We start from the raw sequence: 70,257 nt of genomic DNA, 5'->3' as shown, positions 1-70,257 counted from the left end.
GATGCAGCCCTGCAGCTCGTTCTCCGTGCTGGCGTAGTTGCACCCCACCAGCGTGGCCAGCATCTTCTTCTTCACCGCCTCCATTGCTGTGCTTCTTCTAGCTCTAGCTCTAGCTCTACCTCTACCTGTGGTGCAGTGAGATGAGATATCGATCTCTGCCTGATCACCTGTGTCCATTGGATACGCGCGTTGTCATCGTTCATTTGTTGCTTGCCTTCTGTGGATGCAAGCTCAGGACACATTTGCCTTTGGACCTTGCTGCTCGGCTTGCAGTCGGATGGATGAACCATCACGCACAAATTCATCCCAACGAGGCAAAGACGTACAGTACCTAGCTAGGTGTGTATACATATGAATTCGTGAAGACGACAGCTCGTCGTACCGAGAATGTATGTGTACGTAAGCAACCTAGATCGTCCATTCATCCTAGCTGAGACGTCAACAGTGCAACTAGGTCATCAACGGCAACAATCCTTTGAAGCCGGGAGCTAAGCTTGCGTGCAAGAAATGAATGTGTAAAGCTGCTGCAGCTAGCATTGCAGCCCCTTCAAGAGAATGTGTTCTCTGAAGCCTTCTCAGCCTGTCCAGCGTAAGCTCCATCATTAAATAAGAGTTTAGCTCAATCATGAAATAAGAGTTTAGCTCTTAAGTTGTATAGAGATAAACTAAAGTATATTATCATGAAATGATTATTTAAGCTGAATCCAATCAAGACAGTTGTTGAATTTATGATTATCTTACTATCTTAACAATCCCATCACAACTTCTAGCAACAATCAAGATATATCCAATCAAGACAGTTGTTGAATTTATGATTATCTTACTATCTTAACAATCCCATCACAACTTCTAGCAACAATCAAGATATAAGTGCAAGCAATCAATCACAAATAAGTTTCTGGCATGGTTTTCTGAGCATAGAATCAGCAACAGGCACACGTTTTCAATCGAAAACAACTTAACAGGAACAACAGTACAAAATCAATGCTCCTGTAATCCAGAAACTAAAATTAATATTCCTGTTTTTGAAGGTGTGAAGAGTATTGCAACTACCTGCGTTCCTGCAACACCATAGAATGTGTGGGGGAACTCTGATCGGACAAGTCCAAGTTGATCGCGCACAACATCAAAACTGTGACAGAAGGGTTATTCATTGAGAATGGACAATGTATTGGCCTGAAGTTAGGATACAGAGATAATGAATTGCGCAGACAAATTTTACCTCAAGCAAGACCAGCCAATGCCGAACCCTCGGATATAATATAATTGCAAGCCTCAGGATCAAATTGGAGCTCCTCTCCATCTTCCACTGCATCGACACCCGGTTGCCAGACCTGAAACGAAGCACTAAAGGGGTAACTAACAAATTGGAAAAAAGGAACAAATTAGAAACAATTTTTTTAAGCAGAAAACGCAATTCAACTAGGCGTAACTTTATGAGGAAGCACAACTAGTTCGGATGCGTGACGTGAGGATTAATTAAGAAAAAAAAAAGAATAGGGTCAGTGATTTCTCCCTCACCTTAGCCGGACCAGAGGCAGCCACAGGATTAGACGATGACGAGGAAGCTGCAGCTTTCTTCAGCCCGGAAACAGAGCAGAATTAGGTGGGAACTGGAGCACAAAACATACTGAATGGAACGAAGAAGAGCTTTAGTAGTTCATCTGGTAGCTCTTCCCCTTGATTCCTTTGATCCATTACTGTACTATTACAGCCTCAACCCAGATAAAGCATCTGAAAGATCAGAATCAGACATTTAGGAAGCATTAAGATCCCTATTGCCATAAGCATTCATCGTTTCTATGTTTGACATGAAGCAATTCTGGATATTTCTGTGATAGCATTGTCTGAATCCATACCTATCCAAAGAGAACTCATGTCAAATGCAGAGTAGTTTGCCATAGCGCCACCACTATGAACTCTGCTCAGTCCAAACTGTCGTTCATCCAAGTCTCATTTACCATTAAACGGCAGGCCAGGTGGTCCAACAGATAAAGATGCAGAATTACCAAAATGTTCCTGAAGCAAAAATATAAAGCCCAAAATTATATCAAGTGATCACATAACTCAAAAAGAACTATAGAAAAAAAAAGTAATTTGTTGTCCCTTCTATGGAGCATTAGGCAAACAAGAATAAGGCATTTTCTTCCAACAGTTCGCAAAGAAATGAAAAACAAAGTTAAACAAAAGAACATGAATCCATCTTAATTAGAGATACGAGGCTTTACAAAAAAAAATTGGGTAAAAATTAAATCATTAAGCATGCAAACGAAACAGAGAATGTCAGCAGCACAACCAAGGACAGGATACAAGGCAGGTGCTACCAGGACTGGAAAACCCCCACCCCTCCAACCCACCCCATGTGTTGCCATGTTACCCTTTTTTAGCCCTATATGCGCTGTACCTTGATTAAAGTGTATAACCAACATTAACATGCCAAAAAGTATGGTTTACACATAATATTTCATTATTAAGAGAGCAAGACAATAATATTTCATTATTAAGCACCCTCCTTGTCCCATTCCGAGTTCTGCCCCTGAGCACAGTGGCACCAGAGCAAATAAGAAAAGTTGCATACAGAACAGAAAGTTCAGTTCTAAGCAAATATGGATTGAAGCTAATAGTCCAATTAAATTGACATGTAAAATAATCTGTCTCTACAAATGAAGATAGAAACAGACATTTGCTAAAGTAAAGCCGGATGTTAAGAACCATAATTGTCTAAATAGATGAAAAAGTGAATCTCATGCAACATGGAAGAGAGGAAGAAAAATTTTCCCTTAAATTATGTATCTTGGTGAGTTATCCAAGCAAGCTTGCGTTAAAAAAAAAAGGTTATCCAAGCAAGCCATTCCATCTGATGGTCAGGACTCTGGACATGGCAAGTGGACACACAAAACGTAGTTCAGCACCAACCTAAAGGGCGTACCCAGTGCAGAGGCTTGAAGGGTGAGTACGATCCCGATGGCCTCTATCAGATTCAGGAGCAGAAACACCATCTGGTTGCCTGCATGAATATTGTTGTTAGATAATAACAATGTTGCGATTTTCAACCTTGGAGCCATAGTTCATACTTCAACAATAGCGACAGCAGCTTCTCGAATATGATGCAGTGAACCTGGAGTTCTATTAAGCAATGATCTGAGAGTTTGAAGATGGCTTGGTATGCTTGTATTTGAAGGTCATGCACAAAAGTAATGTCAAACACAGTCTTTGCTAAAAACCCCGCTCCAGCCTCCAGATGCCATCATGAAACCAAACTGCTCCAGTTCAGATAACCAGGATGGTTAGAAGTATTGGCAGTTTGGCACCATATATGAAGGTCATGATGGGACTTCCAATGCTATACCTCTCTTTATAGACATGGAGCTGCAACGAATCAATGACATGAATGTCAGGAAAGGGCAAGCCAAAGGAGGATGGTCTAAAACAAAAGTTAAGCAGAATTTGAGGTAGTTCAGAATGGGCTCCCTCTAAAAAAAAAAAAGTGAAGACATAGGAACAGGAGATTGTGGCGAACCAAGTAAACAAGTCATGGGAAATAGACCACAAAAGCAACACTAGTATATATTGGATTTACCTGATCCATGGAACTACAGACAGGAACAGCACACACTGCTAACAGTAGATATTAGTGTGAAAAAAAGGAACTGATAACAATAGATACTCAGGAGGGGAGTGGGGGGGGATACTTCTAACAGTGGGAAAAAACACGAAGCTTAGTGTATAGAAATCCATCAAGAAGTCAAGATGATTGACTTCATTCCCGGTTGTTAAGAATATCTTACAAACTAAGCAAACAAATGGAAGAAACTTATCTGCTCCAAATAGTTTGAAAATTGATTCCCACTGTAAAGATAACTAGGACTGAAGGCAAGATAATTTTATCAGGTGATAAACAGGATGCTGACACGCCCTAGCAGTACAACATTTCCCTAAAGAATTTCATCAAACAAATAGAGCATGAGATAGACATACCACTCAGCTGAGAATTTATTCCGTTTGACATAATGCTCACTTGTTGACCTCCTCAAGAAAATGGTACTTTTCAGGTAGGGACTTTGCAAGGTTCTTATATTCCTCCCTCGAGAAAAGTGATATTAGCAAGGATGTAGTGGAAGCCTCAAGTGAGAAGTTCATTTCATCAATTTTGAAGAGGTAAGCCCCAGCCCTCACTATCTCGCCTCCACGCAACAGCCTCCTAACTATAGCATTTAGCATGCGTGAGTTTGGAGTGCATCCACTCTTTTCCATTGATAAAAACAGATTGTCAAACTCATCAAGCAGCCCTTCTTTTATGAGATTTTCCATCATTAAGCCATAGGTCACCACATTCGGAACTAAACCATGGGCAGGGATAGCAGCGAACAGATCCATGGCATCTTTCTTTCTGCCGCCTTTGAACAAAGCATTAATCATAATGGTGAAAGTAATGATGTCAGGTCGAAGATCCTTAGAACACAGGCTCTGGAATATTTCAAATGCTTCATCAACACAATTATTTTTGCAAAGCCCATTTAGAATTATGTTGTATGTGTAAATGCCCCAATGTTTTCCACTTTTAATCATATTGAGGTAGAGTTCCATTGCTTCAGAAAATCTCCCTATCTGAAATAAACCTTGCAGTATAGTACTGTAAGTCACAGCTCCAGGCGTAACTCCCTTCCTCAACATTTCTCGGAAAAGACAATATGCATTATCTATCCTGCCAGATTTACAGTAGCCATGAAGCAATGTATTATAGGATAAAATGTTCGGTTTCAAGCCAACTGAGAGCATAACATCAAGTAACTTTGCCGCTTCATCAGTTCTACCAGCTAAGCAGTGGCCACCTATTAATGTAGTATACGAGATAACATCAGGTGTCATGCCTACACGTTCCATCCAGTCAATGACACTCTGGGCTTCCATGACCCGTCCTTCTTTGCATAAGTTAGACATTATTGTGTTGAAGAACACAACGTCGGGACGGATTCCTTGATCCAACATTTCAAAAAATAATTCCTCGGCCTTCTCCCATCTGTCAACGGTGCATAGTCCATAAACCAGGGAGCTAAAAACAACAATGTCAGGAGTCACCCCTTCGTTGATCATCTCATTGAATTTAAGCACAGCATCATCCACTGTTCCCAACTTGCAAAGTGAATCTATTAATGTTCCATAAGTGACTACATTAGGACTCAATCCTTGCTGCCTCATTTTGCTAAGTATATGCATTGCCTCATCTATCATTGCCTTTTTAGCAAATGCACAGAACACTATGTTGAAGATGTAATGATTAGGTGAAATACCATTTGCCACCATCAAATCTAGGAGATCAGGCAAATCAGCAAGGGCTCCGTTAGCAGCATACCCATGAAGAAGAATGCCGTAGATAGTTACATTTGGTTTTATGCCGTTCCTAATCATAGAATCAAAAATCTTCCTGGCTTCCGTGCATTTTCCATTCTTGCATAGATAGTCCAGCAGCAAACCATAAGTAACAACATTTGGCTGAAGACCACGTGCGGACATTTCTTCGAGCATTCGGACCACCTCTTTCCATTGTCCTGTAGAGAGGTACCCAAGGATCAGACAGTTATATGTCCAGATGTCCGGCTTAACACGTTTATCAATCATCTGCTGAAGGACACCCTCGGCCCTGTCAACTGCTTGAGCTTTGCACAGGCCATCAATCATCGTGGTGTATGTCACAACATCTGGTGTGCAGCTTCCATCTCCATCATCAGCCATCATGTGCAGCAGCTCAAGTGCCTCCTCAACTCTCTTTTCATTGCATAAACCCTTGAGAAGCGTGCTGCAGGAAACTACATCCGGCGTGCAGCCAAAGTCAGGCATTCTTGAGTAGTTGATTGATGACTATGTTACTGACCCTCCAGCCCGTCTTAAGGATGAGGCCAAAGGCGGCGAAACAATACTCCAGGTGTCCCATGCGACCGAAGCATCCAACGAGGATGCTGTATGTGCACAGGTCTGGACGCACCTTGTTGGAGCAGGCATGGGACATCCGGTTGAAGAGCGAGACGGCGAGCTCGGAGGTTGAAGAGCATCGGGACCGAGCGACAACGCTAAGCAGGTGGTTGAAAGCACGAACCGAGGCAGGCCTGGCGTGGAGCAGCAATTCATCAAACAGCTTGAGCGCGTCGTCGAGTCCAAGGCTCCCCGACCTGGCTCGGCCCGCGATGATGCGCTCCAGCTCCGAGCACCGGTCGCTGACGGCGCTCGCACCGCGGGACATGCCGACGGAGGACCCACGCGCGCGGCAACTGGCCCGGCGCGGGCACGAACGGCGGCGCTGCGTCCGCCTCCGGATCGGTGAAGCAGAGCAGATTACGTGAGGTGGGCGGAGCCGCTGGCCGCGAGTACTGCGACGTGGGGGATGTGAGTGTGTGAGCGTAGAGCTGGAAGCACGGGTTGGGCGCCGGGCGCAGGTGCTGGTGGGCGGGTTGGGCAACGATGGCCTCAATTGCTGCCTACTCTGGCTGTCTTGTACTGTTTCCTTTTCTTTTTTTCATCACATTCACATGACACGTAGTACTACAGTTTTTCCCAGTGTGTGTGTATGGATTAAAAAAAACTTTTTTTCTGAGAAGCAAGTTCAAAAGTTAAGGAGTATTTGCTTAAAAAGCAAACATTTTTTTTTTGAAAAAAATAGTTTCTTAGAAATGAACTTTCTCATTTTCTTTCCGCTTCTCACTAAATTCAAACAACAAACAAACACAGTCAATGTTCAGAGTATGATTCCTACAACCAATTATTATTATTATTATTATCATCGTCATCTTTAGTATCAATATAGAAGAATATCCTTTTTACTGTAGGAGCCCCGGCCTCTCCGGAATCCTTAAAATATAGAATATCCATTTTGTTAGCGTAATTGGGTGGCACGTGAAGCCATAGTTGCCATGACGGCCAAAATACTGGGCTCGCATCCTACAAATTCCATTCCCAGCCCATCACCACGAGGGAAGCCCATGTAGCCAGCGCCACACCCCTTATGTTTCGGGCTTAGACCCTGCATTGAGAAACGTCTAATTAATTAGCCTAAGGCTCCGTTCGTTTCTTTGGGAACGGGCCGTTCCGGCGGTCGTTCCGGATGGAACGGAGCCGTCCGTATTGAGAACTGGTGTATAACTGGCCAGGAACAAAACCTGGTACGGCTGCTGCCGAACGGGCCCTAAACCGAATTGTCATTCATTTGACTTGTTCCACTTATAATACTTAACATCTTTAAACTTAAACTTAATGTGTATATACCACCCAGACGTTTTAATACACTGGTCTTTACAAGGGCTTTTCAATTTGAATCTCCACCTCTATCAATTTATGTGTACTATATATCATTTCTCAAAAGAAAAGAAAACTTCATGCATGCTTGAACCCCTGTATCCCACAAGACTGAATCAGAGACCTGAACATTGGGGTCTTCGTTGTGAATCCCCATGCCCATATATAGAGAGGTAGAGTTAGAGCAAATCCAAGGTGAGTGTGCTTGCCTTGTGGGTACGGTAAATACTTGACATGGGGGTGCATACATAATGAAAATTTGGCTCTAACCGCTGTTATTTCATTTTTACTACATGAATGTACATCCTCCCATGTGTCATACACTAACATGGCTAGCTACATCATCTGCTCAGAAAGCGCACCTAAAAGAGAAGATGCGATGTAGTAGCAAATCCAAATTAAAAGTTTACCTATGGCGAACCTTTTACTATTAGTTGCATGATAAAGCAACCACTATTCAATATGCTAGGTGGAAACATTGGGTTGTTGGCTCATGCATTCGTAATTTCGTATCGACTAGTAGGGACTAAAAAAACAAATAAAGGCCAAGTAGCAGTAGCAGCCATTGATTCAGAGAGAAGTGCACAAACGTTTTCAGAAAACTTTCTATCTCACCGGCCCATCTTTTTTTTGTGGTTATATACTTAATAGGATGTGTATTCTCAGCTGTAGTAGATGATGAAACTTTTTCTAATACTGATGTTCTTTGTATGCATTTGCAAGCAACATGCTGTCATCGTACAAGAGACCTATGAGTCTTTCCAAAACCAAAAGAATATGTTATATATACTAAGCTCTTTATCATTGTGCCCTCTTGTTTCAATTATATTGTATAAGTTGTTTTCTCGATCTAAGAATGCGTGGCAATCATCATTGTGCTCATTTTAACAATATAATATAATATTGGTCCTCAACATTATAGGGATGGAAGCCGGGTTATCCTTGATAGAAAATTTTTGAGTGCTTACTGCTTAGTACTGAACTTCGGTACTTGGTGAACAATTGAACAACATGCGCATTTGAACCCCACAACGCCTTTTTGTTTGCACCCGGAAGAATCACTTATGGGACTGAGTTAGGAAGAAACATGACACAGTTCCGCCCCATAGGGCTGCACATCATCCCCAAGAGGAGAGGGCAAACAAACAACTCAAAGATCAAAATAAAATAAAATTACATGTTTTCCAAGTTTTGAAAGGCCCGCTGCCGCTGCTCCATGTCTTCTTTTGTTCATAGCACCACCATTAGAGGCGTTTATGCTATCATTGTGGAAAATTCCCCGGTTTCGCTCTTTTCGTATATCCCACATGACGTAGATGCATAGGCCGTGACTAGCAGCTTCTCACCAGTTAACGATGGAGGTGTGACTAGCTACATGGAGATGTGGCGAGGTAGAGAGAATCCTTGCCACACTAGCACCTGCCTCCAAACGTCTGCAGCGAAAGGCAACTTAAACATAAGTGAAGACCCGTTTCCTGTTGACCATGACAAAATGCACAAAGAGGTTTGACGTGGCCATCCCCTTTTTGCTAGATTGTTGGCCGTCAGGATTAATTAGGGTCCAAGCTAAGAGCTTGCATTTGTTTTCTACCTCTGCTTTCCAAATCAAGTTGTTGCGGAATGGTTCAAAAGACCCCGCAAATTAAATTGGATTTGGTATGCCAACTTTGTGGTATATTTTTCATTCGGAGTCCATTTCCGGTTAATGGAGTTCTCTACTTTTGGCTGTATGTGCACATCTGAAGCCAAATCCACAGGGAGATGAATTCCACGAGCTAAGTATAGCATCAGTTATTCTATCCCGCAGTGATCTGATCTCCACGCATTTGTTCTGTAGCTCTTGGATGACAGATTTGTTCTTGTGTTTAACTAGGGTGTACTCCCTCCATACCTCAATTAGTTATCGTTTAGGACATGATTGTGCTTACCAAGGAGTAATTAATTAGATGGTATTTTTCCCTGTCTGCCCCTATTAAATACGGTTGTGGATGCAACCTATATGAAAAACAATCATGGTTCAGACTGGCTAGTGCAGTGAGGCTAACGCCCTGAGGACAAGGGCGCGGGTTTGATCCCTGGCAACCACATCTTTTTTTGCTGTCACTGGCGATTTTGCATGGCACTGTTTCTGTGCAAGTGGCGTTTGTGCTGGGCCTCGCTGTGAGTGGCAATCTTTTTTTGCTGTCACTGGCGATTTTGCATGGCACTGTTTCTGTGCAAGTGGCGTTTGTGCTGGGCCTCGCTGTGAGTGGCAATTTTGCATGGCGCTCGCTAGGTCGGGTGTGGGCGCGTTGCTGCTCATGCGCACGCGCGTTTTGGCCCGTGCGTGCTCTCGTTTTTTGCGCGGTTTCGAATGTTTAGCGACGCGCGCGTTTAGCCTTCCATACAGCTCGTTCTTTGGCGCTTTTTTTTCGTTGCATAGCACCGTGCGCGCTCTCGTTTTCTCTGGCCGTCTGTCCATCTACCCCTTCCTATTTAACCGGTGCTACATCCTATCCATCTCAACCTCTTCTATTTCCATCTGTGCCGTGCTCCACTGTTTCCTTCTCCGCTTCTTCTCTTTTCTCTGTACTGCAATGGCTAATCCATTCGATTTGAACGTTCGTTTAGAAGAAGATGATGACGACAATCTTCCATTCGATCTCAATGAGCCAATAATGGAGGATCACACCACATATGGTAATGTACTCAGTTTGTTTGTTCTTTTTTTGATATTCAAATCAACAATGTGTAGTTTTGTTTCTCATTTTCTTTCTTCTTTTTTTTGACAGGGCTTGATTTGAACTTGCCACTAGACGAGTTTGGTGCGGTTGATTTCAATTATGTACAAAACCTGCCCGGTAAGTTTTATGAATGAGTTTGTTTTTTCCTATAGCTAGAACATGCCGTGGCTAATTATTACTATGAATGTGCTTGTTTTTTTTCCTTTTGCTAGAACAAGATGTTGAGGCTCCCGTTCAAGTAAACCGTCCAAAGCATGACATGCCTGAAGAAGTTAGAAAACAAGTGTACCAAGCATTGTTGGCTAGAAGCAAAAATGGGAAACTAGGCAAGAGAGATACAAGCATTGTTGCCGATCAGTTTGGTGTACACATTCGATCGGTTCAGCGCTTATGGAAGCGAGGTAAAACCCAACTTGCTCAAAACATTCCGGTCGTGGTTGCTAGTCAAAAGAAGGGTAGATGTGGACGTAAGGCAATCCCTCTTGATTTGGAACAATTGCGCAGCATTCCTCTAAAGCAAAGAATGACCATAGAAGATGTGTCTAGTAGACTTGGTATTACCAAATCTAGGATACAAAGGTATTTGAAAAAGGGTTTGCTTAGGCGCCACTCTAGTAGCATCAAACCTTACCTCACTGATGCTAACAAAAAGACTAGGTTGAAGTGGTGCATTGACATGATTGAGCAAGGTTTGGTTGGTGATCCAAAGTTTAAGGATTTTTTTGACTTTGTGTTCATTGATGAGAAATGGTTCTACCTTTCTCAAAAATCCGAGAAATACTACTTGCTACCCGAGGAAGATGAACCACATCGCACTTGCAAGAACAAGAATTATATTCCTAGGATCATGTGTTTTATGTGTTTGTGCTCGGCCAAGATTTAGAAATGGAGAGTGCATTTTTGATGGGAAAATCGGTTGCTTTCCACTTGTCACTTATGAAAATGCTATTAGAGGAAGTCATAACCGTCTTCGTGGTGAACAAGTTATCAAGCCAATAACTTCAATCACAAGGGATGTCATTAGAGATTTCATGCTAAATCAAGTGTTGCCGGCCATTAGAGCCAAATGGCCAAGAGAAGATGTGCACAAGCCAATATTCATACAACAAGATAATGCACCTTCTCATTTAAAAGTGGATGATCTGTTTTTGTGAGGCTGCTAAGCAAGATGGGTTTGATATTCGGCTTATTTGTCAACCACCCAATTCTCCTGATTTCAACATTCTAGACTTAGGGTTTTTTCGTGCTATACAAGCTATACAATATAAGAAGGATGCAAAAACAATTAAAGATCTTGTTCCAGCCGTGCAGCAGGTAAATTGTTCACTTTTTCACTTGTTACATTGCTTCTTTAACAACTAAATGGAGTACTCATTGATTCATTTTCACTTTTCATGTAGGCATTCGTAGAGTACTCACCACACAAAGCAAATAGGATCTTTGTGACACTACAAACCGTTTTGAAGGAAGCCATGAAGATAAAAGGATGTAACAAGTTCAAAATTCCTCACATTCAAAAACAAAGACTAGAGAGAGAAGATCGGCTCCCATTCCAAATAACTTGTGAAGCTTCCTTGCTAGCCGAAGCACTTGCTAGTCTTCCTGCAGCAAATTAGAAGAATGCAGTACCAAATTAGTTTTTTCAATCTGAAGCAAGAATGTAGTAGTAGCAAATTAGATTTTGCAAGCCGAAGCAAGACATGTACCTTACTCTTCATGTTTGCATCTTCCTTCATCTTTGCATCTTTGAACTTCTTCATGTTGTAGATCTCGTCCACCTTCTATTCAACGTGTCCAGGTACTAGTATTTGTGTCTCCATCCATCTCAAGTTTGTCCACATCAGGGATGAACAGCTCGCAATCAAATTTGTCTATGCCATGTAGTATCCAAGTAGTGAGATCGTAGTCATCATGAACAAGACAGCAACGTGCACACCTGCGAGCTTCGCGGTGAGCTTGGAAGCAGGCTTCTCCGAAGACGCCGCCACCGTGGAACATGCCGCAGCGAGCGCACTGCACCTCGACGGCGTCCGGCGCGATGTCGAGGGAGTCCGGCACCACCTCGACGTTGAACGGGGCGATGTCGAGGGAGTCCGGCACCACCTCGACGTCGAACAGGGCGATCTCGAGGGAGTCCGGCACCATCTCGACGTCGTCCGGGTCGATCTTGAGGGAGTCCGAGTCCAGCGCCATCTCAGAGGCAATCGTCATCTCCGAGTCCGGCGCGACCTCCGCGTCAAGCGTCTCCTCCATGGCGCGAGTGACCTTCATGGCGCCGGACTCCTCCATGGTGCGAGCGACCACCATGGCGCGAGGCTCCTCCATGGCGCGACCGATCTCCTTGGCGCGAGCTTCCTCCATGGCGCGAGCTTCCTCCGGGCGGCGAGGGACGCGAGCGCGCTGACGAGATAAAGGGAGGCGAGCGTGCTGTGGGCGAGCGTGTGTGGTCTGCCTTGACGCGAGAGCCGACGAGCGACGACGCAGCGAACCGAGGCGACGCGCGATTAATTGCGAGTAGTTGGCGAGCGCAACGGGCGGCGATGGGAGGGGCATTCGTGTCCATAAGGCACTGCACGGGCGAGCGACGACAGGCTTTGTGAAAATGGGCTTAGTGCCCAGAACGACAGCTAATACGGGTATGGAGGGAGTATAAATTTGGAGCAGTTATTGTTGGAGCCTTTCCTTGGAGCCACCTGTTGTGCCAAAATTTGACTTTTTTTCAATTACCCACAGTGACTATGGTGGATCAGTTGAAAAGCATGTACCTGTGGCGTCTCAAGGGGTGTTCATGCCAACCCAACGTTTGGAGTCATTGAAGCAGAAAAAATACAAAAAAAAATGCCAGAGTAGTTATACATTCTAGAAAAAAAAATACATTGTGATTAGTTATGTTAGCTCTTCCAGCCGAAGAAAAAATACATTGTGATTACTGATTAGTTATGTTAGCTCTTCTAGCAGAAGAAAAAAAATTGTGATTAGCTATGTTAGCTCTTCCAGCAGAACAAAAAAAAAGTACATTGTGATTAGTGAAGTTAGCTCTTCTAGCAAGAAAAAAAATTTAAGAACACAAAAAAAAATTGAAGTTAGCTCTTCCCGCAGAAGAAAGAAATAAATTGCGATTAGTTAAGAAAAAAATTAAAAAAGACACAAAGAAAATGAAGTTAGCTCTTCCAGCAGAAGAAATAAATAAATTGTGATTAGCTATACCACCCAGACGCATCTTCGAGAAGGAAAAAAAATTCAAAAAAAACACAAAAAGAATTGTCTGAGCCCAGGTTCGAACTGGGGACCTTTAGTGTGTGAGACTAACGTGATAACCAACTACACCACCCAGACGCTGTGCTGGCCCCTTCTTTTCACATAAAGTAGATCATAGAAATGAAGACGCATGTGAATGGACGTCAACAAACTATGTGTGCATGTGGTTTTCCAAAAAGAAAGAATACTGCATGCTTCAACGGTTGAACCCCTGTACCCATGTGGTTTTCCAAAAAGAAAGAATACTGCATGCTTCAACGGTTGAACCCCTGTACCCCCACAAGACTGAATCAGAGAGACCTGAACACTGGTGCATTTCGGTGCTAATCACCATGTCCCTCTGCATCATCTGCTTACAGCACTATAATCTGATCAGGAAGCGCATGCACGTGAATGGGAAGAGATGCGGCGACACCTGACAGGTGAATGGACACGCATTCAGGCAGACATGCACATAACTTTTCTGAGAAGCAAGTTCAAAAGTTTGGGAGTATATTTGCTTAAAAAGCAAACATTTTTTTTAAAAAAAATAGTTTCTTAAAAATGATCTTATTTATAGCTTTTGCCCGTGCGCCTGCTTGCTGCCGTCCCCTGGGACGTCCACCGACAGCTCGTCCTTCTGGCACCTGCTCAAAAGGATCCCGGCGTCGTCGGCGTCCGCGGCGCCGCTGCTGTTGCCGCCGTGGTGGTCGTGGCGGTGGAAGCGGAACTGGAGCTGGCGTCGTCGCCGAATAGCGCCAAGAGGTGGTCGGCGACGTGGTGCGACGCGCACACGCCCGACAGGAGGTGGCCGAGCACCACGGCGTACGGGAGGAAACGGCCGGCGTGGACGGCGTGGGCGTGGAGGTCGGGGGTCAGCGGCGGCGTCGGGGCCGATCTGCTCCTCCTGGTCGATGAGGCCGCCGCTGTAGCACGACTCGGACACCATGGTGAAGGTGGCGCCCCCCGCTGTAGCACGACTCGGACACCATGCATGGTGAAGGTGGCGCCCCGCGGCACGAGGTCCACCAGCTCCCGGAAGTCCACGTCCGCGCGCGCGCGCGCGCGCATGCAAGAATGTCAATCAGATACTCAGATGTGACTGTGAGAAACGACGACGACGCGCCAGCCACGCGTGCATGGGAGTGGTTGGACGTGCGTAGACACGGACCTGTGATGAGGTTTAAGTCGCAGGGCACGATGGCCTCGTCGTCGCGGCCACCATGGCCGCTGATGGGCGGGATGAGCGTGCCGTGGCCGCTGAAGTGGAAGAAGAGCAGGTCCCCGGGCGTCGCGCGTGCCACCATGTCGGCCAGCACGCGCTTGACGTTGCCGCCTGTGAGCCTGTCGGGAGCACGCCGGTGCCGCTCTCGTGGTCGTCAGTGAGCACGGTGACGTCGCCTGGCGCGAAGCCGAAGGGGTCGAGGAGGACGGCGCACATGGCGTGGACGTCGTTGATGCAGCCCTGCAGCTCGTTCTCCGTGCTGGCGTAATTGCACCCCACCAGCGTGGCCAGCATCTTCTTCTTCACCGCCTCCATTGCTGTGCTTCTTCTAGCTCTAGCTCTACCTCTACCTCTACCTCTGGTGCAGTGAGATGAGATATTCCTGTTTTTGAAGGTGTGAAGAGTATTGCAACTACCTGCGTTCCTGCAACACCATAGAATGTGTGGGGGAACTCTGATCGGACAAGTCCAAGTTGATCGCGCACATCAAAACTGTGACAGAAGGGTTATTCATTGAGAATGGACAATGTATTGGCCTGAAGTTAGGATACAGAGGTAATGAATTGCGCAGACAAATTTTACCTCAAGCAAGACCAGCCAATGCCGAACCCTCGGATATAATATAATTGCAAGCCTCAGGATAAAATTGGAGCTCCTCTCCATCTTCCACTGCATCGACACCCGGTTGCCAGACCTGAAACGAAGCACTAAAGGGGTAACTAACAAATTGGAAAAAAGGAACAAAATAGAAACAATTTTTTTAAGCAGAAAACGCAATTCAACTAGGCGTAACTTTATGAGGAAGCACAACTAGTTTGGATGCATGACATGAGGATTAATTAAGAAAAAAAAAGAGTAGGGTCAGTGATTTCTCCCTCACCTTAGCCGGACCAGAGGCAGCCGCAGGATTAGACGATGACGAGGAAGCTGCAGCTTTCTTCAGCCGGAAACAGAGCAGAATTAGGTGGGAACTGGAGCACAAAACATACTGAATGGAACGAAGAAGAGCTTTAGTAGTTCATCTGGTAGCTCTTCCCCATGATTCCTCTGATCCATTACTGGACTATTACAGCCTCAACCCAGATAAAGCATCTGAAAGATCAGAATCAGACATTTAGGAAGCATTAAGATCCCTATTGCCATAAGCATTCATCGTTTCTATGTTTGACATGAAGCAATTCTGGATATTTCTGTGATAGCATTGTCTGAATCCATACCTATCCAAAGAGAACCCATGTCAAATGCAGAGTAGTTTGCCATAGCGCCACCACTATGAACTCTGCTCAGTCCAAACTGTCGTTCATCCAAGTCTCATTTACCATTAAACGGCAGGCCAGGTGGTCCAACAGATAAAGATGCAGAATTACCAAAATGTTCCTGAAGCAAAAATATAAAGCCCAAAATTATTTCAAGTGATCACATAACTCAAAAAGAACTATAGAAAAAAAAAGTAATTTGTTGTCCCTTCTATGGAGCATTAGGCAAACAAGAATAAGGCATTTTCTTCCAACAGTTCGCAAAGAAATGAAAAACAAAGTTAAACAAAAGAACATGAATCCATCTTAATTAGAGATAAGAGGCTTTACAAAAAAAAAAAAAATTGGGTAAAAATTAAATCATTAAGCATGCAAACGAAACAGAGAATGTCAGCAGCACAACCAAGGACAGGATACAAGGCAGGTGCTACCAGGACTGGAAAACCCCCACCCCTCCAACCCACCCCATGCGTTGCCCATGTTACCCTTTTTTAGCCCTATATGTGCAGTACCTTGATTAAAGTGTATAACCAACATTAACATGCCAAAAAGTATGGTTTACACATAATATTTCATTATTAAGAGAGCAAGACAATAATATTTCATTATTAAGCACCCTCCTTGTCCCATTCCGAGTTCTGCCCCTGAGCACAGTGGCACCAGAGCAAATAAGAAAAGTTGCATACAGAACAGAAAGTTCAGTTCTAAGCAAATATGGATAGAAGCTAATAGTCCAATTAAATTGACATGTAAAATAATCTGTCTCTACAAATGAAGATAGAAACAGACATTTGCTAAAGTAAAGCCAGATGTTAAGAACCATAATTGTCTAAGTAGATGAAAAAATGAATCTCATGCAACATGGAAGAGAGGAAGAAAATTTTTCACTTAAATTATGTATCTTGGTGAGTTATCCAAGCAAGCTTGCGTTAAAAAAAAAGATTATCCAAGCAAGCCATTCCATCTGATGGTCAGGACTCTGGACATGGCAAGTGGACACACAAAACGTAGTTCAGCACCAACCTAGTGGAAAGGAAAATTCCAGTTCACATTGTAAGCACTGGTTTTAGTATCAGTACAAACACACGAGTTCTAAATTGCAAAGAAATCTTATGATGCGATCATAGGAAAAACGCCTTAGTTTGCAATGTTATAGGGTTTCATAGCCAACAAGTTTCTGCCCAGTAGAAATGGGCAAAATATGCACATAGTAGACAAGTGTCTAGTCATCCAGCTCAATTATCTTCACAACGGATGAATCTACCACTTTTTCTAGTAAATAACGACAAACAGTCGTGGTACTTGATCACACCAGAGGCATTGTCATGGTCAAGAGCAACCATCAGAATCCACTCATTTGTAGTGCTGGTAGACTCTTCCTGAAAGGCACAATGAAGATTGACTAATACCAAGTGACCAGACAATTGCTCGTTAGTTCAGCCAGGAGTAATCAATCAATTTGCGTCACGCAATGGAAATGCATGAAAACGTGACAAACTAACATAATCAGAGCCTAGCTGCAAACGTGCAAGAACAAACCAAGTAGGATCACCACGTCAAACCTTATCAGTTAACGTTCACCCTAGCCTTCCTCTGTGATCCACCAAGCAGGTTGATCTCTCCCTCTGTGATCCACCCAAGCCTATGCATCCTTTCATTGTTTGTACTGCTGGGAACCGCAAGAAAAGGCTTGAAGGGTGAGTACGATCCCGATGGCCTCTATCAGATTCAGGAGCAGAAAAACCATCTGGTTGCCTGCATGAATATTGTTGTTAGATAATAACAATGTTGCGATTTTCAACCATGGAGCCATAGTTCATACTTCAACAATAGTGACAGCAGCTTCTCGAATATGATGCAGTGAACCTGGAGTTCTATTAAGCAATGATCTGAGAGTTTGAAGATGGCTTGGTATGCTTGTATTTGAAAGTCATGCACAAAAGTAATGTCAAACACTCAGGTCTTTGCTAAAAGCCTATAACCCCTACTCCAGCCTCCAGATGCCATCATGAAACCAAACTGCTCCAGTTCAGATAAGCAGGATGGTTAGAAGTATTGGCACCATATACGAAGGTCATGATGGGACTTCCAATGCTCGACTCTCTTTATAGACATGGAGCTGCAAGGAATCAATGACATGGATGTCAGGAAAGAGCAAGCCAAAGGATGATGGTCTAACACAAAAGTTAAGCAGAATTTGAGGTAGTTCAGCATGGGCTCCCTCTAATAAAAAGTGAAGGCATAGGAACAGGAGATTGTAGCGAACAAAGAAAACAAGTCATGGGAAATAGACCACAAAAGCATCAGAAAACACTAGTATATATTGGATTTACCTGATCCATGGAACTACAAACAGGAACAACACACACTGCTAACAGCAGATATTAGTGTGAAAACAAGGCACTGCTAACAATACATACTCAGGGGGGAGGGGGGATACTTCTAACAGTGGGGGACAAACACGAAGCTTACTGTATAAAAATCCATCAAGAAGTCAAGATGATTGACTTTATTCCTGGCTATGAAGAATATCTTACAAACTAAGCAAACAAAAGGAATAAAGTTATGTGCTCCCAATAGTTTGAAAATTGATCCCCACTGTACAGATAACTAGGACTGAAGAAAAGATAACTTTTATAGGAGATAAACAGGGTGCTGACACGCACTAACAGTACAACACTCCCTAGAGAATTTCATCAAATAAATGTGACAACACAACATGGCCAGCAAATTAGAGAATGAGGTAGACATTACCACTCAGCTGAGGATTTATTTTGTTGGACATAATCCTCATTAATTGACCTCCTCAAGAAAATGGTACTTTTTAGGTAGGGACTTTGCATGGTTCTTATATTCCTCCCTCGAGAAAAGTGATATTAGCAAGGAAGTAGTGGAAGCCTCAAGTGAGAAGTTCATCTCATCAATTTTGGAGAGGTAAGCCCCAGCCCTCACTATCTCACCTCCACCCAACAGCCTCCTAACTATAGCATTTAGCATGCCTGAGTTTGGAAGGCATCCACTCTTTTCCATTGCTAAAAATAGATTCTCAAACTCATCTAGCAACCGTTCTTTTATGAGATTTTCCATCATTAAGCCATAGGTCACCACATCTGGAACTAAACCATGGGCAGGGATAGCAGCAAACAGATCCCTGGCATCTTTCTTACTGCCACCTTTGAGCAAAGAACCGATCATAATATTGAAAGTAATGATGTCAGGTCGACGATCCTTAGAAAACAGGCTCTGAAACATTTCAAATGCTTCATCAACACAATTATTTTTGCAAAGCCCATTTAGAATTATGTTGTATGTGTAAATGTCCCACTGTTTTCCACTTTTAATCATATTGAGGTAGAGTTCCTTTGCTTCAGAAAATCTCCCAGTCTGAAATAATCCTTGCAGTATAGTATTGTAAGTCACAACTCCAGGCGTAACTCCCTTCCTCAACATTTCCCGGAAAAGACAATATGCATTGTCAATCCTGCCAGCTTTACAGTAGCCATGAAGCAATGTATTATAGGATAAAATGTTCGGTTTCAAGCCAACCGAGAGCATAACATCAAGTAACTTTGCAGCTTCATCAGTTCTACCAGCTAAGCAGTGGCCACTTATTAATGTAGTATATGAGATAACATCAGGCCTCACGCCTACACGTTCCATCAAGTCAATGACACTCCGGGCTTCCATGACCCGTCCTTCATTGCATAAGTTAGACATTATTGTGTTGAAGAACACGATGTTAGGACGGATTCCTTGATCCAACATTTCAAAAAATAATTCCTCGACCTTTTCCCATTTGTCGACGGTGCAGAGTCCATAAATCAGGGAGTTAAAAACAACAATGTCAGGTGTCACTCCTTCGTTGATCATCTGATTGAATTTAAGCACAGCTTCATCCACTCTTCCCAACTTGCAAAGTGCATCTATTAATGTTCCATAAGTGACTACATTAGGACTCAATCCTTGCTGCCTCATTTTGCTAAGAATATGCATTGCCTCATCTATCATTGCCTTTTTAGCATATGCACAGAACACAGTGTTGAAGGTGTAATGATCAGGTGAAATACCATTTTCTACCATCAAATCTAGGAGATCAGGCAAATCAGCAAGGGCTCCTTTAGAAGCATACCCGTGAAGAAGAATGTTGTAGATAGTTACATCAGGTTTTATGCCCTTCCTAATCATAGAATCAAAAATCTTCCCGGCTTCTGTGCATTTTCCGTTCTTGCATAGATAGTCCAGCAACAAACCATAAGTAACAACATTTGGGTCAAGACCACGTGTGTACATTTCTTCGAGCCTTCGAACCACCTCTTTCCACTGTCCTGCAGATAGGTACCCATGGATCAGACAGGTATATGTCTGGATATTTGGCTTAACACCTTTATCAATCATCTGCTGAAGGACACCCTCGGCCCTGTCAACTGCTTGAGCTTTGCCCAGGCCATCAATGATCGTGTTGTATGTCACAACATTTGGTGTGCAGCTTCCATCTCCATCATCAGCGATCGTGTGCAGAAGCTCAAGTGCCTCCTCAGCTCTCTTTTCATTGCATAAACCCTTGAGAAGTGTGCTGTAGGAAACTACATCCGGCCTGCAGCCAAACTCAGGCATTCTTCCGAACGATATCTCCATGGCCTCGTCCACCCTCTTGGCATCACAGAGGCCCTTGAGTAGTTGATTGATGACTACGTCATCCACCCTCCAGCCTGTCTTAAGGATGAGGCCAAAGGCCGCGAAGCCATGCTCCAGGCGACCCATGCGACAGAAACAGCCAATTAGGATGCTGTATGTGCACAGGTCTGGACACACCTTGTTGGAGCAGGCACGGGACATCCGGTTGAAGAGCGAGACGGCGAGCTCGGAGGTTGAAGAGCATCGGGACCGAGCGACAACGTTAAGCAGGTGGTTGAAAGCACGAATCGAGGCGGGCCTGGCGTGGAGCAGCAATTCATCAAACAGCTTGAGCGCGTCGTCGAGTCCAAGGCTCCCCGACCTGGCTCGGCCCGCGATGATGCGCTCCAGCTCCGAGCACTGGTCGCTGACGGCGCTCGCACCGCGGGACATGCCGACGGAGGGCCCACGCGCGCGGTAACTGGCCCGGCGCGGGCACGAACAGCGGCGCTGCGTCCGCCTCCGGATCGGTGAAGCAGAGCAGATTACGTGAGGTGGGCGGAGCCGCCGGCCGCGAGTACTGCGACGTGGGGGATGTGAGTGTGTGAGCGTAGAGCTGGAAGACGGCGGTGCCGGTGGCGGCGGCGGCGGCGTGGGGGTGCACGGGTTGGGCGCCGGGCGCAGGTGCTGGTGGGCGGGTTGGGCAACGATGGCCTCAATTGCTGCGTACTCTGGCTGTCTTGTACTGTTTCCTTTTCTTTTCTTTTTTTCATCACATTCACATGACACGTACGGAGAGCGTACTCCAGTTTTTCCCAATGTGTGTGTATGGATTAAAAAAAATTCTGAGAAGCAAGTTCAAAAGTTAGGGAGTATTTGCTTAAAAAGCAAACATTTTTTTTTTGAAAAAAAATAGTTTCTTAAAAATGAACTTTCTCATTTTCTTTCGGCTTCTCACTAAACTCAAACATCAAACAAACACAGCCAATGTTCAGGGTAGGATTCCTACAGCCAATTATTATTATTATTATTATTATCATGGTCATCTTTAGTATCAATATAGAAGAATATCCTTTTTACTGTAGGAGCCCCGGCCTCTCCAGAATCTTTAAAAAATAGAATATCCATTCTGTTAGCGAAATTGGGTGGCACGTGAAGCCATAGTTGCCTTGACGGCCAAAATACTGCCCATCACCACGAGGGAAGCCCATGTAGCCAGCGCCACACCCCGATGTTTCAGGCTTAGCCCCTGCAATGAGAAACGTCTAATTAATTAACCTAAACCGAATTGTCATTCATTTGACTTGTTCCACTTATAATACTTAACATCTTTAAACTTAAACTTAATGTGTATATACATTACACTTTAAGGTTGTCTAAAACGTAAAAATATATGGCATATATAAGGTTAAGCGTTTGTATCTAGGAGCAGAATTCTTGTTCAGATTGCTCTACTTGGTTATGGCCTTAGACTTGCCACCCTAGACATTCACGGCCATTAATAAGATTCTAAGACAGCGCCAACGGTGGTGCCGATGTCGATCGATGACTTCATCAACACCTTCAGGAAGCCTCTGTCGTAGCTCATTCTCTCATCCCCGCCACGACTTAGGATCACCCGGGCGGCGAGGGAGCGCGACGATGAGGGGCTCATCCCCAAGCGGAGCGCTCGTCTTGATGCGAAGAGTAGGTTCTAGGAGCCAAAGCTGGAAGCGCAGGCAAGGAAGGTCATGATGAAGCGCCTGGGCGTTGAGGTAGAGACGCAACTACCTGATGAAGCATCGTTCCAGGAATTACAGGCGGCCTTCACTCTACCGCTCACGTCTTCGACGCGGGAGGCATGGAGGTGCTTTTCCGAGGTAGGAAGCAGCGGGCTGTTAGGGCTGTTCGCGCCGCCTAGTAGGATGATAGCTCTACCATGCGCGGTCTAGTCGCAAAATTCGGATCATATGTAATAAGCATGCGTAACTTTAGTAGCTAGGGCTCGGCGTATCACCTTCGATGGCCTCTCTCCACCGTCGTAGATCGTCTTTGTAATATTTTTTTTTTAAAAAAAAACTCCTTTCCTCTTAATGAAAAACGGGCTAAACCCCCAATTGCGAAAAAAAAAGATTCTAAGAGGTTCCTTTGGAAAGGAAGAAAAAAATGTGAGTTGTGGACATTGCTCTTTGATAGATGATAAGGAGATTGCTGCCATGGCTTTACGAAATTGCAGAGGAGTTTGTTAGTTGAGGTCTCTTATTTAAGTATAGTAATTTTGAGTTGGCCCTTAGAATGTGATGGCTCTAGTTGCAGATAATAGAGTCTGACCGGCCATGGGCAAGCATTTCCTATTCATGTCCTTTGTTTTGGTTGGGGCCTTCTTTTCTATGGCGGTTATTTCAAAGGTTGTGAAATGGAAAAATGTATTGTTCTAGACTGTTGCGATGGACATAGCGTAGCTTATGCTCGCCCCTAATTTATTCGCCATATTTTCCAAGAGGCATTCAAAGTAAAGGACATTGTTGAGGTCCTTATGTATATTATAAACTAGATTTTAGAGATTCAAGGTGCACTCATTGTGGCCGTCATCGTGAATATCTTAATCTCTAGGACCTCCTTTCGGAGTTGGTGTTGCATCCTAAAGTCGGAGTTGGTGTTGCATCCTAAAGTTGAGAATCCTATATTTGGCGTTATCTCCATCGGTCAATTGGAGGGCAATAAGGGGGATTCCCCCTCGATCCTCTCCGATTCCATCCAACTCTATATGCATAGTAAAATGGATGTACCAAAAAAAAATTAAAGTGACTTCTAATTTAGAACGGATGAAATACTTGGGAGTATGTGTATGTGGAAGCTTCTTCACAACATATATTGTTTTGAAAACAAATTTATATTGAATTTTAGGATACATACGACATGTGCACCATAATTTCAATTTTCCACGCAAAAAGCGCCCAAAATGCACCAGGCAAAAACAAAGTGGGTACTGTAGCCACCTAAATGTCAGGTGCGGTGCATGCCATACGCTGGCTGGTCGTGTACATACTCAGCGTCTATACACAGGATTCTCCGTGTGAAACTGAATATACAGGAGACTTATCTATGGAAGTTTCTTCCCTACAAATTCCAAATTCCTCTACAACGTCCAAACCGAAACAATAGAGAGCCTAGCTGTACATCCCGTTAATAGGGATGCAAGGCGGGTTTGTTGCCTTGTTGGCGAAAAAAAAAGGAAATTTCTTGTGAGCCATTTAAAAAGATTGTAATTTTCTGTGAGTCGTTTAAAAAGTTCAGCTGGCTTCAGCGTCACTACTCTAAAAAAAAATTTGTCCTCCATGGCACTACCGTCAGATTAGGCTCGAACGGTGTCAAACTGCAGGTGTGAAAAGTAAAAAGTACCCTTAGGTCTGGATATGCTATTATTTTTTTTAGTATCTTAACGACTTTAAATGAAAAAACTCAAAACTATAAAGTTGTAGATTTCGTCGAGATCTATAACTTTCATATAAAAATTATCTTCGTTTAATACCACAAAAAATATGATTTTTCTAAGATATATTAATCATATCAAATCATAAATCTGATGGCCCAGTAGTGGAAAGCGTAACACGACCCGGCCCAGGCCCCTGATTCGTCGTCTCCCGCATCCAACCGAACAACTGAAACATCGTCCCTATCTCGTCTCCTCCGTTTAGGGATGAAAACGGATCGGATATGGACGGATATCACCGATATTACATTTGTTTTCATATTTCTGTCTGGATTCGGATTCGAATATGAATAGTGTCAACTATGTCGGATAGAATACGATTGGATATCGACATCATAAATATGCGATTTGAGTATTCGGATACGAATACGGTATCAAAGATTAAATATCCAGACTCGAATACGAACAGATCTAAACCCCATTCAGTTTCGAATTCGGTCGGAAAATAACCATAGCGTTTTCATCCCTGCCCCCGTCCAACCGAAACATCGATTATTCGTTTCCTTCCCCTCTCTCTCTCTCGCGCGCGCGCGCGCGCACGCGTGACGCGTCTCGCCCGCCCGCATCCCGCCCCCGAATATCTCCTCTCAGCCGCCGACGCAAGCCCTAGACATGCGCCGCTCCGTTTGCTAACCAACCAAGCGAGCAAGAATCAAGAGGCAAGGCAGCCGATGCTTCTGGGCCTGGTCCGCCCCGCCGCCGCCCCGCATGCGCACGCAACAACCTCACGCCTCGCAGCGCGATGTCCCCGCCGGCGACCTCCCGGACTGCGACGGGACGGCCGGCGCCTGCTTCCCCGGCCGCGGGCTGTGCTGCCCCGACGATCCGCTCGACCTCGTCCTCCAGCTCTTCCCCGCTCACACCGCCGCGGACCGAGCGCCGCCGTCGTCGCTGGCCGCGCTCGGCATAGGCGGCGGCGGTGGAGAGCCGCCCCGTCGGGTTAAGCAGGAGCCGGAGCCGCCGCAGCCGCAGCCGCTGGCGGAGAGCGCGAATGGCGGCGTCGGCGTCGGCGACGGGTGGGATTCTTGGGGCTTGTCCAGCTTCCTTCTTGAGGGACTCTGCGGCCTCGAGGAAATTGACGTGGACATGTTCTTTGCTGACGACGCGCTGGACGGCGGCGGCGGCGGGGAAGCGACCGAAGGCAACTTGCTCTGCGACCCGACGGAAGCCAAGCCCAAGCCGCCGGCGCACATCACAGCTGCTGGTGGTCCCGTTCACACGCGCGGCTCGTTGGGCGGCGCTGTCGTCCCCAATGACGCGTCACCGTTGCCCGCGCCCATGCCAGCTGGCGCTTTCCCCCTCCAAGCGTACGACGCGTGCCGTGCGTTCGATGTCGCCGTTTTCAACAACGCGTCCGCGTCGCCGCCGCCGGCGACGACGGCGCCCGTGCAAGCGGGTGGTGCGCCGCCCGTCTTTGTCACCAACAGCAGCACGCCGCCATTGCCGGCGCTCATCATGCCAGCTGCTCCCGCGCCCATGCCGCCAGCTGCTGGTCTTCACGCGTGCGGCGCGTTGCCCGGCATTGCCTCTAACTGCGCGCCTGCACCGCCGCCATTGCCGGTTCCCATGCCAGCTGCTGGTCTTCACGCGTGCGGCGCGTTGCCCGGCATTGTCTCTAACAGCGCGCCTGCGCCGCCGCCACTGATGGCGCTCCTGCCAGCACGTGCTCTCCACCCGAACGCCGCCGCGCTGGCCGGCGTTTACTCCAGCACCAACGCGCCGGCGCACACCCCTCCGTCAGCCACGCCATCGTCGTCGCCACCGTCCCGCGCGTCTTCCGGTTCGGGCCGCTGCCCGTCATCAGCAACATCGGAGCCCGAGCTCTTGCAACCCCATCGTGCTTGGGTTGTGCCGAGGAAGCAGCGGAGCCCACCAGCAGTCAACCGCCGCAAGCGGCCCTGGGTGCTCGACTTCCCTCTCCACGCCTTGCCGCCGGTCGCTCCTCCTCCTCCGGCCAATCCCGGCGCCGGCGGTGACGACGACGATGCCAAGAACCAGTACGCCTTGGTTCCTGTCGTTCCTCCTCCTCCTCCTCCTCCACCTCCTCCGGGCAACACCGGCGGTGACGACATTGCCGGTGGCGGGGGTATCCGCCGTCGCCGCCCCGCGCCACGCCAGAGGAACAGGCAAGCGCAGAGGGTATGCAGCCACTGCCACTCGCCGGAGACGCCGCAGTGGCGCGCGGGCCCGGACGGGCCGGGCACGCTGTGCAACGCGTGTGGGATACGCTACGCGGCGAACAGGCTGCTGCCGGAGTACCGGCCGTCGACGGCTCCTAGCTTCCGGAGCGGGCAGCACTCCAATCGCCACCGGAAGGTGATGAAGCTCAGGGAGCAGCAAATGAAGGCGGCGACGGAGGAGAAACCGTCGGAACAACAGCCGATGGAAGATGATCGTACGGAGAAAGATGATGATGGGTTCATGGGTGTGCGCGCGTACATATCAGCAGCAGGCTTGTGACAGTGACACCCCGGTCAGGTTAATTGTAGCTAGTAGGCCACTATTAGGTTTAGGTGTGATTCTTTGGTTTCGTTTTAGAGATGATGCTAGTAGTGTGTAGTACCAACTAGTGATGTATTGATCAATCATCCATGGATGATGTTAGCTACTAGGCCATGCAAGATTTTTGTAAATTCTTGGCTTCGATTTATTCATTAGTTGGTTAAGAACTCAGTTCTTGTAAATATCAATCAAATCAAGATTCAAGGGTCACATCTCGGGTCAATAGCGATCTTTTTGGGTGACTCATGTTTCCTACATGCATTTTCTGTATCTTTTTCAGAGATTATATATATATATATATATATATATATATATATATATATATATATATATATATATATATATATATATATATATATATATATATATATATATATATATATAGGGAGAGGCTATTCAGTAGCCGGCTACAAAATAAGTTATTCTGTAGCCACCTCCATTTACTATAATTTTATATACTAATTTACCATAATGTCAATACATATTTACGATAGTTGGGTTACTATAACACATGGGAATATTTACCATAACGTTATATTAAACCACTTAGTAAGGAGTTACTATAATCTCGTAAATTAACATAGTAATTATCATAACTCAAAGTGGCTACAGAATAAGTTATTCTGTAGCCAGCTACAGGATAGTAGTTCTATATATATATATATATATATATATATTCCGCTATAAGCATGTTCGTCCCTGTAACTGTATGATTCAGGTTTCTATTTTTTTTTATAGATATCGCTAGCCGGCTCAGGTGAGATCATGGTCAGCATTGGTGGTTTATAATGGTTCCCCCACGAATTGCTAGCTTCATTCTATCGCTGCGCAGCCTCGTCACATTCTAGACACGATGATCATTGGTTTGGTTGAATCACCCGGTTGATAGCATGGTGGTTGTGACTTATGAGTGGCACCTCCAACACATAGGTTCGATTTCCCATGGGTATGAATTTCAGAGCTGGTTATTAAAAAACCTCTCTTGTTGGCAACCAAAAGTAATGGAGCGGTATTATAGGGTCTATGATGTCAAGGTTCGAGGAGTTTCTCTCTTGAGGTCTTCTACTTTAATAGCAATAGCAACGTACTGGGAGAGGTTGATAGTAGTTGTGGGTGACAACAACCTAGCACCGACATGAGCTCTTGCCTGCATGGTGTCAACAATGGTGGCAGGTGCAAGCGCGAGACTGGAGAGGCACGAGGGAGAGTCTTGGGCCAAACCAACTGCCACATAACAGCAACTACCTAAGTTTGATTCTAAATAGACTCGGGCTATGGGCCATGCGTGATCACCGCGATTCGCCCGACGTGCACGACCTGGCGCACCAAACCGCTACCTTGTCATCCCTCGTCTGTGTAGCCTCGTCGAAAACTAGATACCATGGTCGTTGGTTGGTTGCATCACCATCCTTTGGTGTGATAATCATGGATCGGTTAAAGGTTTCTGTCACAATATTTACATGGATAGGGTGGAAAACTAGTATGCTACTGCTACGATGTCCCAATACTCTCTAGGACGTAAGAGCTTGAACCCTTTAAATTTTTTTTGATAAAACACTCAAAAGATTGTTTCATATTTGATATATCTAAAAAAGAAACATACAAACCAATTAAATGATTAAAGTAATCGAGTAACAAAAATACCATCCAGCTATCTCGGGCATCCCCGTGATCAGTGCCCTCCTTTTCTTTGTCTTATTTGCCTATCTGACTGACCCCGATCTGCGCCGTGCCTAGCGAAGCAGCGAGCTAAGGCCAAAACCAGTTGAAAACACATACGTGACAATGTGACGTGTAACAGCCATTTATGCACGTTGGAAAGCTGTTAGGAAGACCGTTAGCCATGATAATGGTCAATTAATTGGCTACACTTCATGACTAAATGGCTTCATACGTGACGTATCTGTAGCTTACACTTCATTATTCCGAGCTAATTCATTACTACTCTCTCCGTTCCAAATTACTCCGTTCCAAATTATAAATCGTTTTAACATTTTTGATACATTATTTTTGTTATGTATCTAAATATACGTTATATTTAGATACATAGCAAAATTGCTATCTATCTAGACATACGTTATATCTAGATACATAGCAAAATCGATGTACCAAAAAAATCACAGCGACTTATAACTTAGAACAGAGGAAGTACAATACTACTCCTATATAGGACAAGTATTGTACTAGACAGGCCATGTTCGCTTCTCTTATAAACCATACTTTTCAGCTTGTTTTTTCAGCCGAAACAACGTTTTTCTCTCCAAACAAATCAGCCGGAACAGTGTTTCAGCTTATTTTTTCAACGAAACGAACGGGCCATAGCAGTGAAATAGTCAGAACACACACACTGAGTCCTGTTTACTTGTCAGGCTTCATCAAGTAGGAAAGTTAGATCATTCATTTATATTAGATAGATTTAATAGGAAGATATTCCTTATTTATTATATATTTTTTATATTACCTTCTATGAGGTAATATGTGATAATTAACATCTAGATCAACGGTCCGCAGTCATTTAGCTACCATAGCAAAGATTTAAAGACACATCAACACTAGCTTAATCAACGTACATATCGAGCACTACATCCGTAGAGAAGAAACGTAGATATATATCCAGTCGGCACAAAATGTAGACGGTGAGATGAGATCACCAAGCATCTTTGATTCCTGGAGCTAGTTTCCTACCAACCACGTGGCTGGGCAGTCCCGCCATGGCCGGCGCCTCCGCTTCGGCCGCTATCTCCGGTGGTCCACGGCGCACTTCCAAGCGGCCGGAAACTGTACGCACCGTCGTCGTCGAACCTGCTGCTGCTGCTTCCTCGGCTTTGTGCCATGCCCACCCGATGGAAACCACCCCCTCTCCTGTAGCTGCTGCTCCTTGTTAGCTGCGTCTCGACGGCGGCGGTGGCGGCAGCAAGGGCGTTTCCTCTCCCCCGCCCGATCCAACCCGTGCCAGCGTTCTTGTGCTCTTCCCGTGGCGACGCCGGCGTGCTCGGCTTCCAGATGGTGTCCGGCCTCTGAATGCTGCAAGTAGTACGTCCCTCGTCAGAAACGAGAACGACATGTGGTCAGGCTCCGGCAATATATACAGAAGATGAATGAATCGATCCATCACAATTCACAAGATTTTGAGTTTACATGCGCGGCGGCCTTGAGCCCGGGTACGTGTGCCAGAGTGGCCGCTTCGAGATGTCGGCTCCGGTAACAGTCTGCATAATTGATAGTTCGTGAGTTCCAAAGACCATGATCGATCGTTTGACGAAAACAGCTCCAATGTAGATTGGAATAATAAGCAACTTAATATGTACTGTAGTATTCGTGAATGCACCTTGTCAGGTACTCTGACATTGCCAAGTAGTCTTGGAACTGGATTTGCTGCCTCAGGGTTGAAGAACGTACCTGATCTGAAACATGAACACCCAAAACGTAACTAATGTTCCAAGTTGTCGCCTTAAGACAGTAAGCTCGAGAGGAAACATACATTGTCTGATCACTCGTAATGTCCTGCAGGTTTGTTGTGGGCGAGTGGAAGAAACCATCGCTGAAGCCATCATTGTCATCAGGCGCTATCCATCCTCCAATTCCACTATGCAAAATAAATAAATAAAAAAGAATAGAGACCACAGAACTGAACAAAATGTCAACTTCAAAAATGCATTGGTACTAATTTACATCATGTTCAAACTTTGTGCACCTCGTAGCTGAATCTATCGGAAGCTTCTGCACTGAACAGTCCGATGTCTGTTCAGTAACTTCATTGTGTGGCAGAGAGCTTGAGTCCCTGTGCAGAAAGATCTTCTCTTGCCTAGTGGTATTCCGTCTCGATTCATGGGTCTAATTCAGTAACAAGCCAACGGGAAAACTAAATATGACTATGGTTTATGCAACAGCGGTAAAACTAGTGTAACATGAGGTCATGAGCACAGATGACAAGCGATTGTTTTACCATGAGCTCTTTATCCACCGCTTTGGTGACCGAAAGCAGCAGTTCCTCAGAGATACCCTGAAACAATTTGAAAATCAGCATTGCCCAAGTGCATCGCTACTTGATCACTACAGATTGAAAGTATCAGTTGATTCAGTTCATCGATCCATTGCACATATGAACTAATAGCTTACATTCCACAAGAAATGTTTCCCCTCTGTGTCATGCTCCAACCTCGGGTAGTCAAATTCTTTGCGGCCCATTATTTTATTGTAACATTTTGGAAGAGCACACCAGCTGCAGAAAGGGGTGCAGGGTTGAAATTATCAACTCTTACATCAGAAAATGCTATAAAATAACACGCATGGCAGCAGTAAGAACAATTAATGTGCCTTCGCATTGGTAAAACTGCCATAAGCTGATCAAATGGTCGTAATGGTTTGTCCACAATGAAAGATATCTCGACCCTAGATAGACCTTTGAGATCAGATACGAAAGGAGCAACATAGAATGGGTAGTACCTGCAAAAGGTTGTAAGATAAGACACGGTAGAATGGGAGCGTTTGTTCAAAAAAAAAATTGTGCATGAGAATGAGATAGATAGAATCCATAACAATGAAATAAGCTATTAAGCTATTGTTCAGTATATTTAAAGATTTTATTTTACCATCTCCATGATGGAACGTCTGCAAAATAGCATTGAAGCACCCAACAAAGTCCTTCTAAATACTTTTGAGCCTGAATTCAAAGGGAGGAGAGGGGAACAAAGGAGGGCAGATTATAACAAATATAAAATGCCAGCTTGCCTAGGAAAAGGGATTCCATTAGGACAAATAAATAAACAAGGAAAAACATAACCATGTCGTTCTGCAGCTTTCCAATTTCATTAGAAGTTTTGGCACCGAAATACTCCCTGAAAAACCGGGACTTCCATCCTGGTAATCCTAGTCTTATCTGCAACAGACATTTAAAAAATTGTAGCAGGACTACAGGAGAAATATTTATCCAAAAGGGCATCACTAACACTGTCATATGGGCGTTCTTCATTAAAAAGGAGATCATCTAATTTTTGTCTCAGTTCTGATCTTTCACTTTCTGAAGCTTCACGCAACATTTCGTGATATGTCTTCAGCAACAAATCCTAAAGGCCAAAACAAACATACCGAGAATGACAATAAATTCCACCTTGCACCACAATACAGTATTGACTAGAGCATCAACATACCTGTTTCAGTTCATATCTTTTGAGGAAAATTTTCTCTTCATACATGGAGAGTTCATGAAAAAATATTTCCAACCTTGAGACTTCCAGATATGCACCATGTTTATCTTTGACCTGTTTTCAGTATCAACGAACCTAGGTCACCGCATAATTCAATGGATAATCATTGATGAAATAAGAGGCTGGAGCTGGAATTCTTCAGGTACTTTGTCTGTGTTGATAATATACCCTTCCATTTTGTTGAAGGTTGTTTTGTACACTTCAATGAGAAGATCAACTGCACCCTGTTAGATGGAATAGATGAGAGAAACATCTATATTTTTTTCGGAGTAATGAACAAAGCGAAAGGACATATATAGTGATAACATATATGTTAGCCCCTAGATCTCCGGCAAAGAGTGAGCTGACCACTCCCCGGCTTTGCCGACCACACACTATGGCTAGAGGTAGAAGAAGGGAGGGAGAACAGAGCGCGCACACACAGAGCACAAGCACCAGCGTTGACCGGAGCTCTGCAAAGGAGATGGCAAAACTGAACTCTCTCTTTACTGAGTTGCAGTGGGAAGCTATATATACATCTTTACCCATCTAATCTTAGTACACATATATGTCAGGCTACCATGCTGCTACAGTGACTATATGTGACAGCAGGACTGACTTTGGCGTCTGCCCCTGCTATTGCTACAGTGCGGCAGGAGAGCCTTTTGGCGCCTGCCTCTGCAACTGCTACAGTGCAACGGCAGGGAGCCTTTTCGGCGCCTGTCCCTGCCGTGCGTTCATACAGGGGAGCAGCAGATTACTCAACCATTCTTTCCCTAATCCTGCTGCTAACCCTAGAACCTCCACCATGCCGATCATCTTCTTCAACTCCGTGAACCGAAGACGGCCAAACAGCTTGGTGAGGACGTCCGTGAGTTGCCGACCAGTTTCGACGAACTCGATGACGATTTGCCCTCCATCGACACAGTCCCTGAGGAAGTAGAACTTGACGTCGATGTGCTTGCTCCGGTCGTGGAAAACCAGATTCTTTGCGAGGGCGACGGCGGGCTGGTTGTCCACCATCAGTGCTGGTGGGTGAGCTTCCACACCGGTCAGCTCGCCCAGCAGCCGGCGCAGCCACACAGCTTGGCACGCCGCTGTGGCCGCCGCCACGTACTCTGCCTCGCATGTGGACAGCGCCACCACCTTCTGTTTCAGAGGAAGACGAGCACGCCAGAGGTGCTCCGCCGTCCGTCGATGTCCCCCGCCATGTCTGCATCGCTAAACACAGTGAGCTACAGCCCACTTCTGCCGGTCTTGGGGAAGACGATCCCATGATCCACCGTCCCCTCAACGTAGCGTAGCAGCCGTTTCACTGCAGCCCAATGATCCTCTCGAGGATCCTCCATGAAGCGGCTGACATAGCCTACGGCGAACGCAATGTCCGGCCTCGTGTGGACTAGGTAGCGCAGAAAGCCGATGATGCTCCGGTAGAGTGTTGCATCTACCTTCGCTGTGGTACTGGCCTTCATTAGCTTCAGCCGCTCCTCCATCGGAGTCATGCACGGCTTGCACTCAGCCATACCGCTCCGCTCCAACAGCTTCGAGGCGTACGCGCTCTGATCGAGCGTGGGCGCCTCCTTTCCCTGTCTCACCTCGATGCCGAGGTAGTAGGAGAGCGCGCCGAGATTGCTCATTCAAAAATGAGCCGACATCTCGCGCTTGAAGCTGTCGATGTCCTCCGCACGCATATCGATGACGATCAAGTCGTCCACATACACGCCGACGACGAGCTCCTCCTTCCCCCGTCGCCGCGTGTAGAGCGCGTGCTCGGTTGCGCACCACGTGAACCCAAGCTCGCCCAGCGTGGCGTCAAACTTGGCGTTCCACGCTCGTGGGGCCTGCCGCAGCCCGTAGAACGCCTTGCGTAGTCGGAGCACCCTGTGCTTCGCTCCCTTGACGGCGAAACCCGGAGGTTGCCTGACAAAAACCGTCTCCGCCAGCTCGTAGTTGAGGAAGGCCGATTTTACATCCAGATGATGGACGCGCCAGTCCTTCGTTGCTGCCAAAGCCAAAAGCAAGTCGGACAGACTCCATGCGCGCTACCGGCGCAAAGACTTCCTCGAAGTCAATGCCGTCGCGCTGGACAAAGCCTCAGGCAACGAGGCGCGCCTTGTGCTTGACAATGGCGCCGCGCTCGTCCCGCATGACCTTGTACACCCACTTCAGGCCTATCGGACGACATCCTGGAGATGGATCAACGAGCTTCCAAGTCTCGTTTTCCTCAATCGCCTTCATCTCCGCCAGCATCGCCCATCGCCAATTTGCATCGTGCTCGGCAGCGCGAACATGGGTGGTTCCTCTGCACTAACGAGAAGCAGCTCTGGGTCATTGAGCAGCCGACCCGCCAAGCCTGAGGACCCTGTGCCGCCGACGATGTCGTCCAGCCTGCGGAACCGCACCTCCTCACTATCATGGAAAGCATCCACGAACTTAGTGATGTCGCTTAGAGGTGAGCGAACTCGATCGGCGTCGATGGAGTTCCCTGTTCCGCCGGAGTCAGCACAGCATCTGGAGTGCTTGGCACCCTGGCTGTAGTGCTCGACACTATTCCTAGACTGCTCGTCACCACTCCTGGAGTGGTTGGCACCACTGCAGGAGTGATCGGCACCAGTCGTGCAGTGGTCGGCACCACTGCAAGGCCTCTCGGCTCCGCTATAGGAGCGTTCGTCACCCGTCCTGGAGTGGTCGGCAACACTGCAGGACTGCTCGACACCACTCTTGAAGTGCTCGGCTCCTCTCCCGGAGTGCCCGGCACCACCCCAGGAATGCTTGGCTCCGTTGCTGGAGTGGTCGGCACCTCCTCTCCAGCGTCTCCACTACCGTGGATGACCAAGTGCTCGACCACGAAGGTGCTAGTGAAGCCGCTAGCTTCCCCCGTGCCCGGACTGTCCCACTCTCAGGCCGCTTTCTCGTCGAACACGACGTCGCGCGAGACAAGCACCTTGCCTCCGCATGGGTCATAGAGCCAGTACGCCTTGGTACCTTCCGCGTAGCCCAGGAGCACTGTCGGTGTGCTCCTGTCCTCCAACTTGGTGAGGACCGGCTTCGTCTTCCTGACGTGGCCGATGCAGCCGAATGTCCGGAGGAAGGACACGCTCGGCTTGCGCCCATACCAAGCTTCGAACGACGTCTTACCCTTCAGGGCCTTGGTGGGTGCACGGTTGAGGATGAACACCGCTGTGGTCACCGCCTCACCCCAGAACCTTGCCGGCATGCTCTTGGCTTTCATCATGGATCGAGCCATGACGACCACCGTCAGGTTCCGCCGCTCCACCACCCCATTCTGTGGTGCCGCACCACACCCTGATCCATGCAGTACGCAGCGAACTCCACCGAAGTGAATTCGCCGCCCCGATCAGTCCGCAGCACGCGTAGCTTCTTGCCGCTCTCTGCCTCCACGCGCGCCTTGAACTTCTTGATCGTCTCCGCTACCTCGTCCTTGCTCGTCAAGAGTTGCGGCCACATATAGCGACTGTAATCATCCACGAGCAGGAGGAAGTACCGCCGACCACCGTTTGTGGCTGGTGTGATTGGCCAGCATAGATCGCCGTGGACGAGCTCAAGAGCGTCCACTGCGCGATACTTGGCCGCCTTTGGGAACGGTAGCCTCCTCTGCTTTCCGACGAGGCAGCTGTCACACAGCTCGCCTCCGTGCTTGGCAGCCCTCGGACCATCTTCTCCAGCCGACCAAGGGCGCCGAAGCTGAGATGTCCATACCGGGCATGCCATAGCCACGGCTCCTCGGTGTGTCGTGCTGCCAGGCACACCGGCTGCTCCACCTTCAATTCGAGCAGGTACAGCCGGTTCCGGGACCTCTTCACCTTGGCAAGAAAGCGCTACTCCCAGTCCCTGATCCTGAGGACGCCATCCTTGATTAGTACCTTGCTGCCGCGCTTATCCAGCTGTCCAATGCTGATGATGCTTGAACGCAGCTACGGGATGTAATATACATCCGTTAGCGCGCAGTGCTCGCAGTTCTAGCACCTGAAGATGATGGTGCCGCGCCCTCGGATCGCCACCCTTGAGCCGTCACCGAACTTCACCGTGCCGGTCACGTTGCCGTCGAGCTCGGAGAAGGCTTCCTTGGAGCCCGTCATGTGGTTGCTGGCGCCAGAGTCCAGGTACCGCCGCTGCTCCTGTCCGCCGCCCACATGTCCGAGGTGGACTTCGGCGCGCGGTTCATCGAGGTGGACAGCCTTCAGAGCCTTTCCAGGCCCTTCCACTGCCATCCCCTCTCCCTTCTCCTTGGCCTCAACGTTGTGCAGTGCACAGAACGTCGTCATCAGGAGAGTGGCCTCATCTTCATCATCATCCTACGCTAGATGAGCCTCAGCCTTCTTCTCCTGCTTGCGATTTGGGCACTCCTTTGTCCAATGGCCCGTCTTCCCGCAGCGTCGGCAGGAATTGGGGTCGACCTTCTTCTTCTTCTCCGAAGAAGCATTGCCACGGCGCTTGCCATCGCAACCGCGGCTAGAGGAGGCTTCCCCAGACTTCTTCCTCTGGGCAGCCCACTCCTCCTCTGTCAGCAGCAGCTTGCCGCTGTCTGTCGTCGTTGTGGCCTGCTCCATACGCTCGTCCACCGCCCGTAGATGGCCTATCACATCCTCAATGGTGAGGGTGGACAAGTTTAGCATCGTCTCTATGGAGAGAGCAATCTGGATGTACTTCGTCGGCACGGAGTGGAGGTACTTGAAGACCGCCTCTTTCTTCGTCGATGGTGACGCCGTGGCTCCTCAGCTTGCTGATGAGCGTCTGTAGGCGGAGGGAGAAGTCCTCCACCGATTCACCATCCTTGAACTTGAGGTTGGTGTACTCCTGCTTCAACAGCTGGGCCGTCGCCTTCTTTGCGCGGTCAGAACGGACGCGCATCGCTGCGATGGCCTCCCACGCCTCCTCAGCAGAGCTCTTCGCCCCCAACGGCTCCCTGTACTCCGCTGGCACAGCAGCGAGGATAGCCTCTAACGCTAACATGTCGTCTTCTTCGTTGTCGGTGTCCTTGTCAACAACATTTCAGAGCCGTCGGACTCCGAGCTTGACCTTCATGGTCGCCGCTCACTCACCATAGTTGGTGCGAGTCAGCGTCGGCCAACTGGTGCCGCTGACCTCCCGCAACGTGCGCATGGCTGGGCCGCCACAGCAGCACCGCTGCTGTCGCCCATCTTCAAACCGTTCGTCATCGCCAGCGGTTAGTCCGGCGACGGCGCTTATACGGCTCTGATACCACTTGTTAGCCCTTGGATCTCCGGCAAAGGGTGAGCCGACCACTCCTCGGCTTTGCCGACCACACACTATGACTAGAGGTAGAAGAAGGGAGGGAGAACAGAGCGCGCGCACACACAGCACAAGCACCAGCGTTGGCCGGAGCTCTGCAGAGGAGATGGCAAAACTGAACTCTGTCTTTACTGAGTTGCAGTGGGAAGCTATATATACAACTCTACCCATCTAATCTGAATATATAGATATGTCAGGCTGCCATGCTGCTACAGTGACTAGATGTGACAGCAGGGCTGACTTTGACGCCTGCCCCTGCTGTGGCTACAGTGCGGCAGCAGGAAGCCTTTTCGGCGCATGTCCCTACCGTGCGTTCATACAGGGGAGCAGCAAATTACTCAACAATATATAGTGATAACAAAGTTAACTGTCTATTAGGCTACTACCATAATCTAAAGGTTACACACGCACAGATACCTCATGCATCTTAAGTGATGGAATATGTGGGATGAAATCGTTTCCCATCAGGAAACAAATAAAGATGAAGTCATCTATTAGCCTCTCAATATCAGGCTCACAGACCGGGTCCAGTATCTTGAATTCAATCTCCAAGTACTCTCTCAGAACCCATATGTTCAAAAACTGAAAGAAGATGGTGTTATTCGTGTATCAAAATGAGTAAATGAGTGACATTATCTGGGGTTGGGAGGTACGGAGGACCAGAAATGGTTTCTTCGGATTCCCTTCTGTTTCTGCCTGATTTGGGAAGAGCACATCCTGTTGAAGTTAAACAGAAGAGTAGTGCATACCATTATAAAGTGCTGGACTAGTTACTTTGACAGTTAAAACTTTACACAGATCCTAGCCTAGTAAATAGTATATAACTTGTTTGGGCAAGCCGTGGCTTGCCTCTTGTAAACTCAAACTCCTTCCTCTAATGAAATACGTGCGAGACACGATCGCTAAAAAAAACTTAAATTTGTTAAGCATGTGATGCAATATGTTTAACCATGAAATTAGCATTGATGAGGGATTAACAGACCTCACGCAAAATAGAGAAGTGGACTTCGTGAGATGCCAAAGCAAGCATTATCAGATCTGCATCCTGCAATGATTCTTCACAGTTAACCCCCAGTACAAATAGCTAGACAGGATGCAAACTGGATCAGTGATACACAACATTAGAAATGATGAGATCATCAAGAAAAACGATTGATATATATATATATTCCCTACATGCCCAAACAAGCAGTGTCGAGTGTTGGGATCATAGCCTTCCATGCTGCGTTGTGCACGGATGAAAGACATGATCTTGTGCTCTCCTTCTCCAGGAACATTCGCATCGGAGAGTATTACCTTCAGAACAGATGTATTAAACTTATCAGCAACATCCACTTGGTCAAGTTGAATAGCAAGTAAATGTTTGTCAATACTTTCAGCATGCATGTCAAATGGTTGAAGTTGAAATGAACATGAACTTTCCTTCAAGAAGAGAAAAAAAGAACATAAATTGAATTTACTAAAGCACAAGAGCAAACCATGATGTCTCTCCACCAGGGGTCACTATTAAGTCTGGCACGGATGTAGTACTCAAGGGCTTGTGATAGCCTCTCCATGAACTCGGTACCTGGGGCGATGACATTGGGGTCAGGAACCTCAGAAATCTCTCGCGGTGGCTCCTCCTTCCCTTGAGCTCTTAATTCCTTCCGCATTTCATAATCTTCAATCTCCTGCAAATTGAAGCATGGACGCATTTCTCGATTGTTTCAGCAGATAGCAGACATCATGCATGTATCACACTGTCAATGTAGAAAATTATATGCAAGCATTGACCTCACTTCTTGCCAGCCTGGCAGAGTGGAAACGTCCCCTTCGCACACGGTTCATTTTGGCGCAAGGAGAAACACCATCTGCACATGAAACAAATAGGAAAGTTCATGCATGTATAACTAAATTGCTCAAATAAGTGAAGGTAACCAACATCATCCTTAACACTTGAAAGTACTCTTGCTCGTTGTTAATGTACACTGCAGTAAGAGGAGGCGTCTAAAGAATTCAATTCAATTTGATATTTAAAGATCTATGCACAAACCTACTGCCAAGTAGAGGAGCCTTGTTGGCCTGACGATGCGGAACAAGCGGTCCATGTACTCAAACAAAGACTCAAACACCTCACTGACCGTCATCGGAGGGCACACCTGCAATGGTGAGTGAACACACACATTAATACTAGCCAGATTCGCATGGATTAAGATGTGTAGATACATCTATGTCTGCATGCATCTGGTCCTGTGGGTGGAAGCAACAATGGATGATGCAATTCATGTCGAGGTAGAGGTTGTCATAGATGATGCCATCAGGGCTCTCCTCTGGTTCCTCCTTCACAGGGGAGATGATGCTTGGGTACTTGTTGACGACCCACTTGTAGAAAGAAGGTATTCCCATGGCAGCTGCAACAATTGAGGGAGGAGAGGGCAGCAGGTGAAGCGAGAAGAGGATGAGGAGCTAGCAATGGAGTTTTCTAAAGGTCAGAATGATGCACAGATTGATATTTTCAGGCTACCTACCTTTTACTTCCCCTGTAAGCTTTCCCCATCTCCCCCACAGTCAACAGTCTGCAGCTATCAGGTTAACGACATGAAAGTTTTTTTGTGATTAGGAATGAGAGACTTTTTACAAAGCTTCGATGCCATTCAGACTGCCTTTTATAAAAGGCACTGACAGTGTGACACACTGACACTCTTACAAAAGAGTCCATGAACTGGAACAAAGGAAAGAAAAGCGTACACAGTGTTTTATTTACAAATTTGCTGTGGCTTGAGTAAGGAGATCCCATGCTATTCATTTTACTTACTATTTTGGTCCATGCTATAACCATCTTGGTTAAAAGAACTCAACATAGACTTGATGTCCCAACAATGCTTCAATACCCTGATGAAATCTGAAACTCATCTTTTTTGTCTTTCTGATGAAGCATATGGGTCATCTAAAGATCAATTTTCAAACAAGGGAGGCCAAAATACAGGTCTAATCATTTTTGTCTTATTAGGTATCTAGTGGGTTCAATGTGTCGTCATGATAGACCTTTTCCTGTCCGGCAAAGGATGGATAATCCAACTTACCCGGCAGGCCCCCACCTAGTATCCAGATTCCACCCCCTGTTTCTCAGCGCAATCCCAATCACCTCTGTTTCTTAATAATATCGCAACTAACTTCCAATCTGATTCACAGAAGGCCGCATTAGTTATATTATATTATCAAACAAACAAAATTTGGCAAGTCCTTGCTTCAACTAATCCTACTGAACAATGCAGTGAAGCAACACTGGTCTAATCAAAACTAGCATCATTTCCGGTCATTAAAGGAACAAAATTGCTGGGAGAACTAAATCCCAGGAGTACTTCCTTCCTTAATCCTTACTCAAGGAAAAAGATTGCAGAGTACAAAAGTTCCTCGCTTGCACTGAGACATGAAGAAAAAAGAATTGTACAGATGCAAAAATACCAGGACAGCCAGATGAATAAACAAGTTAACAGGTAGGGGCCATTACCCTCCTGTTTCTTGAAAAAAAGAAATGAATAAACAAGATCCTACAGTACAATCTCACTTCAGTCACTTGTTGGCCCCAGCCACAGTACCACACGAAGCCGCGCAGCCTTTGCACGAGAAGGGAAAAAAAACTAAGTTCGTTAGGCCATGGCTTATTGTAAATGATTGTAAATTTTTAGTTAGAATAGTATTTTTCTCTCATATAAACTAGAGCAGTACTTCTTCGTAAACCAGCAACGATACCAACCAGCCAACCGAACGTGTTGCAAGCTTACTCGGATGGGGGATGGGGATGCATGCAGGAGGTGGCCCAGAGCAGGTGCTCGACGTCCTCCCGCGCCGCCGAGCTCAACGGACGCCGCCGGATACGGGGACAAAGATGTCCGCAGCATTCATTCCCCTGTAGACTGTACCCAGAAAGGTGAGCGGCGGGTGCGGATGCGCACGAGGACGGAGAAGGGCGCGGGCTCGTGGCTGCGGCTCGGGCGTGGTGCGAGTGCGACGCTCGGGGCCGGAGATGTCCGCAGCCGACGGGCTGTCCCTCAGCTGACGTGTGGGGTCCGCACTGCTTACTAACGTTGACTTACTCGTTGACCGAGACGGACGCCTAGCGCGCGCACGTCAGAACGAGGGGTGTTTGATATATACCGGGCTAAAAATTAAATCTAGATGTTATAAATAAAAGAAAATTAATACGGATTGTATTCATCATTGATTAGTAGTAAGAGCCACTGAGGTTAATTGTGGTTAGAGCCCATTAGTCTATGTTTAAGCCATTATCATAAGATGAGCTAACTTTTAGGTATCGTTTGGTTGCTCGGATCAAACCGTGTAGGTGCAACTGCATCCTGGATATCCGCACGGGGCCCACCTGTCCCACTGTTTGGGTGCCACCATACAAGACCGAAACATCCAGCAGCATGTTCGGCTGGTGCTCATACGATCGTATATGATCGTGGATTATTACTGCTGGTTGATTTGTTATGAGAGAAAAATACTATTCAGACTAGAAATTTACGATCGTTTACGACCAAACAAACAGACTGCAGATGCCTATAATATACTTTCTAGATGCTGTATAAGCTTGTGCGCTGGAAACCACCGAATGACGCCGCGTTCAGGACGAGCCTCTCGCACTCACATCTCGCCTCCCACCTGTTACGTATTCTCAGGAGCCACGTCAGGCGCATCTCCCTGATTTTGCATTAGTACAGATCCCTTATTTCCTTCCGGGTATGCGGCTCCTGAGAACAAAAAATCATTTACTGGGAAGTAGACAAAATTAAACATTCAAGAACAAGTCACCCTGTCCGTTCGTATTCTTAGGATGCTAATTTCTTCAAACTTTAAACATGCAACATCATCTATAATCATATGAAAGAACGGTTCAGTATTACTGTGTACTAACTTTGCAATTTGCCTATTCATAATAGGGTTAAATCTAGTTTACACCCTCCAACTTCCAGCAAAGTTCGGATTTCAACCTCAAACTTCAAAACCGGACAACTTTGGCCCTCCTCGAAAAAGTCCAACTTTCAACCTTCTGGGCGGTTTTGCGGGTGAACAATAACTTTTGATATTTTCAGGAGCGCCGAAATTTTATATTATTTTTCGAGCATCTTAACGTCCTCAAATGAAAAAACTCAAAACTACAAAGTTGTAGATCTCATCGAGGTCTATAATTTACATATAAAAATTATCTTCATCCGACATCGTATTGAAGGGTTTTCTATTTTTTGAAATTTGAGTCTCATCACGCGATAAAATATGGTGCTAAAATTTTATATTATTTTTTCGAGCATCTTACTTTCCTCAAATGAAAAAACTCAAAACTACAAAGTTGTAGATCTCATCGAGGTCTACAATTTACATATAAAAATTATCTTCATCCGACATCGTATTGAAAGGTTTTCTATTTTTTGAAATTTGAGTCTCATCACGTGACAAAATTGTAGACCTCGATGAGACTCAAATTTCAAAAAATAGAAAACCCTTCAATACGATGGCGGATGAAGATAATTTTTATATGTAAATTGTAGACCTCGATTAGATCTACAACTTTGTAGTTTTGAGTTTTTTCATTTGAGGACAGTAAGATGCTCGAAAAAATAATATAAAATTTCAGCACCATAATAATCGCCAACTAGCGCTTGCCGCATTAGAGCACTAATATATTATTTGTATGGAGTTAAATGAAAATACTTTTTATACCAAAGTTGTAGCCCTCAATGAGATCTACAACTTTGTAGTTTTGAGTTTTTTCATTTGAGGACGTTAAGATGCTTAAAAAATAATATAAAATTTCGGCGCCTCCTAGAAATATCAAAAGTACTGTTCATACGCAAAACCGGCCAGAAGGATGAAAGTTGAACTTTTTCAAGAGTTGGAGGGTCAAAGTTATCCGGTTTTGAAGTTCGAGGTTGAAATCTATACTTTGGCGATAGTTGGAGGGTGTAAATTATACTTTACCCTTCATAATATATATGAGCGCAGATCGATTATATTCTCTTCGTCAAATCCAAACTTATACATATTATGTAAAATGTTTGGATGGACCCATACAACTAACCAAACATGATCTTGTACTGAATCATACCATTTCATACAGCAAACCAAACAAAAATCATGTGTCATCATGTACAGGTAACCAAACAATCAACACGTACCATCTCATCCTCACCTGTCTCATTCGTAACCCACGGTCCATCCCATTCATCCATGTACGCCCAACCAAACACTACAAGTACTCGGTGACGGAGCTATCGTCTAAGACGAGGTGGCTTGGTGCCATATAGCATCCCAACCGTTTTTTTTTCTAAAAAAAACGCTTTCTGTAAATCATTACTTTATATATATATATACATATATATATTACCAGTAAATTATTCTAAATTTAATTAAATTTATTAAAAATAGGGTTAACAATTATGATCCCAAATAAATATATTATAAAAATATATTTCATGATAAAGTTAATGGTGCTTATTTCATTATTTAATATCATCAATATTTATTTATATAGTATATGTAAAAGTTTTGAGAAAACTGAGTATTGCTTAATTTAGCATTGAAACTAGAAGTATACTTTTTTTTTTGAAAAACAGAAGTATTACTTTTTCTTATGCCGGGGAGAGAAGACAAGTGGGCAGTGGGTGTCAAGTGTCAACTTGCTCGGAGCCCTAGCGCCTGATGCTTCTGAGGGGTTGTTTGGATTCCAGTTTTAGCGAACGGGTGGTGCCCATGGCGCGGCGCGTGGGCTCATTTGGGTTTGGTCCGTTTGGAGGGTGAGGCAGCGGCCCATTTACAGCCTTCTTCCTCGTTGGGCGGGTCCAAGGCCCCCGTGCCGAAGTGCGGTTGCAGTTTCCTCAATTAAAAAAGAAAAGAAAAAGAAAACACACACACACAAATGCGGTTGCAGTGAAGAGACGGCAGTTTAGTGATCATCTCATCATGTGCCGTCCCGTTATAAACTGTAAGTAAGCAACGATAGATATATTCGACGAAGGTACCTGCACTGCACCGACACATCTGTTCGCTTGATTGTTTGTGTGGCCTTGTTTATAGGAGCGGGATGAATCTGGAGGAATTTGTGAGAGAGTGAACAGTGAAAACTAGACATGCACAGTAAAATTCCGCTGGTTTTCTTACCAGCCGAACTACCCCTGTGGCTTATAAGCTAGCTGATGCTATTTTATTGTGAGAGAAAAATACTGTATCATGATTGATAAGCATGACTGATATGATTAAACGAACAGGGTGAACGTTGCTACTGCTTATAATATAATAAATAAACTAGTCACGCATATGCCAAAGAGATTCTGTAATGATCATATATAGTTTAATTGAGGAACAAAGAGAGAGAGAACGCGTACGTACGTACATAATAATAAGTTGTGCTACAACTCAGAAGCAACGTTGTTGGAAGGCCACAAGCTAAAAATATGAATGATTATTATTGTTGTACCACGACGACATGCATGTTGAGTGATACAGTATATCAGAAAGTATGTAGCTAGCATCATGTTCAGTTGATTGAGATGGGTAACTTGTGGTATGAAGGAGAGGCTGCCCCTGCCCTGTTGCCCCTGCATTAAGATCATGGTCATCATATATATATATATATATATATATATATATATATATATATATATATATATATATATATATACTTTATTCGTTTTAAATTATAAGTCGTTTTTATTTTTTTAGTTGCATAGCAAAATGGATGAAAAAAAAAGTCAAAGTGATTTATAATTTGGAACGGAGGGAGTATATTATAGGCTGGCATCGACTTGGCGTGCATTCTAATTCGAGATATATATGTCCAAACTGCGTGTCCTAATTTGACAGACAAAATTATATATATTTCTGTTTTTTTTTGGCAAGTCTGGTTGTTTGTTGACGACGTTCTTGGCAAAGTCACAATCCTTTTTCACGTACAGTTTTCCAGTCTGTTTGTTTGTTATTATTATTATTTTGTCCTGGCAAAGCTCCAGTTTGTTTATTGACGATGTTGGAATTGTCGTCATTTTTGTCCTATATATTCGCAATACACTACAAATGATTTTGTTGACTACTATGATGACTTAATTAAGAGCTAGCCTTATGACAAGTATATTAGCGTTGTCTCGTCGGCGGTCTCATATAGTGCCACATAATTTTAATACAACTTAACTTAATAGATAGCATATAATGATTGCTTTTTAAGTTGTTTCGCAATAACTCATAATTTTTCCTAGTTTATGTATAGAATAAAAGCAAAGTAGTGAGTTGCATAACAACAATAACTTATACAAATGGTATATTAGTTTGTCTCATAGTCCTAGATTTCAGCTCATAAGATGGTTGTTCCATTAAACAACAATCTCTTCTCTCTTCCTTCTCTTTTTCCTTCACATTATTAAAAAAATCATAAATGACATTGTATAAGACCGTTGGCGTCTAGCAATGTACTTGCCTTCGCTGCCTGCTATAATAAGTATCGGAACAAAAGTACACAGACCCAGCAAATTAGACTAGACTGATGTCCTGTGTACTACAGATGATACCCTCAAGTCACAGAGGCTATTCCGTTTCAACTTAAACAAGGCATATAGTAGGCCACAAGAATGCTGGTATTAATTTCTTAAAGTTGGGAAAAAAAAATCTGATCTGATTCAAATCTAGCATTGCAATCTTTTTCTATTTTGGACAGAGAGATCAGCGTGGTACATGTGATGGGCAAGCACTTCCGTTTGTGTCACTCACTTTTACGTGAGAGCGAAATGCCGAAATCATGGCGAATCTCAATCAGCCGAGAAGTTGGTCAGTTTTCAGTTGAATGAATGAATTGCAGGAGACGAATATAAACCAGACAGAAGCAGGGTCCCACCGCAGAGATCTGGGAAGCTGTGTGTGGGCCCGTTGCGTGAGGCAAAAATAAATAAATAAATACCGAAAAGCTCTAGAGGAGCAAACACCAGTTCCCTCACATCTCACACCACACCGCAGCGCTCCCCTCCGACACGGGACGGCAGGCAGGCACCACCCCTCCCCACCCGAATCACACAGATCGGGACGCCGGAGGAGGAGCAGCGCCGTTCCGCATCGCCGGAGCAACAACCGCGGGCGCGGAGAGGCCCGCCCGCCAGCAAGCGCAGGCGCAGGTAACCGCAACCCCTCTCCTCGTCCCCTCCCCTCCGCGGCGCCGGCGGTGACACGCGGGGCTCGCCTGCTCGCCTTACGCACCGCTGGCGGCAGGCAGTACGGCGCCCGGCGGCTGCCTGCTCGCCTCGCCGCCCAGACGCAGCGCGTGTGTGCGTGGTTGTCGCGAGTCGTTTCCTTCTGGGGGGGGGTCTCAGTCAGATCCCGTGGCCTCTGCTCTGCGATGCCTCAGTAGGAGGTAAGTGCCCGTTTCAATCTTAGACGAGTGCGGATTCGGCCAGCGCACCGCCCCTCCTAGATTTTGGTCCTGGATCCTCCACTTGGATGGAGGGGGCGTGGGAAATCCATCCTTGTAGTTACCTGACGGACCTTTGCCGGAAATCTCACACCCACTGCTCAAAACCTGTGATGACAGTACTGCTCCCATATCTGATGTTTATGCTTGCTTTGCTGGGTGGACTTGGCTGGTTACATCTCACTTCACTTATGATTTATCACCTCGCTATCTGCAGTTCAAGCTTGGATCCCTGGATCCCATACCATCGGTCTCTCGGAGAGTGTAATCCAGCGAGCGTTGAGTTGAAGCCGTGCAAGTGGAGATGAGCACTCTGAAGAAATCAGACAAGAAAGCTGCCCTCGACTTCGCAGCGTGGAGTTTCAATGTCACCACATCGGTTGGAATCATCATGGTCAACAAGGCGCTGATGGCTACGTATGGGTTCAGTTTTGGTATGCCTGTGCTCTGCTTGTCCAGGGATTTATTTATCATACTTCTGCCTTTCACCTTCGGTCTCTAGTTCGTGTGTTTCTGGCTACTGAGTGATATTATGTTGTGCTGTATTCTGTTATTATGCGATTGCCAGATTCCAGACTGAGTGTATTAGGCATATCTGCATCAATCAGTATTATACTGATGGATTTTTGCTGAGCATTGTGATGGTTGATCTTATTTAATTGTGGAATCCACATCATGCATTTTTCTTATATACAGTACATTTGGAGAACTGACAGACATCGTATGGATTCTAAGTGGTTTTAATGGTGTTCTAATGCAATTTTCCTGCCAAAATTTGCTTAAACAGTACATTTGACTATCACCTTTGGTCTCTAGTTCTTGTGTTTCTGGCTACTGAGTGCTATTATGTCGTGCTGTATTCCGGACTGTTGTAGGCATAATTTCATCAGTATTATCATGGTGGATTTTTGCTGAGCGTGGTGATGGTTGGTCTATTTAATTTTGGAAGCCACATGCATTTTTCTTATGCAGTGTACATTTGGAGAACTGACAGAGACATCTTATGGATTTTAAGTGGTTTTAATGTTGCTAACGCAAATTTCCTACCAAAATTTGTTTAAATAAATGAAAGGGGTTCGTACCTCGATTTGAAATGATGTACGCTCTTCTGTGAACAAAATTTTTATTGCAAATACAAAGTAATAACCAGATTTGCTTTGTTAATGCCGAAGAATAATTGTGGAGTTATAAATTGCTCTTGCTATTTGAGGTTTCTGCAGAAACTAAAACCTACCTGGCTACCCTCTTGTACACTTCCTTGGCAAAACTGGTAGTGTATCTGCTAATTGAACCTTCATGGCATTAGTGGAAGCAATTGAAATATGCGCATATGTAATTTCTTACTGTATGTTAGGTGGTTGCAGATTCTATCATATTTCTGCACATTCTCAACAATCTGTGCATGGATGAGAACATGGATATATCTCCTGTCATGTTATTAATTACCTTTTCGTTTTTTTTTTCAGCCACGACATTAACTGGGCTTCATTTTGTGACTACTACCTTGATGACTATCGTATTTCGATGGTTTGGCCTGAGCCAGCCGTCCCACTTACCCCTATCAGATCTAGTTAAATTTGTGATATTTTCGAACTTGTCAATTGTTGGGATGAATGTGAGCTTGATGTGGAACTCTGTGGGTTTTTATCAGGTTGGTGAAATTTTTAGTAGCTACTATACTATGCAACCTTAAATTGTTAACAACTAAATTCATTCTATTCCCTTGCTTAGATAGCAAAGTTGTGCATGATACCTGCATCATGTCTTCTGGAGGTTGTCTTTGATCATGTACATTATTCCCGGGACACAAAGCTGAGCATAATGGTCGTGCTTATAGGAGTTGCAGTCTGCACGGTTACTGATGTCAGTGTGAATGCAAGAGGTCTAATTGCGGCTGTCATAGCTGTTTGGAGCACAGCTTTGCAACAATACGTAAGTTTTAGCACCTTTGTATGCAGATTTCTCATACATCACCTAACCTCTAAGATTGCTTACTACCCCCTTCTGTTTACAATTAGCTGCAAGTCTGTTGCCGCACACTTTGAGCCTTTTCAAAGGACAATATGGCACTGTAGTGACAATGATACTTGTTTATTCTGCAAAATTATCAATAACTAGCAGTTGTCAAATTATTCATTGCTGTTCCTGCTGCTTTAGGATATAGCTCCTTTTTTTCTAGAGATTATGAATTGCCACTCACCATGGCCATACTTGGTATTTTCCATATTTGGACTGTCAGACTTAATAAATGTGCTCATGAATCATGATGCCACTGATATATTGTTCTTTACACAAGTTATAACTCCATTTCCCAAATGTTGAACATGTGATATCATTTGATTCCACAACTTTGGCTTTTTACTACTATTCTATTGCTCTTGGTACCCCACATTTTCAGAAATCGTTCTATTTGGACTTTGGCCTTGTCCTGTACCCAATAAACGGGATACAGTTTAGACTCATTCTTATTTCTGCTCCTTCTGCAGTACGTCCATTTTCTCCAACGCAAGTACTCTCTGAACTCATTCAACCTCCTGGGCCACACTGCTCCAGCCCAAGCTGGGTCACTCCTGCTAGTGGGACCATTTGTAGATTACTTGTTGACAGGCAAAAGGGTGGATCACTTCAGTTTCTCATCTCTTTCTCTGGTAAGGACAGTCTATAACAATGTTTCTATCTCTGTGATCATGACAGTTTATGCTTCTGGTTCTGTTTATGATTTGTATATCTGTTTGCTTCAACAACAACAGCAAAGCCTTTAAGTCCCAAACAAGTTGGGGTAGGCTAGAGTTGAAACCCAGCAGAAGCAATCAAGGTTCAGGCACGTGAATAGCTGTTTTCCAAGCACTCCTATCTAAGGCTAAGTCTTTGGGTAAAATGGTGATTAGCTGGCATTTTATCTGGTCGAGAATTTGCAATACTGTGATGATTTATAAGATCATCACACAGTCTCGTGAATGTTATGCAAAAAACATCCACAATTTTTCATTGATTTCGTTTGTTCTTGTTGCTGAAATTCCTCCATTTTACTTATTGACCTGTTAGCAATAACTTAGCAACCATAACTTAGTAACTCATAGTGTCCTTACCATATCATGTCCCTGATTCTGCAGTTTTTCCTGGCACTCTCATGCTTCATCGCCATTGGTGTTAATCTGAGCCAATTCATCTGCATTGGGCGGTTCTCTGCTGTATCCTTCCAAGTCCTAGGCCACATGAAGACCGTACTTGTTCTGTCCCTTGGGTTCCTTTTCTTTGGCAAGGAGGGCCTGAATCTTCAGGTAGTCCTTGGGATGGTTCTGGCTGTTCTTGGAATGATATGGTACGGAAATGCATCTGCTAAACCAGGCGGCAAAGAGCGGCGCAGCATCCTGCCGGTGAGGTCTGCAAGTCTCAAGGGAAGTTCAGAAGAAAAGGCGGGTACCGAGAAATAGTCTTGCTATATCTGACTGCAACTTAGATGGGGAATTTTTCGTTCCGAGGTTAAATTTCTGGTGAGGTGACGCAAGTATCACAGATTGGGAACTCTGCCTTGTGTTTGACGCAGGAGACAAACTCGTCCCATCTAGAAACTCAGGATTGTTATAGTTACAGGTATACTGTAAAGCTTCAATTTTTTTGGGCGCTCTGAATCATTTGCAGTGAGGAGAAATACAACATGGTTTACGAGGCTTCAAGACAGTTTTTATCGAATATATAGTGCAGTTGTTTGAGGAACATACTCTTTTGTATTTCGTGGGGATGTACTGTAGGAAGTTTTGAGTTGCAGTAAGCGATTAATCAAAATGAAAGACTGGATCTGCTGAACTGAATATAATTTAAATCTTAGAAAATGCTGTTTTTCTTCTGAATGTTTCGAAAATTTGTGTAGTTTTCGGAGCTGGGAAGGTCAGGGTTGGTGCCGCTCGCTACATGGTCTTGGATCGACCTGGATTCGTGTTGTGATGGGCTGGCTTGGAATTTGCAGGATAAGAGCACAGCATTTTTGGGTGTTTCATTCAACTGACTAATGTGTGCAACTATGGCTTCCTGTACCACTAAGGTTCTATTAGATGAGTATAAGAAAAAAGTTTATTTAACCCCTCGACTAGTAGCGTTCATCTAGTTCACCTCTTCAAAGGAAACTAGGTATTTTATCGCTTGAGATATTGAAAACCGTATGAATTTCCCTTTGGGGTGTTTTCAAAGGCAGTTTTGTTGACGTGCAAGCTTGGTGAGGTCGGGGTATAGTTTTTCAAATGGGCCAGGCCCCCTCGCACCCTAAACCCTAAATCATTCTCGCCCTCCCCCGCCGCACTCTCCTCTCGCTCTCTCTGTCTCTCCTCTCCGATTCCGACGGCGCGGGACGACTCCGACGGGCGACGGCGACCTGCCGCCGTCCCCACCTCTTCTTCTCGCCCTACGGCAGCTCCGGGGCTCCGAAGATGCAGGTAAGAGCACCCATCTTCTTCTCGCCCTCCGGCAGCTTCGGCACGGAAGATGCTTTCTCTTCCTGATCTTTTTCTTCTTCTTTCTTCAGATTCGCTGATTCGCAGCTGCTCCGAGCTCCGTCTACGTCGCCGGCGTCGTTGAGGTAAGAATCTGCAGTAAACCCTAACCCTAACCGTTCTTGTTCTTTCTTTAGTTCTTGATCTTGACCATCTTCTTCTTGTTCTTGAATCTTGATCTAATGATCTACTTCTTCTTGCTCATGTGCACTTGTGCAGCCGTTTGAGGCCAGTGGCGATGCCTCCCCGGCCCCCCTCTGAAGAGACAGTCGAGGCTGCCTTGTCTGCGTACCATGAGGAGTCCGAGAGGTTGCGCGAGCTCCCTAGAGAAGACGAAGACGACGACATGGGCGACGAGGAGGTAGAAGAGCTCTTCGGGCGTGGATCTGGAGGTGGAGCCAGTGATCCGATCGACGTTGAAGGTGGTGATGGAGTAGAGGACCAAGGCGGCGAACAAGATGAGAACGCTGTCGACGAAATATTGTCGGCAGTCCACCGAGGGGGTGCCCGTGGTGGTAGATTATCGGTAGGATGCGTGTAATCAGGAACCAGATAGTGACACAAGGCGCAGAGACAGCGATTTAGACAGGTTCGGGCCGTCTGATCGACGTAATACCCTACGTCCTGTATCTTTGGTGTATTGTATCGAGATGTATACAGATTAACTTGTCCTCTAGGGGACCCTTGTCTCTCCTTATATACTCCGAAGAGACAAGGTTATAAGTAAAGTATCCAATTTGGTACTATTACAATATCTAGTATAACTTGTAATCTTGATGTGTACGCCTTGATCTTACGGGCCGGGCCACCTCGGATGGTGCGGCCCATGTACCATCTTGTGGTACCCGAGGGTATATCCCCCACAGCTAGTCCCCGAGCACCATGTATTCTGATGCGACACGTCATTTTAACCTTCTCCGAACAGTGAGGCTTGAGTTCTTGACATCTCCGACCACCGTTGTCGCCGGAGAAGTAGGTTGTCCGAAGAATGTATGGTGCTCTTAAGAAGAAAGAAAAAGATTTCCGTCTCGGAAAGTGTGCCCACTTGTATTTCTAAAAAGAAATGTAAGTGCGTCTTGAAGCGTAGCATCTTTGATCATCAGAGGCGTAGTGGTCGAAAAACAAGCACATTCACCGCAAGGTGAAGTGTGCCCACTTAGTCCCCGAGCCTAGTAGTAGGTGACGTAGGCACGTGGTGCCAGGGTCTAAAAAGAATTCCCAATTAAGTTGAGAATCCAATCGTCGTACAGCCGATACGAGATGCACCGACAGGTGCATCGTACCGATGTAGTCCCCGAGCTTGCTAGAAGGCGAGGTATGAGCCTTGTAGCAAGGTCCAAGTGAGAAAAAATATTCCAACTGTATGCGAGTTGCCAGTCACATGTAGTCGAGACGCAAAGTCCCTGAGCCGTGGTCGGAGAGTGGTCGAGGCAGTCCCCGAGCACAGGTCGAGGAGCGAGCGACGAAGTCCCCGAGCCGTGGTCGGAGAGCGGTCGAGGCAGTCCTCGAGCACAGGTTGAGGAGCGAGCGACGAAGTCCCTGAGCCGTGGTCGGAGAGCGGTCGAGGCAGTCCCCGAGCACAGGTCGAGGAGCGAGCGACGAAGTCCCCGAGCCGTGGTCGGAGAGTGATCGAGGCAGTCCCCGAGCAAAGGTCGAGGAGCGAGCGACGAAGTCCCCGAGCCGTGGTCGGAGAGTGATCGAGGCAGTCCCCGAGCGAAGGTCGAGGAGCGAGCGACGAAGTCCTCGAGCATAGCTCAAAATTCCTGTAGATAAATATGCAGAATGGTAGTACATGATGTACAAAATAATAAATTATGGAGAAAAATCAGCGGTGAAGAAACAACGCTTAGCAGTCATTTGCAAATGAGCATGATGTGATAAAGCAGTTGGTGCTTTGTAAACATCAGTGTTAATGTGAAGTTTGTGTTTATACTTAATATAAACCGACCGACCAGTTAGTATGTAGCTGAGTCTCCAGCCCTAGTTAGCCCGTTAACCATAACGCGGGGCGCGGAGCCCGTGCACGTGTAGGAAGAACAAAGCGTCGCTAAGGAGCCGCTGCCGACCACCCATAACGCAGAGGGCAGACGCTCGTGCACGTGTAGGGAGGAGCCGGAGACAGGGCCTTTTCTGGAGACATCGAGCGTCAACATGACTGGTCGAGGATTTGCATTAAGTATAGCTGTATGTTATATTTAAGATTGTATACATGGACAAACGTTATTTGAAGAATAACCATGACGAGGACGTTGTGGAGAAACGTCGTAATGAAAATTGTGTTAAATATAAATATTAGAAGTGTACTTATCTTTCGATAGAAATCTGGTCGATAGCGATAAAGTTGTCCGGTCCTCGAGCTTTCCGACTTGTCGTCACGACGGTGGTCGTGGTTGTCGTAGCGCCGTTCTTCGCGGCGATCATCATTGCGACGTGGTCTGGTGGTCGATGTGGTCGGAGCTCGGCGGAGCCACTCGGGATGTGGTCGACGTGGTCGCGGTCGACGTGGTCGGAGCTCGGCGGAGCTGCTTGAGATGTGGTCGACGTGGTCGCGGTCGATGTGGTCGGAGCTCGGCGGAGCTACTCGGGATGTGGTCGACGTGGTCGCGGTCGACGTGGTCGGAGCTCGGCGTGGCTCGCTTAGCGGCTCGCTTGGTTCGACGTGACTCGCTTGATGGCTCGCTTGGTTCGACGTGACTCGCTTGATGGCTCGGCGTGGTTCGCCGACGGCTCACTTGACGACTCAACGCATGGCTTGCTTGGACGGTTGTGCATCGTTCGGTGCAAAACCATCGTTCTTCTGTTCCAAACTTGGCGTCGTCTTGCCTCTGCCCATCGAGATCGAAGTACGCTGCTAGTCCTACCGCCATGGAAGCTACAGATAATCATGAAGCAGATGGTAGAAGCATACGACACGCAATAGAATGCTTAATCTAAAAATAGAAACATGACTTAGCTCATTATGGGCGCGTGCAGGCTTGCATCATTCGTGCACGTATATGCTGTACGTATGTGTACATACACCCATACGAGCAATTAAATTAGCCTTGCATGGTGGTGTAGATCATCACGTCATCGGGAGGCTACGGAGATCAAGGCATCGTGCATGCTATCATGCAGTATGACTCCTAGTAGCCGATTGGATCTTGCAGAATGCGTGAGTGCTGATTGCTTGCATGTCCAACCAATGAGGTACGTGGGCGCTCTTCTGTCGTTAATTGCTTGGTGTACATGCTCCACATGAGATACATCTTGGATTTGCTCTGGGATCTTGTCGGCTGGTCCACGCTTGGCGCCGCTGAGTACTCCGAGCTCTATAGCCATATCTTGCTGGATCCGATCTGCCAAGATGGCTCGTGCAGGAAGCGTGGCTAGTCTGGTTGTAGACCATAGTTGTTGTTGCCGAAGGACACCCGCCACCGCACGCTCAAAGCGCTATTGCGAGTTGCGTTTGGCACCGGGGCTTGATCGGCGTAGTCCGCCGAAGAACGTCGCTGGGTTGCGGCTAACGTTGTTGGTGAAGAAAATTCCATCTAGTTCACCATGGATCAACGCGCACGACCCCTAAAGGGGACCCCTACCTGGCGCGCCACTGTCGACGAAATATGGTCGGCAGTCCACCGAGGGGGGTGCCCGTGGTGGTAGATTATCGGTAGGATGCGTGTAATCAGGAACCAGATGGTGACACAAGGCGCAGAGATAGCGATTTAGATAGGTTCGGGCCGTCTGATCGACGTAATACCCTACGTCCTGTGTCTTTGGTGTATTGTATCGAGATGTATACAGATTAACTTGTCCTCTAGGGGACCCTTGTCTCTCCTTATATACTCCGAAGAGACAAGGTTACAAGTAAAGTATCTAATTTGGTACTATTACAATATCTAGTACAACTTGTAATCTTGATGTGTACGCCTTGATCTTACGGGCCAGGCCACCTCGGATGGTGTGGCCCATGTACCATCTTGTGGTACCCAGGGGTATATCCCCCACAAATGCCGACGACCAGGTATCACGTCCCTGTACCTCTGATGTGTGGCTTGACTTCAAGAAGCTGTTCAAGATGGGTCCCAAAGGTAAGAAGGTCAGGTATGGCGCTGTCTGCATCCATTGCAAAAAGCAGTATTCTGGTAGATCTGCAATTGGCACTGGCCACCTCCGTCGTCACAGGGATAAATGTGATGTTAGGCAAGAGAAAACTAGGAGCTTTAGTCAGTCTCAGATCTCTTTTAATCCTGATGGTTCTATACATAATTGGGATTACTGTCCTATGCGTGCTCGTACTGAACTTTGTCGATTGCTTGCTAGGGTAGATGTTCCTATAAGCTTTTGTGAATCTGCTGCATTTGAGGAATACATCTGTAATGCTCATAATCCTAAGTTTCAGGCAGTCTCTACACAAACCACCACTAGAGACTTAGCCAAAATGTTTTCTGATAGAAAGGCTAAACTTGTTGAGCTACTTGCTTCTGATTCTGTTAATTATGTGTGCCTAACCTCTGATATATGGTCTGTCAAAGCCAAAGAAGACTACCTTAGTGTTGTTGCTCATTACATAAACCCTGATTGACAACTAGAGAAGAGGGTGCTTGGTCTTGTGCTTATTGATTGTTCCCATAATGGACAGAACATTGCTGATAGAGTTGCATCTGTTCTTGGTGATTATGGTGTTGCTGAAAAAGTGTTTGCTGTTACTTTGGACAATGCTTCATCTAATGTTTCTGCCATGCAAAAACTTAGACCTATTTTGTCTAAATATCTTGGTCTTGAGGTACCTGTAGAGGATCCAAGACATCCTGAACCTGAATCTGCTGTTAGTACTATGTTCTTGCATCAGCGTTGTGCATGCCATATAATCAACCTGATTGTCAAAGAGGCACTTAATTATCTTAAACCTTTGATTGAAGTTTTTAGAACTGCAATATCATTTTTAAACTCATCTAATCAGAGGATTACAACATACAAAAGACTTTGCATTGCAGCGGGTGTTAGGCCTAGAAAGTTTCAGTTGGACATGGATGTAAGGTGGAACTCTACATATCTAATGCTTAAGACTTTGCTTTCTCACAAAGATCCTTTCACTACTTTCATACATGCCAATTATCCTAGAGGTGAGAATAGTGAGTTGCTTCTAACTGAAGAATATTGGGTTGTTGCTGAAAAAGTATTTGTGTTTCTTGAACTGTTCTATGATGCTACTGTTGCATTGTCTAGTGTTTACTATCCTACATCTCCACTTATGCTTCATTATCTGGTTAAGATTGCTATACACCTGAACAATTATAGTAATGACATTCACCTGAGAAATGTGATTCAACCTATGATAGACAAATATAATAAATATTGGAGGGACATACCTTTGCTCTATTCTTTTGCATTCATCTTGGACCCTAGAGCTAAAATGAAGAGTTTTGCAAAAGTGCTGAGGAAGTTGATGAACCTTACCAGTACAGATTACAGTGCTTACCAGGTTGGCACTAGAGCTAGGCTTACTGATGTTTTCAATAAGTATGAGGAGAAATATGGAGCTGTTAGGTTGAGGAGGACTGTCCCTCAAAACCTGTCTGGTAAGAAAAGGTCTGCTTGGGATGAAATTTATGATGATGATACACCTAGTCCTTCTGGTGGGGGTACTTCACTGTTGCATTCCTCTCTTAATTTGTCTAGAGATACATCTGCTACTGCTTTGCTGCATGCTGCTACTTCTACAGCTTCTAATGCTTCTGAACTTGTCTCATACTTGGATTGTGACACTGTTAGCCAGTTGGATGATTCATTTGACATCTTGAAATGGTGGCATGAGCACAAACTGACATATCTAGTGCTGTCCATCATGGCTAAAGATGTTTTAACTGTTCCTGTGTCTACCATATCTTCAGAATCTACGTTTAGTATGACTGGTAGGATCATCGAGGAGCGGCGGAGGAGGCTGAAGCCGGAGACGGTGGAGTGGCTCACCTGTGTCAAGGACTGGGAGTTGGCGGAGGCAAGGCTGCAACACAATGTGGAGGACCCGGAGCTGGAGGAAACATTTGAAGAGCTTTATCTTGATTAGTGCCCCGGCCGCCAAGGTAAATCACAACCCTAACTTCCTCCTCTTCTTTTGCTAACTGATCAGTGCTCCTAATGCTAACTCTGTTCTTCTTTTACAGCTGGCCAGCTGGGAGCTTGAACTTAAAGCTTGAAGCATATCTTTATTAGTTTAGTCTTTACATTTAGCTTGAACTTGGCTCTGTAATATGAGAACTTGGACTTGGACAATGATGTAAGAACATTGAACTTTAATGGAGCTAGGCTATACTCTTTTCCTGACTAGGGTTTCTCACAAGGGTGAGTTTTACCTAGCAGGTTTTTAATGAGGCAGCCATTGCACATGCTCCAAATATATTTCTATTTTCTTAACTCTGTGTGTTTGCTGTGTTTTCCTGACTAGTTAAGTTGTGCACTTGTGCTGATGAACTTGGGTTAAAAATGTGTTAGTGCCTGGGCCGGCACGGGCACTGGCGTGCCACCGTGCCTGCTGGCACGGCACGGCACGGTTTCCCCTCCATAGTGCCGTACCTGGGCTGCCACTTAGGCACGGTGGCACTAACAGGCACGGCACGGCGGGCCGCCGTGCCTCGCCGTGCCGTGCCGTGCCGGGCCGGGCGGCCCATTTGGAAAAGATTAGGTCGGGGTAGGCCAGGAAGGAAGAAAACTTGGTGAGGTGGCCATCGACAGGAGAAAGCAAGAGGGAGGGAGGATGTTAGATGGGGTGGTGTTGGCATAGACATGGTGCATGAGATCGCGGGTTGGCTCGTGAGGAAGAAAAAAGGCTGATGGGAGCAGCTAGGATGCAGAGTAAAAACGAAATGGAATGTAGCCACTTATTACAAATGAGCCCACATGCAAATATGAGTAGTCAGGTTAGTACGGCGGATCACAGTGGCGGATTGGATCAAACACAGAGGGAATATGAGTAGTCAGGTCAGGACAGGACAGCTCGAGCTCGAAGCATGAGTGTGCCGCTAACTGAGCAACGTGCATGACGTACGACGCCGTGGCTAGAACTAAGGAAGGAGGTGGCGGGGACAGGGGGTAGGCGGTGGGACAGATGGCCGCGCAGACCTGAGTTCTCTGAGGACCAAGAGTGGTAGATGATCCATGTGCGATGTAAAGTTCATGGCATTGGCACAAACATGAGCTTGTATAAAAAACTTACGTTGAATTTGTTTCAAAGACTTATGCTTGTACTTTGAATGTTGTGTGATGACTAAGTTTGGAACAACATATTGTAAACTTAATTTGCCCTTTTAATGTTGTTATGAACTTGACGTAAGTTGTGATGTTCCTTTGTGCCGTGATCCTGGATGAAGGTCGGATATGTAGTACACTATTTAGGTAGTGTACTGGGATGACCGATTTAGTTGGTTATCTAGCTAATTATAGTCGATGGAAGACTATTTATAGTTAGTTAATTGATGGGAGGCGATCCTCACACCATTACTACTCAATCATATTTTCCCAGAATTTTCATAATAGACCATAGTGAGGTCCAAGCCTACTATATTATTCCTCATCCACAAAGCAAACTTGCGCAGATGTACAACAAGTAACAACATGTACAAGCTTGACAAAAATCTGGGCAAAGTATATATAGTTGAGGATTTCATAGAATTGATGATTGCCATATATCATTAGCTTAGCATCATGGAACATATACAATTTCCTTATTTTCTAAAAATAAAAATAGGTACTAATAATTGATGCAAATGACTAGCTGCTAGTCTGAGAAAAGTATGGCAGCGCAGAAGATTGCATGCATACTGATTTCCAGATTGCTGAGAAAACATACGCACCCAGTTTGAAGTCTTGTTATGGTCGGTGGCTTGAGATAATTTCCAGATTGCTGGGTCACCACTGTTGTTATGCACTGTGACGTCCATGTCTTTATGAAGCAATAGAGCAGCGACCATACTGGGATTGCACTTTCGGACTGTGAGATGGAGAGCAGTACTCCCGTCCAGATTTCGCGCGCGCGTGTTAATGAGTTTGTGAAGCTGCGGCGAGTCCAGGACAAAATTTACAAAGTCCTGATGCTGTTGAACTACAGCTTCGTGCAGACATGTCCAGCCATTCGGTTTGCAGTACGGAGCATCTGGACAGTGTTTAAGAAGCTCCCGAGCAACACCAACATGGCCACGAAATGCAGCACAGACAAGAAGAGGGTTACCTGCTGTGCAGACGAGGTACCCTAAAGACCGATCGTGTTCCAACAATACGCTTACCACGTCAATCTTGCCCCCAAAGTACAGCCAGCATCATTGGAGTGCAAACACTCTTGTCTTCTTCTCTGGCCAACCCAGGACGTGCCTCCACAATCTTTTCAACAACGGCTGCAAATCAAGGCAGTAAGGACGTACGGTTAGTTACATGAGTTTTATTGGTAAAAAAAAGAAAAAAGAAAAACGTTGCTCTCTTGTGTGTAGTTTTTAGTTTGCCAGATATATACTAGATCTATCGGCAGGTCACACCTGAATTTCCGTTTTTCATTGCAGCATGCAGAGCATTGCACCCGTAGGCTCCCCCATGAGCAGAGTCTGGAATCTGCAAGAGTTTGTCGACGACGTCCTCACAGTTTCGCATCACTGCGATGAACATGGGTGACACGCCGTACTGGTTCACAGCATGCGACAGGGCGGGCTCTGCTTCTATCAGCTCCAGCGCCAGCTCCCTGTGCCCGCAGCGTATGGCGTGGTGCAGCGCGTTGTGTCCTTGCTTGTCTTGCTTCAGGATCGTCTCGCTCAGCTGATGATCACGGCAGCACCTGAGCAAAGCAGAAGCTACAGAGACACGGCCGCTGGCCACGGCGGCGAGCAGAGGGGTCTCGCCATCCGAGTTGACGGCGGCGAGGAGTGACGGCTTCAGAGCCTCGGCCTCCTTACAGAACACCTCGTGGCCATGGATGGCAGCGATGTGGAGGCATGTGTTCCCCTGAGGAGTGGTTCCAAGTTCCAAAGAGCACGCCCGGAACATTCAGATACAGGTGCCTCATTTCTGCGACATGACCACATACTGCTGCTTCCAGGAGTCGGCCCGGCAGGCATCACCTGAGGACGAACAGCTCGATCAGCTGATATGATACAAACAGAGACAGATATATACGGATAAACCATACGCACCGATGTGAAAGGCTCTGCGTTGATACTTGAATTAAGGTTGAACCGTAAAAGAGCGACCATGTTAGTGTCATTGATTCTGGCTGCGAGTTGCAGAGCAGTTTCTCCATTGTTATCGGGCAAGTTAACAAGATGCTCAAGTTGGGGAGACCTCACTACAAACCTCACAAAATCTGCCTGACCAAATGATACAGCTACGTGAAGACATGTCGAACCCGTTGCGTCGCAGTAGGGAGGATCAGGACAGTGTCTAAGAAGCTCTCGAGCAACACCAACATTGCCCTGAGATGCTTCGATACAAAGAAGAGGAGCAGCATCTGTGGTTGTGGAGATGAAATAACCCAAAGACTGATCCTGTTCCAACAGGACTGTAAGCACGTCAATCTTGTTCCCAATTGCGGCCAGGTGCATTGGTGTACGCTTATCTTCATTTTCTTGTCTGACTAACCCTGGACGTGCCACCATAATCCTTTTGGCCATGGCTGAAAAAGAAATCAAGGCAAGAAACAGGTGACCAAGCTGAGGTAGTGTTGGAGATGGACTTCGCTACGGTACTCCCTGTTACCTTGCAAGAGGTAAGACCTAAAAGAATTGAAATTTGTACAGTGTGTCTTAGTATAAAAAACCACAAATTTGTAAGGGTACCCTGTAAATTCAACCGTTTGCGGTGTGAACTGGCCAATTCATGTTTCTTTAGTGTCCCACAGCAAAATTTGTCTTTGCTTATATAACCTATTACCTTCTATCTAGGAGGTAATATGTGATAATTGCTATTCAAATAGACGGTCCACAATTATTTGTGTGTATCATAGCAAACTCCATGCACTAGAGATATATCGAGTTCCTGTGAAGAAAGTAATAAATTCCACATCCTGTATTGTATACGATTGCGATGCATAGGGTGAGGTCTCACCTGCATTACCACTTGTCACGGCAGCATGCAGAGCATTGCACCCATGGGCTCCCCCATGAGCCGCATCAGGAATCTCCAACAGCTTCTCCAAGACATCACCATAGCCTCTCATCACCGTGGTGTACATGGGTGACTCACAACATTTGTTCACAGCTTTCGACAGGGCAGGCTCTGCTTCAATCAGCTCGAGCGCCAGCGCCCTGTACCCTCTGCGGATGGCATGGTGCAGCGCGTTGCACCCGCGCTTGTCTTGCTTCAGGATCGTCTCGCCGCTCAGCTGCCGATCACGGCAGCACCTGAGGAGGACGGAAGCTAAAGTGTCACGGCCCCTCGTCACGGCGGTGAGCAGCGGCGTCTCCCCGTCCTTGTTGATGGCGGCGAGCAGAGAAACAGCTGATTGGTTCAACGCTAGGCCTAGGAGGTCCTTGCAGAACCCCTCGTGGCCATGGACGGAGGCGATGTGGAGGCAGGTGTTCCCCTGTGGCGTCATTCCAAGCAGGACGCCCGGGTCATCAATGGCGAGCTGCTTGATGATTTCTGTGGCATCACCAGATACGGCCGCTTCGAGGAGCCGCCTATCCATCCCAGCCTTCTGATGCTCCAATGAAAGAGTGACTGAAAGAGCGTGCGTGGTAAGATGCAGCTATGAATCACCCACGTACAGTACAGAGGCCGACCACAGATTGTACAGAAAAAGAACAAGAACAAGAAATAGGAAAAGCATGGACTCCGAAGAAAGAGTGTACATAACCCACGTATATGTTAGTACAGAAAAAAAAAAAGGAAAAGCTAGCTATGATGCCGTAGTCAGGGTCAGCTGACGACCGAGCAACTTTGGTGAGAGTTGATCATCATCAGTTTGCCCATCAGGGTTTGAGGACATGCTATGGAAACTTTTCTAGTTGGAGGAGGGTTGGGACTGCCCATAGAGTCTTAAAATTGTAACCACGTACACACTCTATAATAAGTCAAGTTTTCAAGTGTCTTCCGATGGTTTTTTTGGCAATGCCATTGGCACGACAATTCGATGCACTCAAGACAATAGCAATGCATACACTATTAATTACTGATGATATATATATTTGTACGGTAAATACGTTAAAACCATTACTCAATTTGGCAAAAGAAAAGTTGCTCCATATATATAACTGTGAATGTTTCCTCATTAATTTTCGTAATGCATATACATACTCGATCATAATCAATGGAGTATTAGCCATGAAGTATCAATATTGGTATAAGAAGCAAGTAAATTAAAGAGGATACCTGGCTGCAGAATATGGCCGGCCGCTATAGTACGTATATGGACGGCAAGAGATGATCCAGTAACCTTACGCACTCAGTTTTCTTTTCCTCAATATAATACAGCTGGTGCAGAGCCAAGGGCCAATGGGTTAGTACGGGCTAGTTTCCTCATCAGCTACACAAGAGGCTAGGCAAGGGAACTTGTTACTTGCTTGTCCAGTTGTCCCCTCTCAGCAGCCTTATTATAACCGACATATAAAGCAATATAAAGAAAAGGAAAAGAAAAAGAGAAAAAGAAAAAAGAAAGAAAGATCTGAAGCAAAGAATCGATTGTGCTAATAATAGTTCTCACTTACAGATACATGTTTGATATATATATATATATATATATATATATATATATATATATATATATATATATATATATATATATATATATATATATATAACTACTATTCTGTAGCTGGCCATAGAATAACTTATTCTGTAGCCACTTTGAGTTACGATAATTACTATGTTAATTTACGAGATTTACAGTAACTCCTTACTAAGTGGTTTACTATAACGTTATGGTAAATATTCCCATGTGTTATAGTAACCCAACTATCGTAAATATGTATTGACATTATGGTAAATTAGTATATAAAATTATGGTAAATAGAGGTGGCTACAGAATAACTTATTTTGTAGCCGGCTGCTGAATAGTCTCTCCCTATATATATATATATATATATATATATATATATATATATATATATATATATATATATATATATATATATATATATATATATATATATATATATATATATATATATATATATATGCCAAAAAGACAGTCCTAGAGCATTTTGTACAAAACTAGCTAGTGCAAGAAATAGATACAAAAAAAATAAAAAACATTCAATAGAAATTTGACAGGGTCTTCACCTCCATCGCATCCATTCATGTGTGGTGTGGTGATTTCAGAGAAGGCCGATGCATGTCTATTTGAATAATTGACATTGGACTGATTTATGGATCGTGGATTATTATTTGAATAATTGACACGAGTGACCGTAGCGACGGATGGATCCATCCGTGGCAAAATAAATAAATTTGTGAGGTTTTATTTTTTTTCTCTAAAAAACATAAGATGTCTTCGGGAAAACAGAATGAGATGAGATACTTTTTTTTCTAAAAAAACAGCGAAAGTGAGTCCTAGAAGGTGGGGACTGTATGTTTAAAAGCAGTAGTGATTGAGAGAAAGAATGAATCGAACCATACTTTTCCATTGATCGATCTCACAATTTATACAGGTTGAAGCGACGCCACGGGAGTTGTCAGACGCCCGTTCGGGGACGCGGATACGCGGCTTCCCAACGGGTAGCGCTCCCGGTGATGTCGGTTCCGAAAGATGGAGTAGTCCGTACGAAACTACAGTGATTACAGGGAGAGATTACACTGATGGTTGGATTTAGATCTAAGGCTAAGGTTGATCCATGTCACTAATCTGGTTGGATGGGATCTCTGTAATCCTATTGGTTCTTCTTCTTGATGAACGGATTGCTTCGTAACACTCCCCCTGATCGCATCCAGTCTTGAGATCAAATAATATCTTCAGGGCCTCTAAAAACCTTGTAGGAAAAATATGAGGTGCTATATTGTTGATATGTCATTAAACTCCTCAAAAATCCAGTGGGGAAAAATCAGGAGAAATGATATGACATATTTTTAGATTATTGTCCATTGTAAACTTATACGGAAAAAAAAACTTTATAGGAAAAATCCATAATTTAGTTTAGAACAATATAATGGTCTATGGGCAATGTCCTCCTCCAAAACCACGTGGGAAAATATGAGGAAGAGAATGCCTTTGATATTCCCCTTAAAAACCTCTTGTGAGAAAATAGGAAATATGACATATTATATATTAGATATTGCCTCATTAAAAACCTTTTATGAGAAAGTTTTTTTTGTAAAAACTCATAATAGGAAAAGAGTGCAATATAATATTTAACACAAATGATTATTTTCAGAGATTATCTCCCCCTGAAACTTGCAAGTCTTTAAGTCGTCGCATACCAATACTATGAACAAAAGTTTGGAACATGGGACCTGGTAATGACTTAGTGAATAAATCTGCAAGATTATCACAAGACTTTGTTTGCAAGATTTTTATTTCTCCATTCTTTTGTAATTCATGAGGATAAAATAATTTGGGAGAAATATGTTTAGTTATATTGCTTTTGATATAACCTGTTTCCATTTGTGTAATACAAGCAGCATTATCTTCATAGATAATTGTGGGTGATTCAATGGGACCAATCCCACTAGATTGCTGTATGTGATTAATCATTCTGCGGAGCCATACACACTCCCGTGATGCTTCATATAGTGCAACAATTTCACAATGATTTGTGGAAGTTGTTACTAAAGTCTGTTTAGATGACTTCCATGATATAGCTGTTCCTCCATATAGGAATACAAAGCCTGTCTGGGATAGGCCATTATAGGGATCAGATAAATAGCCAGCATCAGTGTATCCAATTACAGTTGGATCTTGGTTTCTTTGGAAAAATAATCCAAGATCTTTGGTGCCATTGAGATATCGCAAGATTTGTTTGGCTCCCGTCCAATGACGTTTAGTTGGAGTAGCACTATATCTAGCCAGTAAATTTACTGCAAATGCAATGTCAGGTCTAGTTTGATTTGCAAGATACATTAGTGCTCTAATGACACTGAGATATGGGACCTCGGGCCCCAGTACCTCTTCATCTTTGTTCTTTGGTCTAAATGGATCTTTCTCCATGTCTAGAGTCCGAATAACCATGGGAGTTTTGGATGGATATGATTTATGCATATTAAATTTCTCTAGTGTTTTCTGGATATAGGCAGATTGATGCACTAATATTCCTGAGTGAAGGTGCTCGATTTGTAAACCCAAGCAAAATTTAGTTTGACCTAAATCCTTCATCTCAAATTCCGTCTTTAAGAGATTGCGTGCTTCATTGATATCATGTGGGTTGCCAATGATATTTAAATCATCCACATATACGGATATAATACAGAACCCTGTTTGGGATTTCTTTATGAAGACACATGGACAATCATCGTTATTGGTGTATCCCTTTTGTAATAGGAATTCACTCAGTCGGTTGTACCACATCCGTCCTGACTGTTTTAAGCCATATAGTGACTTATTAAGTTTCACACAATATGTGGCGCGACTTGCTTTAGGATTCGGAATAGGAATTCCATCGGGAACCTTCATGTAAATGTCCGAATCAAGTGACCCATATAAATATGCTGTCACTACATCCATCAACTGCATAGATAGATGATTTTGAACTGCCAATGCTATTAAATATCGGAAAGTTATTCCACTCATAACTGGAGAGTATGTTTCATTGAAATCAATGCCAGGTCTCTGCGTGAACCCTTGTGCTACAAGTCTCGCTTTGTATCTCACCACCTCATTATTTTCATTCCGTTTTCGGACGAAAACCCATTTAAATCCCATAGGGAAGATTTGTGAAGGTGTAGGTATTGCTGATGAGAATACCTTTCTTTTTGTGAGCGAGGCTAACTCTGCTTGAATTGCTTCTTTCCATTTGTTCCAGTTCGAGCGCTTTATGCACTCTGCCATGGTCTTGGGATCTGGATCAGTTTGGATAATTTCGGCAATTGTTTTGGCAAAGTATATGTCGACAATTGTAGTCTTTCGGTCATATGATTCTCCAGAATCAATGTAGTTTATGGAAATTTCTTGTACCCCTCGTGATGGTTCGTTATTTTCCAATACGATAGCGTCAGGGTGTTCCGATGTCCCAACATCAGGTACTGAGTGCACTGTTGATGTGGGATGTGAATTTTGTTTATTCACTTGGTGTCCCACAACTTGTTGTTGTGTCACATTTACTGATTTAGAATTTTTGTTATCCTGTTTCCTTTGGCGTTTAGGAGCCACATCCTGATTGATAGCCTTACTTCTCCCCCTCTTACCTAGAACCGGTTTCGAAGGTGGGAGTTGAATAGTTTTATTTGGTACCTCTATTCTTTCAGGCACATTCCTAGCAGGATGATAGGATTTAGTGACACCTTTATAATCAGTAAATGCGTCTGGCAGATTATTTGCTATGTTTTGCAAATTTATGATTTTCTGAACTTGAAGTTCAGATTCTTGTGTACGTGGATCATGAGTGGAGATGTCTTGTGCATCCCAATTTATTTCCGAGCATTGATTTTGGTACTTGTAATCTCCCCCTAATGCCGGGAAATGATCCTCATTGAAGATACAGTCAGCGTATCGGGCCGTGAATAGGTCCCCTGTAAGGGGCTCCAGGTATTTAATGATCGACGGAGATTGATACCCGACATAGATCCCTAATTTCCTGTGTGGACCCATAGATGTACGCTTTGGTGGTAAAATCGGTACATATACAGCGCAACCGTATTTCCGCAGATGGGAAATACTCGGTGGATTTCCACGTACTAATTGTAGTGGGGAAGCAGTATGATATGCAGTTGGTCGCAATTGTAGTAAGTCAGCAGCGTGTAAGACTGCATGACCCCAACATGAAGTTGGTAGATTACAATTCTACAATAGTGGTCTTGCTATTAGCTTAACTCTTTTGATAAGAGCTTCTGCTAAACCGTTTTGAGTATGGACATATGGAACTGAGTGCTGAATTTGAATTCCTAGAGCCATGCAATAGTCATTGAAAGCTTTTGAGGAAAATTCAGCAGCATTGTCCATTCTAATAGATTTTATCTGATGTTCAGGATGATTTGCTCTAAGTCTAATAACTTGAGCTATTATTTTGGCAAAAGCATGGTTGCGTGTGGATAATAAGCACACGTGATTCCATCGTGTAGATGCATCTATTAGAACCATGAAATATTTGAATGACCCAGATGATGGAGTAATAGGACCACAAATATCTCCTTGAATTCTTTCAAGAAATTTAAGTGGTTCAGCTTTGATCTTAAGATAAGATGGTCTTAAAATCAATTTCCCAGTTGCACATGCGGTGCATGTAAAATCAGAAGATTCTGGGAACTTAGAATTAGCTAAGTTGTGACCATGGGAATTGTTTATAATTTTTCGCATCATCCCTATGCCAGGGTGACCAAGGCGATCATGCCAAGTTTGGAATGCATTAACATTCTGAAAAATTATTTTATAGGCAACATGTGGTACGGGTCTGATGTATGTATAATATATTCCAGATGGTAAAGAGGGAATTTTCTCAAGAAGTTGTTTGCCATGTTCGGTATCTTTAATTAAGAGGAGAAATTCCTCTTTATGTTCTTCATGTGTTTCCACGTGAAATCCGTTTTTACGGATATCTCTATAGCTAAGTAAGGTACGAGTTGAATCGGGATACAATAATGCATCCTCAATTGTTATTTGAGTACCCATGGGGAGCGTAATAGTAGCGCAACCAGAGCCTACTATCGTCGCATCGCGTCCAGCGATTGTTATGACATTTCCTTGTCTCTTAGTTAGAGTTAGGAAATATTTGGTGTCCCTTAGTATAGAATTTGTAGTACCACTATCTACAAGGCACATTTCCTCCTCCATTGGATTTGTCCCGTAGAAATCTATATATATGAAAAAGAATTAAAAATCTGAGAATGACATATATATATAATTATACATACTTTATTGATTTTCGATTGTGCTTGGTACATATATGTGCTATATATAGGATATAGCATACAAGCCACAAATATTTACAAGACTGCTATATTTAGCAATAATTTACAACACTTTGTCGGGACATAATGAGTACATAGTACTAATTAGGGACCATGGGAGTCTAATTGAGATCTCCAAACATGTCAGTAGAGGCAAACTCTACAAGCATCTTGTCCGTGTCCATTAAGTCGTCTTTCGTAGGTGGTGGAGTCTTGTGGTTGCTCAGTGTATCGGGGACACTTTTGGAGCAACTAGCTTCTGCCATGTTAATGTCATTAGTGAAGTTGTACGGAGCAACATCTTGCATCGTAACATCATTCTGGAAGTTGAAATGAGCTTCGTACTTGCGTCCTTGATTTGGGCGATCACGACCAACGGACTTTAAGTACAAGTCAACCAAGTGACGGGGGGTACGACATTTCTTAGTGATGTGGCTGTAACAACCACATTTTTGACAAAGTTGGGATTTGTCAAAATTCTTTTTAGGAATGTCCTTACCCTTGTTAAAATCATGCGGTTTTTGCTCTCTTTTGCGCTTGTTATTGTTACCTTGTCCTTTACCTTTACCTTTGTTTTTGAATTTCCTGAATGGTTTCCTGTTGGCACCATCCTGTTTGTTTGTGTTCTGAGTGGTTGTGTGTACTTCAGGTAATGGGGCAGCACCCAATGGGCATTTATTTGAGTTCCAAAGAAGGATCTCATTATGCCGTTCGGCCTGAAGTAGAGTATTAATTATCTCAGAATAAACTTGGAAATTTCGCTCACGGTATTGTTGGTGAAGGATTCTATCTGCAGGCATCATAGTAGACAAAGTCTTCTCTATTTTGTCCGCATCAGAAGGCTCTTTCTCACAAAATTTGAGTTTTGCACAAAGTTTGTGAATTGCATGATTGTATTCTCCAACAGTCTTAAAATCCTGTAGACGGAGATGGTTCCATTCATGCAAAGCTTCAGGTAAGACAATTGCCTTTTGCTGTTCATAGCGTTGTTTGAGAGCATTCCACAAAGTGCGTGGATCTTCTTCCATCAAATATTCAGACTTGAGGTCTGGATGTATATGAGCCCTTATGATGTATAAGGCACTATATTTAGTTTTGTCATCAGGTGCCGAAGTACCCTCTTTTGGTGGAAGAATGGCATGATAAAATCCCCGTAAAGAGAGGCTAACTTTGAGATCCATTGACCATGTTGGAAAATTATGTCCATCAAGTGCGAGTTGGTCAAATTCTTTGTCTTTTAATTTGCCAACAACTTCGGACATTTTGCCTTTCTCGACGAAACTTCTCTCGATTCTCAGAGCGTGCTGATAACGTGTTTAAAAGCAGTAGTGATTGAGAGAAAGAATGAATCGAACCATACTTTTCCATTGATCGATCTCACAATTTATACAGGTTGAAGCGACGCCACGGGAGTTGTCAGACGCCCGTTCGGGGACGCGGATACGCGGCTTCCCAACGGGTAGCGCTCCCGGTGATGTCGGTTCCGAAAGATGGAGTAGTCCGTACGAAACTACAGTGATTACAGGGAGAGATTACACTGATGGTTGGATTTAGATCTAAGGCTAAGGTTGATCCATGTCACTAATCTGGTTGGATGGGATCTCTGTAATCCTATTGGTTCTTCTTCTTGATGAACGGATTGCTTTGTAACACTGTAGACGAAGGAAAAGACAACTGGGTGACCAACCGAGAGCTTTTTCCAACTTGCTTGTGCTCGGACATGAGGCCTAGTAGCTAGATTTGTAAGCCTGGAGCAGGTTTTAACGCTGCAAAGGACGCAATTCAGCCAACATCTGAAGCGGCTCAACACGGTCAGTCTCAACTCAGTCCAGAGAGAGGGGCATGATATGTGCCGAGTGTTCGGCGCCTAGACAGTTGCCGACGATTCGAAAGCATTTTATCGATCGTGGGCTGAAAGAATTTAGGCCCCGTTCGCTTCGCTGAAAAAATAAGCTGAAATACTGTCCCGACTGATTCGTTGTGAGAGAAAAACACTGTTCCAGAATACGGATTATAAGAGAAGCAAGCATGGCCTTAATGTTGGACCGTGTATTTGACTGTTTCTTATTTGTGAAACGTGTTTTTCTTTTCAGGCTGATTTTCAATTATTTACGAAGTGGTTAATCATTGTCGATCGCAAAACGCAGTTAATAGTCCTCCTAAAATTAAAGTAATTAGGTGAATACCCCACGCGTTGCTGTCGGAATTTAAGAAATGATATCTTGTGAATGCCAAATAAATTAATCATGCAAATATTAAGCTTGGGTAGCAGTGGTAAAAGATGTTAGTGTCTGTACAATAGCAGTAATACTATATAGTTGGGAATTTTTATTATTCAGTCGGTTGGCCTACTGACATTGTCAAAATTAACTTGTGATGAATATGAAATTGCGTACATGCTTACATTATAATTGTCATATGTCCATCATGTTTCGAGAAAGTGCTCATGGTGGGAAGGATCAAACGAAACCTCAATTGCAGCTCTGAATTGCCTTTAAGAGATCTTTTGGTTACATAATATAATAAGACTATGCTCCAAGATTTAGACCGGAAGTTAAGATCCTGCATCATAGAA

General features: G+C 45.0%; 4 protein-coding genes, 1 non-coding gene and 5 pseudogenes across 20 annotated transcripts; 3 read left to right on the top strand and 7 right to left on the bottom strand.

Annotated features, from left to right (window-relative positions):
• The window catches only part of LOC136486209 (metacaspase-9-like), a 6,180-nt pseudogene extending 6,012 nt beyond the window's left edge, over positions 1 to 168 (bottom strand).
• Positions 169 to 322: 154 nt separating this feature from the next.
• On the bottom strand, positions 323 to 21,059 carry LOC136486206 (protein Rf1, mitochondrial-like). Of its 13 annotated transcripts, XM_066483076.1 has the most exons (7): positions 18,483 to 21,059; positions 17,231 to 17,847; positions 17,041 to 17,107; positions 15,690 to 15,849; positions 15,353 to 15,564; positions 15,055 to 15,166; positions 14,802 to 14,964 (listed from the first exon to the last, which is right to left on the bottom strand). In XM_066483076.1, exon 1 carries the CDS (start codon positions 20,793 to 20,795, stop codon positions 18,522 to 18,524), a length of 2,274 nt encoding a protein of 757 aa, XP_066339173.1. In that variant the 5' UTR covers positions 20,796 to 21,059; the 3' UTR covers positions 14,802 to 14,964; positions 15,055 to 15,166; positions 15,353 to 15,564; positions 15,690 to 15,849; positions 17,041 to 17,107; positions 17,231 to 17,847; positions 18,483 to 18,521. The 13 variants fall into 13 exon arrangements, with proteins under 13 accessions (XP_066339170.1, XP_066339169.1, XP_066339168.1 ...); XM_066483073.1 differs by lacking the exon at positions 14,802 to 14,964 and adding exons at positions 323 to 580; positions 1,054 to 1,132 and having other exon boundaries at positions 15,690 to 17,847; XM_066483064.1 differs by having other exon boundaries at positions 14,712 to 14,824; positions 14,889 to 14,964; positions 15,690 to 17,847.
• Positions 1,709 to 6,362, bottom strand: LOC136487987 (protein Rf1, mitochondrial-like; annotated as a pseudogene).
• Positions 9,864 to 11,372, top strand: LOC136487986 (uncharacterized; annotated as a pseudogene).
• TRNAV-CAC (transfer RNA valine (anticodon CAC)) lies at positions 13,273 to 13,346 on the bottom strand. Its single transcript has one exon. It is a non-coding gene; the product is annotated as a tRNA-Val (tRNA).
• LOC136486211 (metacaspase-9-like) lies at positions 13,718 to 14,331 on the bottom strand (annotated as a pseudogene).
• Positions 21,060 to 28,846: 7,787 nt separating the features above from the next.
• Positions 28,847 to 39,391, bottom strand: LOC136486204 (5'-3' exoribonuclease 4-like). 4 transcript variants are annotated; one of them, XM_066483061.1, is made up of 22 exons: positions 39,284 to 39,391; positions 38,998 to 39,166; positions 38,809 to 38,914; positions 38,550 to 38,626; positions 38,255 to 38,446; positions 37,953 to 38,072; positions 37,759 to 37,821; positions 37,437 to 37,493; positions 37,194 to 37,358; positions 31,670 to 31,747; positions 31,467 to 31,577; positions 31,266 to 31,382; positions 31,100 to 31,195; positions 30,909 to 30,979; positions 30,634 to 30,762; positions 30,436 to 30,538; positions 30,263 to 30,319; positions 30,011 to 30,150; positions 29,798 to 29,944; positions 29,645 to 29,720; positions 29,455 to 29,525; positions 28,847 to 29,340 (listed from the first exon to the last, which is right to left on the bottom strand). In XM_066483061.1, the coding sequence occupies exons 3-22, from the start codon at positions 38,900 to 38,902 to the stop codon at positions 28,998 to 29,000; spliced, it is 2,307 nt and encodes a 768-aa protein (XP_066339158.1). In that variant the 5' UTR covers positions 38,903 to 38,914; positions 38,998 to 39,166; positions 39,284 to 39,391; the 3' UTR covers positions 28,847 to 28,997. The 4 variants fall into 4 exon arrangements, with proteins under 4 accessions (XP_066339158.1, XP_066339156.1, XP_066339157.1 ...); XM_066483059.1 differs by lacking the exon at positions 39,284 to 39,391 and having other exon boundaries at positions 38,982 to 39,242; XM_066483060.1 differs by lacking the exon at positions 39,284 to 39,391 and having other exon boundaries at positions 29,798 to 29,902; positions 38,982 to 39,242.
• A 6,346-nt stretch (positions 39,392 to 45,737) lies between these two features.
• Positions 45,738 to 50,036, top strand: LOC136486208 (UDP-rhamnose/UDP-galactose transporter 4-like). The gene is made up of 6 exons (XM_066483077.1): positions 45,738 to 45,910; positions 46,421 to 46,637; positions 47,670 to 47,854; positions 47,935 to 48,135; positions 48,690 to 48,851; positions 49,317 to 50,036. Exons 2-6 carry the CDS (start codon positions 46,508 to 46,510, stop codon positions 49,635 to 49,637), a joined length of 999 nt encoding a protein of 332 aa, XP_066339174.1. The 5' UTR covers positions 45,738 to 45,910; positions 46,421 to 46,507; the 3' UTR covers positions 49,638 to 50,036.
• Positions 50,037 to 54,639: 4,603 nt separating this feature from the next.
• LOC136487985 (zinc finger BED domain-containing protein RICESLEEPER 2-like) lies at positions 54,640 to 56,739 on the top strand. The gene is made up of 2 exons (XM_066485055.1): positions 54,640 to 55,170; positions 55,312 to 56,739. The coding sequence occupies exons 1-2, from the start codon at positions 54,640 to 54,642 to the stop codon at positions 56,737 to 56,739; spliced, it is 1,959 nt and encodes a 652-aa protein (XP_066341152.1).
• An 851-nt stretch (positions 56,740 to 57,590) lies between these two features.
• On the bottom strand, positions 57,591 to 61,338 carry LOC136487984 (uncharacterized; annotated as a pseudogene).
• Positions 61,339 to 70,257: the final 8,919 nt, after the last annotated feature.

This window comes from Miscanthus floridulus, chromosome 10, assembly GCF_019320115.1.
Source record: "Miscanthus floridulus cultivar M001 chromosome 10, ASM1932011v1, whole genome shotgun sequence".
Taxonomy (NCBI): Eukaryota; Viridiplantae; Streptophyta; class Magnoliopsida; order Poales; family Poaceae; genus Miscanthus; species Miscanthus floridulus.
This window is presented reverse-complemented; position numbering and strand designations above follow the sequence as displayed.

What these genes read in the sequence shown, in the direction of transcription:
- LOC136486208 (XM_066483077.1), top strand. Translation starts at nt 46,508, where the DNA reads ATGAGCACTCTGAAGAAATCAGACAAGAAAGCTGCCCTCGACTTCGCA. An exon ending in ACTCTGTGGGTTTTTATCAG is followed by an intron (nt 47,855 to 47,934) that starts GTTGGTGAAATT and finishes TCCCTTGCTTAG; the next exon opens with ATAGCAAAGTTGTGCATGAT. An exon ending in GTTTCTCATCTCTTTCTCTG is followed by an intron (nt 48,852 to 49,316) that starts GTAAGGACAGTC and finishes CTGATTCTGCAG; the next exon opens with TTTTTCCTGGCACTCTCATG.
- LOC136486204 (XM_066483059.1), bottom strand. Translation starts at nt 39,161, where the DNA reads ATGGGAATACCTTCTTTCTACAAGTGGGTCGTCAACAAGTACCCAAGC. An exon ending in CCTGGTGGAGAGACATCATG is followed by an intron (nt 38,073 to 38,254) that starts GTTTGCTCTTGT and finishes TCTGTTCTGAAG; the next exon opens with GTAATACTCTCCGATGCGAA. An exon ending in GGAAACATTTCTTGTGGAAT is followed by an intron (nt 30,320 to 30,435) that starts GTAAGCTATTAG and finishes AAATTGTTTCAG; the next exon opens with GGTATCTCTGAGGAACTGCT.
- LOC136487985 (XM_066485055.1), top strand. Translation starts at nt 54,640, where the DNA reads ATGTACCATCTTGTGGTACCCAGGGGTATATCCCCCACAAATGCCGAC. An exon ending in CTTCTGATTCTGTTAATTAT is followed by an intron (nt 55,171 to 55,311) that starts GTGTGCCTAACC and finishes CATAATGGACAG; the next exon opens with AACATTGCTGATAGAGTTGC.
- LOC136486206 (XM_066483073.1), bottom strand. Translation starts at nt 20,795, where the DNA reads ATGTCCCGCGGTGCGAGCGCCGTCAGCGACCAGTGCTCGGAGCTGGAG.